Consider the following 72,089-nt stretch of genomic DNA (forward strand, 5'->3'; position numbering starts at 1 on the left):
TTTGGGAAGACTTTACTGTCATGACAGGCTGGATTTTCTGATGTTTTTGAGAACAAAGGACAAAAACAGGAAAGAATCAGAAGGAAAAAACTCTGGAGTGCTACTGGGGATTCAAGTCTTCCATCTCTCTCCTGACAGTTAGTGCCAGGCTAGCAGCAAATGAAAGAGAGAAACAATGGAAAACACGCCTTTGTTTTTTCTATTAATCTTCAATGCATGGAAACGTAACATGCCACACGATGGCAGCACAGGCTGCAAAATGCAGAGGAGTTGCTGTACACAAAAAAAAAGGGACAAACAAACGATTTAATGTTGAAGCTCCTGTCTTACAAAGGCTTCTGAGGGGTAGGGTATCACTGAACATTACTGGCTGGAAAGTGAGGTTTTCGTGTACACAAGTCACATCTGTAGAGATCACTTTTCCACCAAAGACTGTCTTTTTGAGATGGTATAGGTATTTCTTCTCAGAACTATAAGGACTTTATTGTCCCTAGTGACCTTTTAATTTCCCACTGCCCCAAATTTTCTGTGCTTTCTTTAAACAGATGTAATGCCTTCATCTCAGGATGCACTGCTGCACTCTGTGACCTGCTCCACCTGCACAAGGTGAAGGTTACAGCTTAGCAGGACAGGGCATACTTGAAGGTCGAGAGTGGTTCTAGCAGAAATCTTTGCTTTTAACATACATCTCTGGCACCATTTCAAAGATTTCATGTTTCAAAAGGAAAGGCAAAATGAACCTCAGGAAGGAAAATACGTTGTAATTTTGAAAACTGATTGAAGGCAGGCTTGGGAGCTGTGATGAAGAAGGACTGGGTTTGAAAGCTGAACAAGGTGCCCTTCTTTGCTGCCTTTTTAACTTCCCCTTTGGTTTTTTTTACTTCCTTTCTGTCCCAGAAATCCTGGACATCTGACTTTGTGCTCCTTTTTCATCTGTTGGTGATTAAGTGGTTTCTAGCACACAAACACACACCAAATGGAAATACAAAAATCATAGCACTTACAAAAAAGAAACTGCCATCTAGAAAGAAAATTGAATACATCATTTTGTGTGGATGTGGGATTATGATACCTTTTAATTTTATTTCACCCTAACATGATTTGTGGTTTGTTACTGCACCCTTTAGTCTGCATTTTGCTCGTTTGCAGCAGCCCGGGATGCAGTTTGGGTTGGAACTGATAATTAAAAGCTCTCGCTTTTCTGCCATCGCCTGCTGCCATCCTGAGGCCAGTTCCCACAGTGCCGGGAGCCGCGCATGCTGCGGGCTGGCTGTGTCGGGATGCACAAGCACCGTGCATCCCTGCCAGCTGAGAGACCACCCCAGATCAAAGTTTGAGTCTCTTGAGAACCATCGCAGCTTCAGAGGTAGCTCAAGATAATTTCTATTTTCATTCCAAGCAGTTAAATTAAATTTTGCTTTTAGTAATCACTCAAGTTTATCTTATACTTTTAGTTCGTATTTTTTAGTCTGAAACCATGAAGTAAGTATTTTTACAACTGAAAGTTAAATTGGTGTAGTTCTTCACTTGATTAATATAATTTTGCCAGGCACAATCATTCTTTGCCTTTACTGGATCATAGATTATCAGCCTCTATTGTCTTGGCCACAATAAATCCCTGAAGCGCTATAGGCTGGGGAAGAGTGTGGCTGGACAGTGCCCAGACAGAAAGGGGCCTGGGGGTACTGGTCAAGAGCTGACTGAACATGGGCCAGCAGTGTGCCCTGGTGGCCAAGAACGCCAATGGCATCCTGGCCTCTATCAGGAATAGTGTGGCCAGCAGGAACAGGGAGGTCATTCTTCCCCTGTACTTGGCACCTTGAGTGCTGTGTCCAGTTCTGCCCCCTCAGTTTGGGAAGGACATTGAGATGCTGGAGCATATCCAGAGGAGGCAACGAGGCTGGTGAGGGGCTTGGAACACAAGCCCTGTGAGGAACAACTGAGGGAGCTGGGGGTGTTTAGCCTGGAGAAAAGGAGACTTAGGGGTGACCCTACCACTCTCTACAACTTCCTGAGAGGTGGTTGTAGTCAGGTGGGGGTTGGTCTCTTTCTCCAAGCAACAAATGTCAGAAACGAGAGGACACAGTCTCAAACTGTGTCGGGGAAATATAGGTTGGATATTAGGAAGAAGTTTATCACAGAAAGAGTGATTAAATATTGGAATGGCCTGCCTGGAGAGGTGGTGGAGTCACCATCCCTGGATGTGCTCAAAAAAAGACTGGATATGGCACTTGGTGCCATGGTTTAGTTGAGGTATTTAAGGCATGAGTTGGATGATCTTGAAGGTCTCTTCCAACCTAGTCATTCTGTGATTCTGTGTGTAAGTGGTGTATAACTCATGACTGGTTCTGGTTATCTTTGGGTCCTAAACACTGCCCTAGAATTTGGGAGGATGAGTATGGCTGCACACTGTTTCTAGTACATGTTTTGATCAAAGGAAAAAGCCCTGAAATGAAACTGGATGTTGCCAAGCTTTGGGATAACACACATGAAGATGAGTGAGGCAGCAGGAACTGGGATTTGTGACCATTAGGATAACAAAGGCCATGATGCGAGCCATGTGGGGGGGCATGGAAAAGGAGGCAGGAGACAAAGACTCAGGAGCAAGAGTGAGACTGTTGCACGACTGGCACATGGGGAGACTGTGAGGGTATAAAAGCCCAGAGGAGTTCCTTGGCTGGGGATCCTCCTCAGATGCACCAGCTCAAGCTGTTCTGTGTTACTGCACCATGAATAAATGGCTTTGTGGAGCGAGACATCTGGGACTTTGCCATAGGAAACCTGGGGTAAAACTGGTGAGGAAACCTGGTCTGACTGTGAGTGGGATGTGTGATGAGTCAGGTGGGGACCCGTGGGGTCACTGGAGCCTCCTGCTGTGAAGGGGCTTCAGTCCCAGCAGTGAAAATCTCTGTCATCGGGAGTGCAAATGCTGGAGAGGCTTGTGAATGGTCAGACCAGGAAATTTCCTTAACAAATGAGCTCCACAAGTTTCTACTACAACTCACAATGACAGAATGGGTAAAAAGACTGGGCTCAAAGTGACATTTGCTCTTTTGTTCAACTGTGGATTCCTCTGTGTCAGGGAAATCATCTGCTTTGGTCCCAGTAGGAAGAATGAGTGTCAAAATGTAAACTGAGTCCTGTTATAAACTGGACTAGTAGTTAATGTAGTCCTGTATTGTGTTTCTAAAATCAATTGCAGATGAAACATAAAACTAGTTAGTTATTAGTAATAAAATTGTTTCTTTCAACTAGTGTTGATCTTCTAAAATGAAACTCAGTTCCTTTAACTGTTGTCTCTGACATCCTCCCCAATGTAGCTGAAGTGCTTCCTTCTTTGTGTAAAACATTAATTCTTTAGAACTAATTGCGTAAGAGATAGCCTGTCTCCATGTGGCTCACTGCAATATTTAATTTTAAATAATTTCCTATTTAGATCAGTGAATTTGTTCAGGATAGAGCTTTACTGACAAGAAGCACAGGAGCTTGGAGGATCCAAGTTTCCCAGGTTCTCTTTCAATCAATAACTGCCATCACGATCCTCAAGAAACACTGAAAAAAGCTCAGATAAACTTCTTTCCTGACATCTGACAGCAAAAGAAATGGAAATGTAGCAGTAGAAAGTTGTAGGACAGGAGAAAGAGAACTTTCAGGCTCTGTGTTTCTCAACTTACTGTTGTGGAGTACATTAAGCTGTAAAACTGATTTAAGATCTTTATCCTGTGATACTAAATTAAACAATGAATGCATACAGTCTGTAGCTAAATGCCCTTTCTAAAACTTCTACAAACAAAAATACATTAAATACGGAATTATATGTTCTTTTCTGCAGGGTTTTTTTGGGAAAACTTGAAGTGCTAGATCTAGTGGAAGTCAGTTCTGGAACTATTACATCCCCTTTAAGCATGAATTGGTACAAGTATTTCTTATCTCTGTAAGTACATGTGGCCAGATTTGCATTAATTTTCATTGTTTGTTTGGTTTTTTTCTTTAAAGCAAACTTGTGATATGATTTAATTCTTGCCTATAGAAGACTTCTTAGGTAATAAATTGAGAAGGGAGCTTGGAGAAAATCAGCTCGTAACACATTAGTGAGAGTATTATAATTAAAATATTCATGGCTTGTTGAAACTTGGATAATTATGAAAATCAATGCAGTAGAGACACTCAGTTGTCATATATGAATATTAGGATAAGAGGAGAAGCCCATATTACCTCAACTGAAATAGAGAGCAAATCTTTTCCTTTGTAGTAACACGAGATAGAGAAACATGAAGTGTGTGACTAAGTGTTTTACATAAACTATAATTATCATTCTGAAAAAAAAGTCATGTTTCCTGCTGTAAGATGAATGAAAATATTTATACTCTTATGAGTACATGAGAGGAACAGTGTAAAAAGCTGAACCATATCCAGGTGGAATACGGAGGTGCTGCTACATCTGTTGACTGGAGAAGCACCCAACTGTGTTAGGCAGTGTTGTACACCTGGTAATGCTGTCCTTTACCTTTCAATCAAAGTTCTTTTATTCACTTCTGTCGTGGTTTAACCTCAACAGGCAGCTAAAATAGCTGCTTGCTCACTCCCCTGCAGAGGGGTAGGCGAGAAAATAAGAACAGCAGAAGTGTGAAAACCCATGGATTGAGATAAGGACAGTTTAAGAGGGAAAACTGAAGCAGTCCAGCTGGAGAAAGATTGTCCTTCTTGGACATCCCGGCTAGCTATCCAGCACCAGCTAGCATTAGGGGAGCGCTATCCCGATTTCCATGGTTCAGGACAGCACCTAAGGCAAACGCTCTGTGCTGTGACAGCAGCGCGACCTTGTGGTAGGACGTGGCTTGGCTTATGGCTACAGTCAGCAGAAATAAGTGAGTGCTCTCCAGCTGTGGTGAACCCAGGCCCATTGGGCCCCAGGAGAGCCGACAGCCGAAAAGGAAGACAGGGGAAGGTGCAACAGCTTATAAGGAGGGAGGGAAACAGGGGAGGAGTCAGTCCTTGGACGAATAGAGTTTCAGAGGGGAGTGGGGATACAAAAGATTGACTTAGGGAGAACACCAATGGGGATAACTTGAGGGTGGGGCCCTGACCCCTGAGCCAATCACTCGATGCTCTAGCTGGAAGTTTCTAGAGAGTTCTAGAGAGAAGGGTGGGAGCACCAAGTGATGGACAGGGCACTGGGGAGGGATTTGAGAAAGGGTACATTAATCTCCAAGGCAATTGGGGAGGAGTTGGGATAACAGCACAAGGGAGGGAGGAGAGAACCAGGGCAGAACCATTACATGATAAGGGGAACAGAACAGTTCAACTTATACAGACACAACACAACAGAAAGCAAAGGCTGTGCACACAGCAGTGCAAAGCAAAATAAGGAATTAATTCACCACTTCCCATTGGCAGGAAGGTGCTCTGCCATCTTCAGGAAAACTGAGTTCTATCACACATCAGAGTTACTTGGGAAGACAGATTCTGTAATTCCAAATGTCCCTCCTTCTGCCTTCTTTCCCCATTTCTGGTCAGCTGGGGTCAGCTGTCCTAACTGTGCCCCCTCCCAGCTCCTTGTGCTCTCCCACCCTCCTCACTGGTTTGGTGGGGTGAGGAGCAGGAAAGACCTTGATTCAGTGTAAGTGCTGCTCAACAATAACAAAAATACCCCAAACTTATCAATGCTAATTTCATCCCAAACCCTTACCACAGCATCATTCAAGCTACTATACTCCAACCAAAACCAATGCAACTTATTTAGAGTGCATATAACTTATTTAGAGTGCACCTACTCTGAAGTGTAGTCTCTTCTTTTTTTGTTTTTAACTTGTACTGGGTAAACACAGTAAACCTCTGGGCTATGAGTCTTGCTATTAGATGGAGTAACTTCAGACACTGCAGTCCTTGGCTACAAAGCTGTTACCAGCCCTCCTACGCAAGTGAAGGATTGAGGAAAAGAAAATTTGCAGCAATACAAAAAGCATAAATACTGTTTCTCTAGCATGTCACACCATTATACATGTTTACTTTCCGCCTTCGTTTCAGTGGTATAAGTTCACTTCCTTGTGTTTTTCAAGCAACTGGAATAGTTTATGCCAATATCTTGGCAAAAGAGTTTGTCTTAGCCACTGCTGTTCTAACTGGTTCATGTTCTCTGGGAATTGGCCCAAGAGATGAATGCTGCAAATCTGAAAGAGCACAAAACTTAGAGAACTGCCAACTTGTTCTTCCATGCATTTGCATCTTAGATAGTAGTGAAGTTCATGCACTCCATCCTGGTTCACTTTTCCCATGAAGCTCAGGAGTTACTACTTGGTGCTAAGAGGGATTTCTGCCATTAATTCTTTTGCTTCTTGTCTTCATTTCCTCTGATAACTACTACACCACAATATTATTATTTTTTATATGAACATCATAAAGCATTTGGGAATGCACTTGTTAGGAACAACAATGGAAATAAGTGACAGAGCAGTTTTCTGGCTACACGACACAGTGCAGATGAATAGGAACAGATCTGCACAGCAAATTGCGGGTTGCTGAGGGGAGTGTCCACACTACAGGATAGGGGAATTCATGATCAGCTACAGCTATTCTCATCCCACAGGCTGTGTGCCCCTGTGTGTTTCACTGCCTAAGGTGAAGGCCAAAGACCAGGACAATGAAATAGAAAATGCAGTGGAGAAACAAAGAACTTTGGCAAGCAAGAAACAGAGATTATGTTGATGATGTGTACCTCAGCAAGCTAAACTAAAGATCCACCCTTCAGCTTCTGAACTCTTGCGTCCAGTCACTCACCAATCACGTTTGGGGTTTGGTGTTCTGCAACAGGTTATTCACTTTGAAGAGCTTAATCTTCCTTAGAGTTTAATCTTCCTTTCATATATGATTTTCTGATGATTGTGTTGGCTCAGTTGCCTCACAGGACATTGTATTCTAATGTTCCTTTCCAGAAGAGTAAATTCAAGACATGTCTTTTGGCAAAATTAGCTTTACTGGGTGTCTTATGTGGCAAGAGTCAGATTTAGTTGCTCAACATTTCTCTTCTTCTATTGCATTTATGTTTGATCTTGTTCACAATTGAGTCACTGTTGAGGGAAATTTTGCAATCATTGTTCTTTGAGAATTTTTATTATCATAGCAATTTTGTTGTGAGCCAATTAAATCACGTTGGTAAAACATGTTTGGACAGTAAAAGGAAACTGCCTTGTAGCAGCAGAACAGTACTCAGTAAGAGTGTCAAATCACATCAAGCAGCAAACCTCATGAACAAATATATGAATTTCAGCTTGCTTTTTAAAGCAGATTGCATGACCAAAGTAGAGGCTAGTAAGCAAGTCAGTGTAAAGTAGATATTTGTACCTCTGTCAATGGATGCAATGCTTTCAAATGTATTTCACTTTTCTTTCTCATTGCTCATCTCACTTCTCCCTTCTCTCCTTTTCTCCTCTTATTTTCTTTTCTTTTCATCAATTTTATTCATTGAGCAACTAATAATCTTAGCATTTTGAAAGGGTTGGAGTATAAGTTTTCTCTGCTCATTTCATCTTTTATTTCCTGTGTGCACCTGGAAGGCAAAGGAGTATTTTATATAAATCACAAAGACAAATACATAGGAAATAACATTTCGGGAAATAGAAAATTTTGATTTCAGAATATGAGGAGACAGTATTATTCCAGTAAATATGAATAATTTCTTTCTCAGCGCAATGAAAGGCTAATGACTTTTTATACAAGCTCAAAGATGTAGCTGATGCAATACTTCTACTTTTTTTAAACTTGGCTTGAAAATTGTTTTGAACAACTCATATTCACACAGCCATTATCTACATTTAATCTAACTAGTTTTGATATGTGCCTTCTGCCTTGATCTTAACTACTTTTAATATTCTCTTCATTCTTAGTATGATGCTATCAGTTGTCCCAGATTCTGCACCTACTATGTCATCAAAAGTTTCCTGTGCTTCACTAGCAAGATGTTCACCAGTTTCTGCACAACTACAGGCTTACAAGTTGATCCAGTCAAACAAATCCTGTTTTCCTTGTGCATTTGAGTTTCACAGCCTGGGGTGAATATGACCTTAACTTAAATTATATCAACAAATTTGTCACTTGATGATTTTAAAATATTTAACCTGTCTCCTTTCTGCTTTTATTGCAATGAACCTGTCTTTCCATGTGGAGTGACCCAAATAAATGTAGTAGCTGTTGCTGAAGGCAACCAGAAAAATATTATATCCTCATATATCTCTAAATATAGTGAAATACGATAAGAAGTCCTTGATGAACGTCATGCAATATGAATTTAGGGATGACTTCTTACAGTGTCAGATAGAAGAGAGGTTTATAGCAGATGCCAGGTCTCACATGCTTTTGACAAACTGCTGGTTTGTACATAGCTTGCAGTGGGCAAGTGTGCCCCAGTCATCAAAGCAGTTTCTACACTGACATTTCTCTCTAGAATACTTTGACATAAATGTCCAAGTCACCCCCACTTACTGCATGCTGGTGCAGTTCTCAGACCAGTTCTGGTACCAACAAACTGAATTTGTTAGGAGGAAACTCAACCAAAATCTCTGCTCTGTGTGTACATTAAATACACTCATCACTCCTAATGGTGATACAAAGCTTCAACCAGTGAGCAGCCCTCAAAGTGCCTTTAATCACAGGAAGGGGATGTTCCTGTCAGGGAGCCAGGTTAAATCTTGGCTGAGGTCACCTGAAATTGCCCTAATCATCCTCAGTGTGTAGGTAAAAGCCTTGGCACCAAGCACTCTAACCTACTGATCCAGTGTGACAGATTGTTTGGTAATGTGGAATTAATCTGGAACGCCTACAGCCCCTGTAGGATCAGCCTCAGGTTCTGGCCACTCAGTCATGGAGCGTGCAGCATGGTTCTGGAAAACTCACCTCATGCCAGCAGTTTTGAGCACCATCACACAATGGTCTAGCTGTTAGAATTTAAAAAATATTTTAAAAGAAACTGATTGCTCCCTTTTAACCGAGCAGATCTATGCAAAGGAAAAATCATTTACAAATTTTATTTTTACTCCATTTCAGTCTTGTCTTACAATTATTAACTTGTGCAAAATGCTTCAGTTCACTTTTAGTAAAAGGGTCGAGTAAGGCTTCAAATTTAGGTCTGTTTTCATTCTAAGACACATTGTATGTAGATGCTTATTAGCTCATAAATGTTGAATTTTTTGCCTATATTTTGTTGCAATGCACCATAGAGAGGAAATCTATGCTCTGCATATCCTGTGATGGATGTGATGAGTATGGGTCTGTTATCCTATTGTCAAAAACGTCAATTAATTATTTGCATTTTTTATCTGAATTCACATACATAATAGTGCATTTATAATCTATCATACCAATAGCTGAATGATATTCTGTTTCCTGTCTTTTGAAGTTCCTGTTTCTACCTTGTTCCCATCCTTAATGGAAACAACTTTCACTCATAGCTGTGGTCCTTGTTAACACACATGCACAGATGTCAGGAAAGGGAGTTTTCCATCAGTCAGGTCTGTCAGACTCTGTACTCAGAGGTTTTTATGTACATAAATTTATGTCAAACTGATGGCCACTGTCCCACACCTGGCTATAAGTTCACAGTTGACTTATACAGTTGAAAACATAACTGCAGCTTCCAGGATCAGCTGGTTGCACAGGTTATCTCCTGCTTAAATCAAACCTTGTGTTTCAGCTGCAATAACAACAAATCAGAAGTTTATTTTATTACAACACCTGCCCTACTTTTTTTTTTTTTTTGGCCAATTAAACCATTTCTTAATCTTTCAAGCAGAAGTAATTGCTTTTCAAGTGTTTAACTGACCAACAGCTTTCAAGGTTTATCCTCCCTTTTAAAATGATATCAAAGACACTCTTCACCCCATCTACATATTTTCCTTTTTTTTTTTTTTTTTTGCATATATTATTGCGTACGTGTATATGTCCCCGGAAAAATATAGAAAGCATTTAATGGTCTAGAAAATTAGTTCCAAACTTTGTATTTATCAGCAGCAAATTGTCATAGGTGACACTAGGCTCAAATATTAGGAGCTCCAGCTTTTCCATAACTCTGTTGAGTTTGAGAAAATATATAGTGCTGCATTCTTGGCAGCATTGCTGGCTGCACTCTGCTCTTCCATGCAAACCCATTTTCAGAAACATTATACAGAGCAGAGCTGGCCTGTTCTCCCAGGCTTGGCACCTCCTTCGATGCCTGCCCGTGGCTCAGCAGCAAGGGCTGCTTAGCTGGGGCACAGGCTGGGAAGGCTGTAGAGACGTGCACCCTCACTGCAGGGGAGGATGAACAAATGGAGACAGATACTGCTGCCAGGAACTCTCATTCCTGCCAACAAATCATCCTTTAGTATGCATTTCAGTTGACCTGTCCTCTCTCATGTACCTAATTCAAGGGGTGAATACTGCAAAAGTGCTGAGAGCTGACGAAGTGGGTTTTTTAAACACTCGGTAGGGTACTTAGAAAGAAATGCATTCTCTTCCAAAAGTGATGGCTCAGAGATCTTCACATTGAGTATTATATCTTGGGTGTTTGCATTGACACCCTATCTCAATACTCATGTATCAGACTAACAGAAAGCAGAGCAGTTTTTGGAAAAAATATATACTTTTAATAATAATGATGAGGAAAATAAAGTTTCATCTTGTCAGTGTTTACACCTGATTTCACCCAAAGACAAGGGAGTCTTACAGTGAATAAAGTGAGCATAGCTATTTCTAACATCTTCCTGACACCATTTCTCTGGTAAGAGCAAACCATGCTTTCTTCCATTTTTTCCTGATATTCATGTTGCAGGCCAGTGTGATCCATGCTAAACTGTCACCATTACACAAACAAAGGAGACAGCTGTCCTAGGAAACAAATTATATAAAACATCACTGGTTAGGAAAAAAAAAGATTTTTATGTCCTAAAGCTAGAACAAAATAGGGTTAATATTTTATGAAAAAAATTTCCCCCATACAATTTCTGTTAGACAAAAACTAATTAAGCTAACACTGAAAAGGTTATGATTGTTTTTGTAGTGCTACCCCACATAATGATATGATCTTTAAATTTTCCTGTTTATATTGTTATTTCCTTCATAATTACTAAAAATAATTATCTGTTAATAAAAGATTATCTGTTGTGTAAATTTTTGCTGGCTCTTACTAACACTGTAAGTCTGGAGTTCTAGAGATCTGGTTAATTTCAGAGAAAACAACTAAAACCTTAGCTTCAGTAACAGACATCCACTGGTCATCAGAAAAGGTTTTTTTATGTAACTACAGAATTTATCAGTAGCATGAGAAAATCATGTATCCTTTGATTACTACCTAAAGGCTTCCTGTATTTGCTTTATGTTAGTGTGATATACATAACTTCTTCCCTTTAGTTTTGTTACTGATGTAGTGACTGATTGAGCTGTGTACAAAACAAAACCAAGATATAAAGTGATCTCAAAACCATGTGTTAGGAAGGCAAGGAAAAGGTGCCAATCGCTGTTGTGTTCTAGAGCACATAAAACCTCATCATATACTCTTTGATCTGGTCAAATTACAGCCTCCTTAGAGTGGGAGGAAAGAGTTGGGACTTTATGAGCTTATTTCATTTTTAGTATTTATGTGATAAGTTTGTCATGGTTTAGTTGTAGTTATGGAATGGCTTAATTATAGGTTGATACAGCAAAGTTCCCTGTATTTAAAGAGTTGCGTAATGCGGCCGTGTTTGCCCAAGACTACTTTCAGTCTAATAATTTCAAGTGATAAAGATCATTTGCATTGAAAATCTAAGTTGTTTGGCATTAGGTGGAGGCTGACTCTTCTCAACAGTGTATTTAACTTTAGCTCAAAAACCGAATGCTTTCTTAGAGAGTGAAAAAATAAATCATGCGCACACACATACAACCTTCCTGTTCAAAACTTTCAGTGTCTCTAGGTCTTTCAATAGAAGTTTGACTATTTCCATGGGGTTATTCTCCTTAGTTATATGTGTATTTTCAGTTACATGTGTATTGGTATCATGCCTGTCCCACTTGATCAAATTAGGAGTCTGATTTGAAATTTGCAGACAGCCTTTGAGTGTTTGTTGGCTCATATGCAAAGAATGACCTTTCTGAAACACACTTTGTCTAAGGATCTTCAGAGTTGACTAAGGCTTTCCTTTCAATTGCCACTGTAATCATAATTTTCTAACTGAAATTAGATACAGAGGTGGGATTCATTTGACCAAATAGAAACCTTTATTTTCAGATTGAATGAATCATGATCCAAAACTCCATTATCTAAATATCTGCTAACTACAAATTCACTGTGTGATGACAACCTCATTTGCAGATGTCTACATTTTTAAAATGTAAGTTATATAAGTTATTTGCCTTTTCTTCACAGACCCTGTACTGGTGTGCAAACAGCCCTCTCAGATTCAGATTACACAGAAGCTGGACTGCAAGAAGAGAGGGCAAATTGCAAAAGAGGTGTTTGACATATGAAAAAAAAAAGACAAAACATATCCTTTGAGAGGTAAGAAATTATACCAGAATTCACACAGAGACATGTCCTGAGGCCAAGGCTGAGAACAAAAACAAAGGGGAAGAGAAAACTAGGATAAGAAAGGGATCTGGAGGCTAGAGCTAAAGAGGAAAAGTCCCAAAATAGTATGAGGAGGCTGGGATCAGAGAACAAAACAAATTGCTTGGGGAGTTGCTTGAAAATAAATGTCATCTCTCTATAACATTTGAAGCTAGTACTTTGGAGTTGCAGATTTCTTCAAGGTATTTGCTGATGGAAAGCATTGCACACAGAGTTTTCAACATGCCTCAGCCAAAATAAGACTCTGGGTGTTTGAAAACTGTCCAAAAAAATGTACTGCTTCTGTAGATCTCCTTGTTTAACTTTAGTGAGCATAAATATCACCTGGGCAACTTTAAGTCCAGCAAATCTGATTTTTATACATAACCCCTTTTTGTTTAATGTCACAGATTTATCTGAAGATATTATAGACGTTTGAATGAATATTCCCGTTGTTCCACTTGAATATATACTGAAGGGTAATAATCAATAAATATTTCAGTGGAAATCAACAATAATCCATGTGAAAACACACACTGCACCCTAAAAAAAAGATAAATCACGAAAGTTGTAAGGCCAAAACAAAAACCATAGCAAACAATGATAAATTTGATGGTAGTCTATTTTCTGTTAGACAAGCTTGGTGCCCTTCTCATCTCAAGTACATTTTTGTTCTAATAAGATAGTCCTTTCAACCTAAAACACTTGTCTTGTTTTCATTCAGAAGGCTCTGAATGGGATTAAAAGAGCAAGAACAGTGTGTTGTGTAACAGTCTCCTGATAAAAGAATGCTTTGCCCCCTTACTCTCCCCCTAAGAAAATACATAAAACCAGGAAAAATGCAAGATCAGTGAGAGACTTTGAATCCCATTTTCATTGTTATGCTTAAGTATAACTCCATCTTGAGGTTGACTGAGGTTGAGGTGACTCAGTTTCAGGTCTTTTTTTTTTCCCTCCCACCAGTTTCTCCACAGCTCAGTCGCCCCAGCATAGTGGATGTAACCACCCTCCATCTCATGAATATGGCCAGAACACAAATGCTGAGCTCAGCCCTCTGATGCTGGCTGGTCCATGAAGCAGCATGGAGTGTCACAGACCCTCTCCATGCTGCCTGTGTGAACTCACTCTTCCTCCTCTTCCTCCTCCTCTTATAGTCCCACAGCACCAAAAAACACAGGGGTGGAAAGAGGGGCACTCTCTGTATGAACTGAAAAACACCAGTGACACAAATATTGACAAGGAGTGACTGTCAAGGCAGGTTCACTGCCCTCAAAGCTAAGGAGGAACAAGGTGTGCTCTCAAGAGAAGCATCTGTGCCCGCTGACCCTGAGCCATGCAGAGGCACCAGGAGGAACCAGCGAGTGGGTGACAGCAGCAGGTGACTCTCTGCTTCCAGGGACAGATGGACCCAGATGTCAGCCTGACCTGCTCTCTTGACAATTTTGCTCCTTGCTCGCTGGGAAATTATCCAAGAGGATTAAGGAGTAGACAATGTGGGTGACAAGGTAGTGAGTGTCTGCTATGCATCCCCTGACCAGGAAGGACAAGTGCATGAGGCTTTCCATGGGCAGCCAGAAGCAGCCTCCCATCTAGGCTCTGGTCCTCATGGGGCATTTTTACCACCCTCATACCTGCTGGAATGGCATAAGCAGCAGCTTGGCTGCTTGGAAAGCACAGCTTGGCAGAATAGGACCTGGAGCTCCTGGAGGATACCATGAGTCAATGTGCTTTCCCCACAAAGGAGGCCAATGACATTTTGGGCTGCATGTGGAGTGTTGCCACCTGGTCAAAGTGATCCTTCCCTTCTAGTCAGCACTGGTGAGGCCATTCCTGGACTGTTGTGTCTAGCTCTGGGCTCCTCAGTAGGACATACTGGAGGCAGTCCAAAGAAGGCACAAAAACAATGAAGGGACTGGAGCCTCTCTCTGATGAGAAAAGGCTGAGGAATGTGAACTGTTCAGCCTGGAGAAGGTTCAGGGCTGATCTTATTAATTTATACCTATACCTGAAGCAAAGTTGCATAGGTGGCAGAGCCAGGTTCTTTTCAGTGGTACCCAGAACACAGGCAGCACCATCTGAAGACCAGGAAGAACATTTTTACTTTGAAGGTGACTGAGCACTGGAACAGATTTCCCAGAGAGGCAGTAGTCTCTATCCTTGGAGATACTCAAAATCCACATGGTCCAGAACAACAGCTGATAAGTGGCCATGCTTGAGCAAAGAGGTTGGACCAGAGGACGTCCAGAAGTCCCCTCCAATCTCAGCCATTCTGTGCATTTCCCTCTCCTTGAAGCTGGATAACCAAACTTACATTCCACTTGTCTCCTGACCATAATATCATAACCCCCAGTATACTGATATTCTGCAGCTTTACATGCCAAACATATTAACATTGGGTTATCTGCTGCTACTTGTTTTCAAATGGTTTTTATGAGGTTTGCAAAGCAGGCACTGTGTATTTTTTACAAATTATCAGCAAGATGACAGAGTAATGCTTTGTGCTCTTAATATCCTGAATTTGCCAAGTATAGAGTCTAGTGAGACCCCTCCTCAGCTCATGCTGCAAGGACAACTACTAATTGCATTACAGCACTACAGTGGCACAAAAGCACTGCATTAAAATTTAAAAATTCAATCCCCTTCAGAAAAAGACATACTTATCTTCATAATCTGGTTCATGCACAAGAAATGAAGAGTTTTTTATAGAACGTCCTTTTATTTTGCAAAAAATTTATTACTCACTGTTGTACAAAATAAACCTAAAAATATGATGTTAAGATAATTTTGACACAGCTAGGTAGATTGCAGATAACCTAGTTGCAGGGAAGAAATCTTCACAATTTTTAAGGCAATTCAAGACAGTAACAACAAGTGAATTATACATTTTGAAATATTCCTTTTATAAGATTTACACAAATGGTACTTGGTATCCGTAAACTTTAATGCTTTATACAAAGTTTCCATTCACATAATTAGAAGATATAATAAAAATAATATTTTTGCAGTTCTTTTTTCTAGTCTTGGTTTTACAGAAAAAGCTGGTTCAACTCAGAATTTTAGTTTTTAAAAGATACAAAGGAGTAGGAGTAATTCCAGATTTCTAGTTTGTTTAAAATTGGAAAAAAAAAATTATGTATGTTTTCTGAAATGTAAAAAAAAAAAAAAACATTTTTAAGGTAAATTAGGCTAGTAAAGTATTATTTTGATTTAGTAATATATTATTTTAACTCTAGGATGGTAAGTTGACAACCGTCTGCTTAAAACAGCCAACACTGATTCAATTTAAGCTCATACAAATTTGGTCTATTCTTTTACAAAAGTACTACTACTGTATTTCATGAGGAAAGAAACCATACTTGCAGGGTTTTCTCTAGACCACCCTCCAAGTAATTTTCAAAAGAGTGCAGTCATTATTTCTCCTAGGTCCTTCTGAACCACAGGATTTTTTATATAATTTAAAATACAAACAAACAAAAACACCACTAAACATTAAGAAGGGAAAGGGAGACATTACTATTACCTTAAAAAGCATATAGCCAATAACTAAACATAAAATGCAAGACAAAGCAGCAAGAAAATTACTAGGGAACAGATCTTCACCTGAAATGAAGTCAGCATAGCTCCACTAGCATCAGCAGAGAAATTTTGACTCACATCAGTCACAGATCTGACCGTCCATGTACAGTAAATTTTGTTTATGTTAGTGATAAAGATGAGCAGTGTTTGGAAGAGAAGTGTTAGCACACATTTTTTAAAAGAAGCAAGTTTGTAACACCTTGCTTCTCATCTAGTATTTTGCTGCTGATGACTGTCATTCTTGCCACTGGCAGTGTATTTACTTCAGGATGAATTCATTACCACTTGCAAATGATACACGAAAATATATTTAACATTGGTCTATGAAGTTCTTAACCACAGCTAGTTCTTACCAGAAATATTCTGAAGCCCATTTACAGTGTAAAACATAGTTTTAAAAGTACTATTTTATAATGTTGCTAAGTTTCTATACTGTTATGGGTTTTCACTGACCGTAATTCTTATGGAATGAACTGCAACCACTGGAAGTCAGCAGTGACTGAAATTAAGAGCAGCATGATTCTTGGTTTTTAGCAATTATTCCTATTACAGATCATTAGCTATAGTAAATTTTTTAAAATATCTCTAAGGCGTATGTTTACAGAGCAAATCCTAAAAGCAGACTTATAGCTACAGAAATAAGTAATTGCACAAGTTTCTCACAGGCACTGAGATGTTCTTTTAAGGCACAAGAGAATTCCCAGAGAGAAGAAGACAGATTACTTAACCAGGAGTGCAAATATTAAAAAAAAATACCTAAAACCGGGGAAGCAGAGGTGTAATACCACCTGCTGCTTATGGCAGCATTCAAGTTCCACTACTGTCATCTGCCAAAGGTATTTCAGACTTTTGTGTGTTTGTGTATATATATATATAGTGTATATGTATGCTTAATCTAGTACAGTAACAAATGGGATTCAGATGGTTTCTGCCAGAGACGTGTGTAAACACTGACCTCTACAACTACCCCAAACTACACTCAAAACAAACCAGTTTCTCCCACTGTATTTCTGCATCTCAATAAAAATGTATCTCAAAACCGCATTATTAACACTGTTCTCAATCCATTTGAGCCTACCTTCTGTCAAGCTCTACTTCCAAAAAGAAACAGTTTAATGAAGTCCACAGCAGGGCAAGTAGAAAAGGTAGTGGTAGCTACACTGGACAAAACTCTCAGCAATGGTCAGAATTTCTGCAATGATACTATGTCAAAATGCACAAGAAACTGAGGTACAAACTTGTGTGAAGTAAACATGAGATTTATATTGCATTCATTTGAAGTATGATAGTTTCCTCTATTGCATGATTTTTTTTTTTTGATCTCTTATTTCCTTAAAAGAAAAATACATCCTCGCATACAATGCTGATACCTTATGTGGTGATGCCATAAATCCCTTAGGATAGCAAGTTTGATGGGTGGTAACCCATTAGGAGAAAAATATACTTTTGAATATTATTTTACATATATACAATATATATATATATATTTAATTTTCAATCAAAATGTAAAGTTTTCTAATATATTCATGAGTATTTTTATGTCCAAAATGAAAAAATATTTGGTATCTCAGCTCATATAAGTTAACAAGGTATTTGATATGCACCAACAACATGATTTGCTTCATTTCTACAAAAATTAAAAGAAAACAAAGAAACAGTGAGTTATAAAGCTTTCCTTCTCCAAAGCCAAATACAATAAAATTTTGAAGCTGGAAAGTTAATTAAAAGAACACTAAGTTTTGCATTGTGAGCAATCACAAAGAATGCAAAATTTAATCTAAGTAGAAACTAGCATTACTATATTAACCTAAAGAAAAGATATTTTGAATCCCTTTGTTCTGACAGAATGTGTCCAGTGTAAGAAAATATAAATTTAAAGCAAGAGTCATTTACACTCTTACCAGTCTATCTTAATTTTGATAAACCTCTACCCCTCTCAATTCCAAAGTACCTAATATCACAAAAGATGACAGCCACTTATTTACAGGTTTTTTTCAGCACTCTGAAAGGCACATTTATCTTTTGATGCATGTTTCTGCTAATGTCCTAAACTTGGGTTCCAACTGATCTAAGAAGTCAAGTGCCTCTTCTTCATGCTGATCACTGCAGCAGCCTACAGAGCCAGCCAAAGATCCTTTTCCTTCATAGTTATATGAAAGGAGATAATCTTCAGAATGCTTCTGCTCTTCATCCTGTCTGCATAGGTGCACCTTCTGGATAGGAACAGAACAGATCTTATCATTTTCTTAAATTGTTATCCTGAACATATTGCAAAAAAAAAAAATTTCTTTTTGATTTACCTTTCATTCAATTATTTTTAATCACAGTGTGTCCTCTAATGGATTCCTACATACAAAAAATGCACATGATTGGTCTATATCATTATGACTACAAAATATAAGTATTTAATAAAGAAATAATTTCTACTAATTACATATGTAACAATAAAAGAGGAAGAACCTGTTTAAATAACCTGTCAAGCAACTAAAATTCACTGAAAATTAAAAGACTGATTTATACATAACTAGTTAGACAAGTAGTGAGAGCTTTTTGATCTCCAAGAAATGGACTACATTTTTAATGCTGTACATTCATTCCTGCTCCATTGCTAATTTAAGTATGAGGTTTAAATTAGCATGAAGTAAGCAGTTAGACTAAAAGCAAACAGACATCCTCAGAAAAATTCACAAAAGCTTCAGTAATTATTCAGAATGAAAAACAGCACACTGCCTATAGCTTAAGCCAAGAGAAGAAAGTAATTTACACTTATGCCAGAAATATGTCAAGGATTACTCCTTGAAAGAGCAATATTCCAAAGGGGATGCAGAGGAGCAAAGGAGAGGAAAAATGAAATGAAACCAAAACCAGAAAGCCACCTTTCTAGCACATTTACATGTCTTCCTTCAAAAGCCTGTATATATTGACCATAGCCTACACTTCAAAGAAAATCAGTTTCAGAATACTTACTTCGCCTAAACGAGGATGTGTGAAATTATGCCACTCTGAGTAGGAGTATCTACAAGTATCCATCATAGTCTGTCCTCCTCCTTCTTTAACTGATCCCAGAGTCTGATGTCCACCTCCCTTGACTGATTCCAAGGTATGCCCTCTTCCTTTTACCATTTCAAATGTTTGCTGCTCTCCTGTTTTTACTCCATACCCTCCTTGATCACATGTATTTTGTAGAGGAATTATATTGTGATCCTAAACAAACAAAACAAAACACAAAAAAGCAGTAGTGAGGACATCTTTTTTTCTCCTTCCTTTTTCCTTTTTGATTCAAAAAGAAGAAACAGCAATCAGAAACTTTCACAATTTAAATCTGAGAAGTCTCTTTCTTGGCACTGTGATATTTTAAACAAAGGGCTATCCTTAATGTCTAAAGATCAGTAAATCTCGGGAAAGGATACTATGACAAGAGAGAAGAGAGGATATCTGCATTTAAATATGATATGATGATATGATATCAAAGAATGGAAGTTTTATCCCAGTGAAATATGTACAATCCATATTTGAGTTTATAATGGCATTACATTATTCTTTGTAGACAACAGGAAATTTGACTCGTGCCACCATGACGATTTCTTGGTTTTCAACACAAAATATTATTTTTAAATTCATCTCCTCTTCTTGGAGAAGACAATGTCAGGGGGTGGAGGATGACAGAAAAGAGGTAGTCTAAAGAGCTAAGTTATTCTGCATGAATGCAGTCCTGGACTGAACTATGTTCATGGTAGACTGAAAGAGGCTTAGATGCAAAAAGCAAGAAAAATTTCATGAACATGGACCTGTTCATGAAGTCAACTGCATTTGAGGTCATTTTTCAGGGGAAGGGCAGAAATTGCACCTGCAATTTACACAGCTATCTGCTAAATACAAAAATCCTTCTCAAGGAAAATGAATGTTTTTCCATTAACAAATTTTCAACATAGGCAAAATAATAAATTTCAGTCTAATGTCAATGTTAAAAATGACTGCAAGGTTATTAAAATGTTCACGTGAAGCTGCCAACCAAATCCTTAAAATCTGGAAGAACTACAAGTAGCCAGCCTAACGACTACAAAGTATGTTTAAATGTATATGGTACTACCACCTCTGCCTAAAGTAACAATTTTCAAATTCTTATTAAATAGCAAAGTAGATCTAATGATTCCTTCATTCTTAGCCTATCTCCTTTATCAAAACACTTACTTGCAGGTGGTCCTGTTCTCAAATTGCAATGATATGGACATTTCAATTGCAAATTTCTATGTCGAAACAACTTACCATCACTTCTTCTCCTGGAGCTTCTGTGTTTGAAATGATTAAATTGTGATTGGCACAATCATCAGTCACCTGCCTGTGCATTGCCCCAGCACCACAGCAGCCACAAATTGTGATCAGGATTACTATGGAAAAGGAAATAATACTATAAATTTTACCTCACAATGGTACCTGCTTATGTTGGATAACGAATTTTAAGGGCCTAAGCATCAAGAATGGTTTAAAAAGAAATTCATTTCCAAAAATGCCCATACTTAAAGCTTTATATATTCACTTTTTTTTCCGAACAGTATAGGGAGTAATCACTGCATTGTTGAATTATTTCATTCTTCTAAAACATTTCCAAAAGAAATGCAAGCATCCTTTATGAAAGCACTGTGACTTACTTAATTTCACAGTAATGAAAAATTTAGTCCAAACCCAGGTGAAAAATCGTGTCTTATGCCTATAATTAGGTTGTACAGGAGATATTTTTCATGTCTGAATATGCAAATGTCAAATTATATCATCAGGCACTAATAGGCAAGCTAAATGTCCTAATACCAGAAACTTCTGCTTCACAGGAAAGGTCAGCAGAATCCTGGAGGACTTCCAGGATTACGCTATAGAACAATCTTATTTAATCCCTTGTATTCATTTTATTCCTCTTAATAATACTACTTTTTGTTGTCAGAAACTCACCCAGAAATGACTTTGAATAACAGAATCATGATTAACTAATACCTTTCCTAAATGAATGACTAAACCTTTCATTCAGAGAACCATTCTGTCTTCTGCACTTTTCAAATTGTTAGCTTAAAAATAAAGAAGCCCATGAGGGAGAGTTCTGCCTAATTGCCCACTGAAAAAATTAATCTCTGAACATATAAACTTCTGTGAAAATTGGCCAAGAGCCACTTTCAAGCTAATTTAGCTTCTCTAGCATCAGCTGTCAGAGAGATCTGCATCAATGATTCTAGCAGGTTGCCTCCTGATGCTGACAGATGGGAAGAAGACATCCATGACAGCACTGAGCAGAGGATGCACAGGGTAAAACCTATCCACAGTAAAATAAAGGATCTATTTGTAAGTGATGCAGTCAAAAGGCAGTGAAAAAGAGGTAGGTGACATTTCACACAGTTCCCCTACTGCAGGTTCCCACATCTGAAAATTCATCTTCAGGATATATCCCAAATTTGGGTATCTGCCCCATTGAGATAAAACATGGATCTAGCTAGCCTTCAAAACATGTCCATGTCCCAGTGTTCTAGTTACTTAAGTAAGAACAGCTAGCTGAGGTTCAACTGGAGCAAGACAGTTTTACTATGACCAGAAAAAATGGATAAGAAAGACAGAAAGAAAGAAAGACAGAAGAAAGACAAGAAAGAAAGAAAGAAAGACAAAGAAAGAAAGAAAGAAAGAAAGAAAGAAAGAAAGAAAGAAAGAAAGAAAGAAAGAAAGAAAGAAAGAAAGAAAGAAAGAAAGAAAGAAAGAAAGAAAGACCAAAACCCAGATTCTGAAATACTAGCTACTGCAGCATGTCCTCTGTAGTTTTTAAGGATGTTAGAATAACATGATTGATTGTGGTAAAATAAAACAAACTTCCTTTTGCTTTTCTATATCACCGTCATTGTCTCACTGGTTAATAGCAATATTACTCTTCTCAGAATCTTATGTTTTGGGCAGCTCCAGTAGCACAACATATATTCAAGGTTTTGGTCTGTTGTGAACTATTCACCCTGTCATTTAATGTTTCTGCACCTCAGATGGGGCATCCCTGGATGTATGTGTGTGTAAACTGGGTTCAGAGATGCTGGAGAACAAAGCTGCAGAAAGGGACCTGGGGGTCCTGGTTGATGGCAAGTTGAACAGGAGCCAGCAGTGCCCTGGCAGCCAGGAGGACCAAGCATGTCCTGGGGTGCATCAGGCACAGCATCACAGCCAGGCAAGGGAGGGGATTGTCCTGCTCTGCTCTGGGCTAGAGTGGCCTCACCTGTGTGCAGTTTTGGATGCCACAATATAAGGAAGATTTTAAGCTATTAAAGAGTGTCCAAAGGAGGGCCATGAAGATGGTGAAGAACCTTGAGAGGAAGCTGTAGGAGGAGCTGCTGAGGTCATTTGATCTGCTCAGCCTGATGAAGAGAAAACTGAGGGGAGACCTCACTGCAGTTTCAACTTCCTCAGAGGAAGCTCAGGGGCAGACACTGATCTCTTCAATCTCATTACCAGTGACAGGACTCAAGGAAATGGCATTAAGCTTAGTCTGGGGAGGTTTAAGTTGAATATCAGGAAAAGATTTTTCACCCAGAGGATGGTTGGGCACTGGAACAGGCTCTGGAGGGAAGTGGTCAGAGCATCAAGCCTGAGTTCAGGAAGTGTTTGGACAATGTTCTCAGGCATATGATGTGATTATTGGTGCCATGTGCAAGGCCAGGATTTGGATGCACTGATCCTGATAGGTCCCTTTCAACTCAGTATATTCAATTGTTCCATGATTACATGGGGTCTTGTAAAATCCCTTGTGAAATCCAGTGTCTCAGATACCTCAGATTTTAATCCACAACACAACAGAAAATACTCTGGGAAATTGATTCGGCATTCCTAGAAACAGAAATGTTTCTAGAACTCACAAACATTTTGGAAGTCTTTTCGTTGAAGTACTAAATGCAGGTGGTTTTGGCCTCACTTACATGAACATACAGAACATCTCACACACAATATAGTTAAACAAATAAACAGAAATCCACACACAGTAGCTACAGCATAAGATGAGAGCAGGAAGCCTGTGATTCTGATATAAACAGAGCAGGTACATTAAGTCAGTGATGATATCTATACAACAGCCAAAATAAAAATGTATGAATCAAGTTTGAATCTGGTTCTCTCAGCTAATTTTATAATTAAATGACTTTTACTTTGTGTTTAAAAAAATGTACTTACGCAGCAATAATAATGATCCTAAGATCATTGCAAGGATGGCCCAGAGACCAAGGGTAACATTTCCACCAGCAAGCTGACGAGTTCTGCCATCACATTCACTTGGAGTAACACAATCACAGAGATTAACTCTTACTATGTTCTCTCCTATCTTTCCTCCATTATCAATCACACTTACAGGAATTTCATAAATTCCATACGGAATATCACTCTTTGGTGAAAGATACCAAGAATTATCTGTAAAAAAAAAGACAAAACGAGATCTAGGGTCAATGATGCTTGGAACTCAGTTGTCACAAATGTGACCATAATCACAATTTTCCCTTCTGTTACAGCTATACTGCTACCAGATCCACAGTAATTAGTTTCAAGTTAGATTAAATGTGTTGATACAAAACTAGATCTTGAATGGATTTATACATTCAGCACCTTTTAAATATTAGAACTAACAAAGCATACCTTATACAACCCTCTGAAAACATATGATTTGAAATTCTGAAGTTGATTTAGTTCATATAGGAAATGACACTACTTGGGCTCACTCGTAAAGATCATCAACTAAACTGACATTTATTAAAAAGGCTTTTGGTAGTGTGATTGGAATTAATTATTAACTTAATTTATACCTGTTCTACTCTTTAGTTATATTGCTCTATTCAGGGAGAATGACTATTTCCAGTGGGAAAAAAACCATTTAATCTGCTGTCCTGTTTAGAGGCAATGATTAATGACCATATTCTTTAAGGGCCAAAAGAAATAATTTGTAAAAAAATGTACAAGACTGGCACTGATGTACATAATGGTTGTTTTATGATGCGCTATATGAGACCATGGGTATCATCCAAAATGCAGCTTTCAATTTGCCTGATATAAAACTTGAAACTCTTAGATGTCTTTGCTTTCAGACTTTTCTGTCTTTTGCCTTTCTTAGTGAGATGGAATGCTACAGAAACATATCCTTTGCAACCAATTCATGTCACCATAGTAGCAAATGTAAGTGCTGCTCTTGTTGCCATCATCTGGCAACCACCAGGAAACTACCATCACTATAACTGTTTATATCAACAAATTTCAGGAAACAGTGATTCCTTTGCTAATAAATTGTTTATCTACTGCCCAGATCAGCTTTACAAAAAGTGTGCTGGGTAACAACAGCAGTAACATAAAAACTTACAGAACTTTTTTTTTTGTCAGCTTATAATTAATTTTAGGTAAAGTTTCAGTTTGCCAGTCCTCCATCATAATAACTGACTAAGAAAAGTTCTATTTCTCTCTGGAATACCAGCCATTTCATTCTTAAACTCCTTATGAATTATGAATCTATAGTTCGTTTTCCAGGTATTAGTGCATTACATCAGATTTTGTTCTCTCCTGATCTTATGTCATGATTTCAGACAGCAGCTGATTTCTCACCCAAGGATGCTTGGGACAGATTCTTCTTCTTTAAGAGACAGATCTTTCTCCTTGAGTTTGGGATGCCAACAGTGTCATCACTGGATGATAACTAGAGGGACCACTAGAGATCATCAGCAAGCCCCAAAGTATCTCCACTACTACACCAATTCCAAGCAGAGATTCATCCAATCTAATCCTGCAGAACACCCAAGTGAGAGACAGCAAAGCCTCCTCTGGCAGCCTGCAGCTGAGTGAGGAGGAGGAGGAGGAGGAAGTTTTCACATACCATTGTGTGGAGTTAGCTTCCACATGGAAGCCAGTCTGCGGTCGTTTATGCGATACTCGAAGGGTGCGCTGTACGGAGCCTCATCGCCATCCTGGGCCGTGAGGCAAATTGGTTTTCTGTCTCTGCACATGATATAGTCTGTTTGAGTGATTCGGGGGAAATTCTTGTTGCCAGGCACGATGCAAACCTGAATTGTTCCAGTGCCTGTTTTACCATCTATGAGATAAAAATAACTCGGTTTAGCGCTTACTTCAAACATTGACACATTCGTTTCTGGTCCAAACTTTCACAATTAAATATCATCAACTGTAATATTCATGTTTAGAAGTAAGCTGGAAAGCAACTGCTGATTTAGCCAGAGAGAGAGGGGGAGTTCTCACAGCTCTTTCTTGGCTGCTTCTCTTTGCTTGGCTGGTTGCAGACACATCAGCAGCTCCCACATCTCCATATTCTGCATGTTCAGACTGTATTTTGCTGAGTGTGTGTGTCTGTGTGGGAACACATACTACACTAACAGGTAGGAGGGGTAAGAGGAGGAAGAGCTCGTAAACCAGGAGTAAAGGATACTATGACAAGCAGAGACAAAAGCAGAAAGTGAAGATTTCCATCCTTCTAACTTCTGGAAAGAGAAAATTAACTACACTTTCCCTAACTTCTGAGAACAAAAACACTAAGGGAACAGAGCATTTCTTTCTGTCCCCTACCCTTTAAGTCACCATGCATTCATCAGTGGCACATACCATGTCACCAAAGTCAACACAAGAAATAAATGAACTCTTCCTTCCTATTATAGTTTTTCCAATACACAAATGGTCAATGTTTGTCATATGCATTCCAGTGAAGCTACATCATCTACTTTTTAATCCTTTTTCTAGAAATAGTTTACTGCAGATGCCTATATCATGCTTACTACATAGACAATAGAAGTTCTAAACAATTTAAATTTGTATTATTACCTTTTGACTTTAAAATGCAAACTTTGACAGAGTTAGAATTGTTTGCTGCAAGTTCAATGACTTCTTTTCAAAAAGTCCTCTCTACTTTCTCTGTTGTCTAGCTCACAACTGCCAGGAGCTATCACTTAAAAAAGAATAGCCAAGAAATAGAAGAAATATACTCCAGAGAAAAAATTCTCAATTTAAAATTACTAAAGGCTTTTAAATGGGGCAGATAACTTCTCAAAACATTGAGATCATGCCTGATTTATAAAGGCTCTCCCTGCTAAATAATATTTCCCTAAGCATTCGACAGAGCTATCACAAAGACAAAACAATGGACCAGGTGTGTCACTGGTCTGAACCACTACAGTTGTGCCCACACTACATTTGCACATAAACATCTGTTACACACCACAGAGACTCCAACAACATTCAGTACTCACTTCTGTCTATTGCAAGGACTGTGACATTGCATTGACCTCGTCTCATTTCTCCTATGTCTCGGTCCAAGACCCTAACAGTTCTGATTTCACCTGATTTGTCATCTATGTTGACCCAATTACACTGGCCAGGTGGTATCCGGTATCTGTGAAGAATAATTTGTCTTGTTAAAGATCCCAAACATATGTATACATACACATATTGAGATATATGTATTCATATACACTGACAGGCGTGCAGGTGCACACACATACCTAGAGCCTCAACAACTATTTCCCCCTTCCCGTATCCCACCCATGCTGTATTAAAAAAAACCTAGTAAATAAAGTAGTTTCATACCTTATGCCCTCACTATTTCCAGTTTCTGGATCTTCTGCTACGTATCTCCCAATAGCCGTCCCAATATCTTCGCATTCTTTAACGTCTAAGCGCAACAGACAGGGTTTAAACACCGGTCCCTCGTCCACATCCAGGACATGCACAGTAACGGAGCTGGTGCTCTGGGAGAGTTGTTGGGAATGGGGAGCCAGCAGGTAGGGTGCTCATTGTTGACTCCAATCACCAGGATCCTCTGCTTGGCAGTTTCATAGTCCAATCCCTGTAACAAGGGTGAGGCGGTGTTTTTCCCTTCAAACCAACACAAAACCTAACATTCTTTTCACCACGCAATTATTACAGCTGAAACTGTACCACATTTACAAAAGAAGCCAACTGTCTTCAAATCAGCCATTGAGACAGAGTAAAAGAACATGATTTTTTTTTTTAATGTGAAGGTTTAAGTTAGTCAAAGAAAAAGGCCTAAAAAATACCAAGCAATACCACTGCAAAATTTTGGATAAATATTCTGAAAATTAGTTACTAAAAGAACAGAAAGCAATTAAATGTAGTGGGGGATTTTCTTCTTCTGATTTAGTTAGTCATTATTTTAGCTTACATATATTTGCTTTTCACCAATGGTCAATCACACTTCTCTCTAGAAGCTACAAATCCACCTGAGAATTTATAGAGTTGACAGTAAGTAGTAACCATTTATTCTTCAGACACGTTCTCCAAAGACATTTTATGGCTTTAATAGAGCAAATATTATCCTAAAGTCATAATATTCTCTAGTCTACTACAGCATTACAATAAATGTAAGAAATTTCTACTGTGTTCATATACCAGGGACAGAGCTTTGGAAAAAGTTCTAATCATTACTAGGAACAAAAAACCCATAATAAATAATATTAATTTAAAAAATGACTAGCATCTCCACCTCTACAATTTACATGTTCAAGTTTTAATACTAATCTTTTCTGCTCCTTAGAAGTTACTTCTTATGGCAGTTATAAAAGATAATGAAAAAGAGGCAAAGGGACCTGCTGAAGGACAGATGCAATGGGCCTTTTACCTCACATCTGTAAAACACTTATAACAAATAACTAAACTGACACAAATTCTTTTATGTATATGGACTTCCTCACATGTCAGAAAAGCAAACCTGAAGTCAGTACACTGCAAAATAAAACCTGGAGAGCTTTATGCTGAACAAGGAAGTCTACTTAACTCCAGAGAGAACAAGACTGAAGAGTCCCTGCTTTGCCACTCTCTCATTTTTGTTAAAAACCATGAATCATTCCTCAGTTACATCCCTAAGCCTAAACAACTCCAACTGTAGAACCAGGCCAAAGCACCAAGCTCTTCTGAAATGAAAAACCAAATTCTTTGGATTCTGAACACACAAAATTGAGGAAGAGTCTGGAAGGCAAGCTTTGTGTGTTATGTTTTAAAACCAAAACTTGAAAATCCATAAATTTTCCCCTAGTCCTTCAATTTTTACTTACCTTAACAACACACAGTATTCCTTCATTTGTGTTTTTGTCTGTTGTAATTTCAAAGGCCTGATCATCATTTCCTCTTATAATTTCATATACTGCTCCTGAGCCAGGTGAACCAGGTTCATCAAGATCAACAACAGAGATTCTCAGTATTTCTACATTCACTCTGTTTTCTTCCACTCGTGTTTCATACTTGGAGTACCCAAAAAAAAAATTAAATCAGAGAATAGTGTTCCACAAGGCAGGACTGAAGAACATAGTATTTAAATAAGACTACTTCAACCTAAGAAGTCAATTTACCAGGTTGATGTAATTATTTATTTTGTTTTCATGCATTAGTGTATTTTCCCCATTCCTCCCTTATACCCTGAGTCAAACAAGAAACCTTTCCTGACAGTACAACTGAAATCTCAGCTTCTTCATACACTCAAACTATCACTGACACAATTAATTCTGGAATTCTCCTTACAGGAAAGGTAAATTAGCAGTTTCCCTCTGTTACATCAGCTATAGATTGTAATTTGCATTCATACAAATTGATCAAGCAACATGATCAAGCTGAGAATTAGAAAAGGCATTGGGGTAAATGTTAAAAAATATATAAATAAACAAACAATAACTTGCAAAAATCCAAAATGGATTAAATACATCTCTACTTTGATGGCAAAAGACAAAAGGATTTTTTGTATTTTTGTGTTATTCTGTACAAGCTGAAGAAGAACAGATAAGAGTATTCTCAATATTACTGATGATATTCTACAGCAGTGAACAGAAAGGGTAAATTACATGTATTCCTTATGAATAATGAATTCTTTTTTCATGTATTTCATATTACAAAATCTCCTGTGATGTTTGAGATGTATACACAGTTGTTGAGACGTACTCTTAGCCCTGAATCATACTCATGGCTGGAATAAGCAAAGACATTTATATTGGCATTAACTGTCTCAGAGCATTAGACTTCATATTTGAGGGACTGTCCATCAGGAAATTAGAAAGGGGATGAAAATACCATTTTTTTAACCTTTATACAGACATTTTACTTATGCAGACTTACTTGTAACTGTTTAAAAGTTGGTGCATTGTCATTCGTATCCTCGATTTTGATGACAACTGTTCCTGTAGTGCACAAACCAAAAGGCTGACCTGCCATATCTCTCACTTCAACTAACAAAGTGTAACTGGGTACAAGCTAAAAAGAAGAATAAAAGCATACAGAAGTTTGTCATACTCACTTTTTTTTAACTGCATAGTAACACATGAGTAGAACTAGATATTTCATTCCTGTTCCATAACTCTGCTCTAAATTCAGTGCTTTCCAACAGAATGAGACAATTGGCTTTGGGGCTTTTTACCCCATAGCTCCAAAGGAAAAGGAGTAAATTAATTTTCAGTGGCTAAGCAGTACTGAGTTCAGCCAGCATCTGTTAGTAATATGCATGCCATATCCTGTATCAAATAAAGCTTCTCACAAAGCTTCTCAGTGTTATTTTCCAGAACCTGAAGTTTTGGAAGATACAGATAATACACTTTCATCTGCTATTTCTCTCCCCTTTGGAGCAACAGAGTATTCCCTCAGGCTGTCAACAGGTGAAGTGTTTCAATGCATGTCTCTTATTTCACTGAGGATGAAGAAAACTGTGCTGCAACCAGCCTCTGTCTGGGCAATACAGGTTAAGGTGATGCTTGTCATGTGGCAAGGTCTGGCACTGAAGTAGTCAGCATCCTTATCAGTTCCAAGGGGCTCCCCAAGAGGAAGCAGCCCACTTAAATCCCTAACTTGAACCAGAACAGCAGAAAGCTTTTTTTAATGTAAACAACCAAGGAAAGGGGGACCAGCGGAAAAAAATGTGTGGGGACAGGGGAAGGAACACATAACAGTACAGATGGATTAGGCACAAAAAGAGAAAGTTTGTAAATCAAGACAATAACTCTAGTTCTGAATGCCTGGAGGTAGCACTGGGTTTCTCTGGTGCAGAAATGAAATCTCCTGTTCTACTTCATAAGTTTATCTTTAAAAGATAGGCAGTGGACTAGTTTTTCAATCCTCTCTTCCTTCAAGTAGTCACTGTGGCAGCTTCCTTAGTAAGTCACAGTGATGCTCACAATCACCAGCAATTTTCTCCAGCTAAAAAAGCTAAGCACTGTAACTGCAAGCGCAAAGTTTTGCAACATGATGTTTTGCATGGATTTTCAGCCATGAAACAACACAAGTATGCCATATTATAATTCCATTTATCTTCAGAAAAGTTGTGCCTGCTGCAATGTCTCCTAAAATGACTGTCCTAGGCTAGAAATATTTTGAATTACACAGCACATGTCATTTTCTTTCTAGTGTAAACTATCTCACATGACATTATATTTCTAAAAAGAAATCCTGTATCTTATTTTCTTGAAAGTTAGCTGATAAAAATAAATGGCTGGCACATTATTTTAAGAAATGGTATGTTACTGTTTAGGTTTCAACTATTGGAGATATTTCTGGTTAATATAGGATGACTGACTACTTCCAGAGAAACCGGTTCATCTTCTCTGTGAAGAAGCAAGAAGCACCACAAATCGAGCTTCATTAGGAGGAAACAGTGCCTCATGGGATTCCTGAACACAGAAAGTGTTCAGTAAAAAAGTGAAAAAACCCATAGGTTGAACAGCTGAACAGTAAGAAGTTCTCTGCCAAGGTTAGCTAGAATATGGTAATCTATGCAGACACTCTCTGGACTAATTACAGGTTTCTGAAAAGCTTCAGAAGAAGCCTTAGAGACATTAACAAAAAAATGAGAAAGAAGCAGTCTGTTGATCCCCATGCCAGCATTTCATAGAGTCATAGAAAACCTTGGATTGGAAGGGATTCTAAAAACCATCTAGTTCTAAACTGCCCATGCCATGGGATTTCACCCCCATGAACTTCCACTCCCTAAATCAGTTTGCTCAGGGCATGGTACAACCTGGCCCTGAACATTTCCAGGACTGGGGCATCCACAACCTCTCTGGGCAACCTGCTCTAGTGCCTCATTACCTCTGAGTAAAGAATTTCTTCTCAACATCTAACCTAAATATCACCTCTTTTAGTTTAAAACCACTTCCCATTGCCCTATCACTATCTGCCCATGTAAAAAAAAAAAAAAGTCACTTTACTTTTTTATCAGCCCCATTTAACAACTAAAAGGCTGTATTGAGTCTTCTCTTCTCTAGTCTGAACAACTCCAACTCTCTCAGCCTGTCTTCATAGAAGAGGTGCTCCACCTTTTGGATTTGAACTTCTTCACATCCTTCCTCTGGACCTGCTCTAACAGGACCATGTCCTTCCTGCACTGAGGAGCCCAGAGCTGGATGCAGCCCTGCAGGTGGGGTCTCACAATGGCAGAGCAGAGCAGTGTTAAGCTATCTGTGTGCACTAAATGACAGATGAGAATGCTTCAGGAAAGATCACCTCTCTGTCCAGCTGTGGCAGCAATACAGAGATGACACCGGTGTCCCCATGTAAAGAAAATGCAGGGGTAATTGGTGGGGTTTGTGACACAATGCGGTATTTCAACGTGGTATGCAGAGTGTAAGGCTCATCTCTGTCCTCTGCAATCACTTTCCCAACAACAACACCTGTGAACACAATACAGCAATTTTTAGTTCCAGAAAAATCTGCAAATAGTAAAAAAAATATTTGAAAAGGTATTTCTGTTTTAAACATGTGAAAAGAGCTACTTGAACATTTATTGCTGCTCTTTGCAAATTCAGTTTTTGCTGTAATATAATACTCCCCAGGAAATCCCACTGAAACGTCTTAGAAGGCAGGATCACACCTAGTCATACTGGTATGTAACAAAGCTGAGTAGTGGTAAGTGTGTTCAGTGATTTAAAACAATTCTTACCAGGTCTGGAATTTTCAGGGACACAAAATTCAAAAACGTCTTGTGTAAAATATGGAGCATTATCATTGTCGTCCTCTATCCTGATTGTATGCACAAGTGGTACTTCTGGTGAGTAACCATCTGGAGTGGTTGCAAAGCAGATGATCTGGAAGAAAAATTCAGTGCTTAAGCAACATGCAGAACTTTTAGTTCAATGGAGGAGTCCATAAAACAAAATTAAACACAGCATGCAAAGCACATCCTTCTCAAGACCAGGCTCTTCAGGCACATGGAAGGGGATGTTACTGCTATCTTAGGCGTGAAAGCAGAACAAAACCTCTGAATGCTTTCCAGTCTTTCCCCCTTCCATTTCTCACACACTCTAAGTGCTTTAATCACTTTCTCCCTCACCCCTCCTGCAACTCTATCACTTTTTTTCTCAAGTTTCCTGAACACTTTTTTTTCAGGTGTTCACAAGGCACCTCAGCTATCAAAATGTAGATGTATATATTGTTATTTAGAACAAAACAAGAACGAGAGCAAAATTATTTGCCCTATTATAACATAACCTAATAAAATGCAGCAATAGGTACTGAAAATTACATTTTAGAAGCTGTTTCTACTAATTGCCTTCTTACACTTCTCAGCCAGTAGAGAGAGCAATGTACCTTGTTAACAGATCTGAACAGCTTGAGAGACTCAGAAAACCATAGTCATCTAGAGTTTACCATTATTTCTGTTTTCTGTAGATCTTTTCAACCTTCCCTAAAAAATTCTTCCTAGAAGTGATGCAAATCCAATAGCTCACTATATTTATGCTGCAATTAGAGATTAAGCAGTGAAAAGCAAAACTTCTCTCAAGATCTAGATGGCCAGCTATTTATTTATTTGCTACTGATTTTATCTCTTCAACACCAAGGATATTACTCAGAATAGACAGGTGATTTCAGATCTTGTTTGCTACCATTTCCCCTGCAACCCAACTGTCAAATATACGCATGAGAGATTTAAAATAATATATATATATATTTAATTATATTTAGACAACATAGGCCTGTACCTGAAAACTTGGATACTGTTCACGGTCTACCGCACGAGTAGCAAAGATATTTCCAGTTTCTCTTTCTATGTAAAACAAACCCTTTGGATCTTGATCAATTCCTGGTCCACTTGCAGAATAATAAATAGTGTAGTTCTGAGCTGTGTCTGACTGGACCTATAAGACGACATTTTTAAGCCCAAGGAAAAACAGCAACAGCATCTCAATACATTTCCACCTTTCCATTATCATATTTAGCACAAACAAAAACTCCTAAAACAAAAAAACCAAACTTGATTTTCTGTTCACAGAACAGTGACATGTGACTGCCCTCCTTTATAATGTGTGTACATGAGAAGGGGAGTTAATTCAACTCATAAATAATTAGAATTATCAAATTAAAGAGACGACTTTATAAGGGAAAAAAATTTTGAAATCCAATCTCTAGAATATCTCACACAAGGCATATGCAGATACAGATGGCTTATTTCTGGACCTGTTCAAGAGACTTTAGTTTTAGTGCATTCACTGAGATTGTGGTTTGCACCTAAAGAAGAAAAAGTGAAGGAAGGCAAGAAGGAATAAAGACCACATAGAGTACAGTTCAGAGATATGCCAATTCAGATAGCATCTGCATCTCATTACAAGCACCAAGGAGGCAACATTAGACTTATCTATTTATAAACACTCTTCTCCCAAAATACTTTCCTTATTTACTGAATGCCAGAAGTTAGGAGGGTAAGATTAGTAGAAGAATGATTGCTCTGCACAGACTCTGTTATTACACTTGTCTCTACACATCTGCTACCAGCTAGTCTGTAATCTAGTGAAGGCTAGATGGATCTATGATAACTTTAGTTCTTGCATTTCTCTTTCACGCCTACTGGTTTTCTCCTATTAACTACTTTTCTGAATAACACAGGCCATACTCAGCCTTCAAGGCTGAAGATACACACCTTGAGCTCCAGAAAGGATGTAGACAAGCAGGCAAAATTTACCCCAGTCTGTGTTTACAAAATCCTTTTCTAAGCAATGTTTAGTGGATGGTTATTTGCTGTTGCTTTTCTTTTAATTACACACACTGATTTCCAGGCCAAAGAGCTCTCTTTGACAGTATGTCTCCCTTCTTTTTTCAACTTTTGCACAATGCCATTTCACTCCGACAACTAAGATCACAAGTTACTTCAGGTACAAGATCATGAGATATACAATGAACAGGACAGAACAGGACAGAGGAATAATAGTAGGAATGTCATTGGTAGATAATACAAGACAGCTCATCTTCTTTATCATAAAATTCACATTAAAAACTAGCATAGGTCATAAAATTAAGGTTTATATAAAATGTACCTGCTGTATTTGCAGTGGGAAAGGTCCCAGTGAGTTCTCTATCATGACAGATGGAATAGGGCCCCACCTTCTTTTGGTTCTCTTCAGAACTGTATCCCTAGCATGCCTGGTATTCGGTGTCTGGGTCAAGAAGACAGAAAGACAGATGAGAATACATCCATATATTCCTAACTGCATATATTTTTGCTTAACTGCCATCCTGCATTTCCATCTTTTTCTCCCCATTCCAGTCTTCCGACTGACAATTTGTTTTTCCAAGGTCTTCATTTCTGATTATATCTGTGATAATATTCCAAGCTTTTTCATTCCTTGTGATACTTTGCATGAATAAGATCTGCTTTAATTCCTCAAACATGGCTTTTAAGATTCTTGACATTCCTGATTATGCTACTTGCTAGCATCTCCCATTTGAGAAAGGAAATCTGCTGACTAAAGCAACACAGTAATCAAAAATTGCTAAATAAAAATACACACTACACCAGTATTTTGCCTGATTATTTGAATTCTAAAACTTGACTACAGATACTAAGTATAAAGCTGTATTCTGTGAAAAAGTATTTCAAATAAGTAAGATATCTTGAAATTAAAACCTAACCTTTTTTTCTTCTTCCACCAAGTCAACGTGTATTTTCTTTTCAACTTGTTCTTGAATGTCCTTAAGTAATATGGTAAAAGTCTTTTTCTCAGCAGACAAAGAGAGAGCAGATGTTGTATACACAGAACCATCCTCTAGAACCTTGAAGTTCTCATCACTGGAACTGATAAAGTCTGCAGACTGAAGGCATTCTTTCAAATCAACTGTAAAAAAATATTCAAACAATAACTCAAACAGCAAAAAACAATATCCCTCATAAAAAAAACAAAAACCCCAAGTAAAAATTGTATTTACTGACAGATAGAGTCTTCAACAGCTTGTCACTCAGTATTTAAGCAACACCAATACTGCTTTTAAAACCCACTTATGCACCCAAATTTGATGCTTTCATTAATTTCCACTCTTGTATTCATTAGTGCTTCCTAAATGACATGGGTGCTATATGGATATCACTCAACAAAACACTATTACACTGGTAAAATTATTGAAGTATCAGAGATGAAATTATGTACATTTAAATACAAAAATCATTGCAGACATGCCCATTATTGGAGCAGTAGCTATTACATTTGCCTCGTGCTCCATGCCCTACAATATCGGTGAAAACGATTAATTAATGCAAATGCTCAATGGAGATGTTACATCTTGGAAGTTTTGCCCTCAGGAGGAAAGCACTGACTGGTACTATGTGATTTAATACTCTTGGGAGGACAAAGGCCTTTAAATTATGAGGCAGACAGATGGGAGAGATAAAGACTAACTAGAACAAACAATTAGCAATTTTTTAATATGCATGTGATAGAATCCCATACAGGTAATTTCAGCATACTTCCCAGGTATTTTTCATTGTATTTGCTGTAACTTGTGGCTAAAATAGATTTTTTAACTTCAATAAACTCGGTTCACCAGCAAGTAGTTTAGTACTATACCTGGAGAAAAAGCAAAATCAGCCCTAAAAGAGGATGTTTTGGCACCCTGAAAAGGATGAAAGTCAGAGACTCAAACTCCAAACAAATGATCATTGCAGAGCACAAGAGGTGTGTCATGGTCTCAAAACCAAAACTTTTCAATACTCTTTTAATGGTATCATAGTGGGTGGGACACTGCTGTATGAAAGCTGATTGCAAAATTCATGAAGATTCAGAATTACATCCTGCATACGTAACTGACATTTTCAATAAACTAAAATTCCACTTTCAAAACTGCAAAAACAGATGGAAACCATAATTTAAAGTGCTATTTTAAATTATGTGATTTTAAAATGCTATTTTAAAATTATGTGATTTCTTCTTCCTCTTAAGTCTGTCCTTTAAAAGCACAAATGAAGATTTCCTAGACTTTCTATGGTACTGCAGCAGTGACTCCTATCCTTTTTTCATCTGTAGAGTGCAAACAGAGTATTGAAAAGAATATCACTGCCTCACTTAAATTACAGCACTGCATTTCCGAAAATACCAGACTGGAGATATTGTTTCTGATGGTTATATGAGTCAACCCATTAGTTATAGTTTTGTGGGTTTTTTTTCTTTAAAATCTCTGGTATAAGATAAAAGAACCCTTATGATAAGCAGGAAAATCCTGACTAATTTCACTGTCAAGGTATGGTCTTTTTATCAATTCAAAGTATTTCTCCATAAATGCTTAAGTAATGTCTTTTGAGCTATAATGGTTTTGTTAAAAGTTTTGGGGGGGGAAAATATTTAGAGTTCCATGTTATGCAAGTTCTTCCAAAGCACTGCAATAACATGAAGTTCTATTTTTATATAAATGAAGTTTATTTACATAGAGAAATGTTAAAGTCTATGAAAACTCACGCAGCTGTAGCAGCTTTCTTTGTTTTAAAATTTAAATGTAAGATCAAGGAATTTTCACTATAAAGCTAGATTTTCTGAGCAATTGTGATGAACTACCAATTCACTTTATTTGTTCTTTCTACAGAAATATGGGTTAGGACTGCAGACTTGGAGCACACTTCTCTGTTGTCACAGGACCCACTAAGGGCACCCCTGCATTCTCAAATTCAGTCTCAGGTAGCACAGAATCCTTCAGCACCTCCTATGCCACACCTTTCAATGCTGCCTTTGAAAGACTGGTCTGAAAAGAAAATAGGAGTGGGATGTTTTCTGGTCTTCTCTATTCCTCCCAGTCATCTGCAAGGTGCCCTGAACTGAGGCAGACTGTCCAGTCAGACAGGAGCACTCTCCCAACAGAATGTGCATGCAGGACACCTCTGCATCACATCCCCTCGTGTGCTCTGAATGCCCCAGCACTGCTGAGCAGTCACATCCGTGTTTCACACAGAAGCAGCCTCTTGGTGCCTGGTTAATCAGGTTTTGTCTTCTTTTTTTTAATCATTTCCTTTGTTCAAATGACTTATTCTCTTCTTCATATGACCGTGGGTTATGGGTGCAGTTTGGAATATCAAGCATTTATTTAAATAGTAAGCCTTAAACTCCAAATTTTGAAAATACTAAATTCTGCCATTTTAGTTTTAAATTAAATCCTGTAATCTGACAATAGCTCTTTATGCAAAAGGTGAAGGGATGCATGGAGCTGGTGTTCAAATCCGTAACAAACACAGGGCGTATCCTTCATAAAAAGCTGATCCAGCTGTTTAGCTGGCTCTCCAGTCATCCATTCATTCCATTAAAAATAAAGTCTCCTCCACTGTTAACAGCATCTCCAGCAAAGGCGCAATGCTATGTTGTTAAGCTGGGAATTTCATAGTTTCTCTCACCTCTGCCAACTAACTTGTCAGCTTCTAGTTCAGAAGGGACGTGAAAAATTACTTTCTTGCAAGCTTCACAGCACAAACTCAGCACCTAGAAAACAAATGAAGAAATCAAGAAAAAAGCCCGCATAATTACATGGTATTTTGAACTAGACACTGATGCTGACTTTGGTTGGTTTGTTTGTTTGTTATGACAAGCAAGTGAAACAGCGCTGAGAGAACTCCTCCCTAAAAATTCAGGTACTGTGCAGCACAGTATACAAAGTTTCAAACTGGAAACAAGATCTGACTACTGCTCCTGTATTTGTCCAAGGGTCGTGTTTAGTTTTTTTTTTTCCTAAAATCACTGGCATTAACAGCAAGATTTCCCTTTGACTAGAGGATTTTGCCTACACTCCTACTTCAGTAGAGATACGATAAAATACAACTTCACTGTGCACTCCCTCTAACAGCATTCCTGGCCATCCCAGGTCTCTAAGTATTAGGGTTTAATGCACCAACACTCAGTTTATGAGAATTGTGGCAATGCTGAACATTAAAGGGGCAAGTGTCTCATTAAAACCACATGACGACACTTGCACTTATAAATCACTTTGGATCTTAAAAGTGCATTCTCAACAAACTAATTAAACGTAGCTTCAGCAATTAGATATGACACAAATAAAATGTCGTGCATCACAGCAGTCCACTCCCATATAACCAGTTACAAAATAGGGTCCTCCTAAAATTCAAATGAGTAGTAGATAACCAGACCTTTTTCTAAAAAGAATTACATAGAGGTACAAAGATTTTCCTCAGCACAAGTGAGTGAATCCTGATCTCAGATTATATGTATGTGTTTTTGCCTAGTTTCTATCTCTATGTTTAAAATTGTAATCCAAAAATCACACAGACAATTAAACAAAGACATAGAAAAATGTAAACAAATCTATCCACCCTTTTATGTGCATTTACTCTTTCAGGATGAAAGTCTAGCAAAAAAGGAAAAGCATTTTTATTTTGCACATACCTTTAGGATTAAAGGTATAACGAAGTAAATAGCTAATGGAAATCCTGAAAATTACTTCTGATGCTTATTAAGAAAATATTTAAATAAAAATACTTTAAACTCTGAAAGACATTAGGACCCTTTAGAAAAAAAATGCTGTGTCTGCATCATAAAAGCTCTTCATATAGTTCCTTATATATATACGCAGATATAAAAATTGCATATATACAAATAATTTAAACATCCCTGCTTATGTATTAGTAGGCTTTCCTTATTAACAGACAATAAAGAACTCTCTCCTGAAAGTCATTGCACTAATTTTTTAAGTTATTGAAATCACAACATATTTTTACACTGTTCTTGAAATATTTTAAGAGTCAATGTGACATCTACTTTTAAAATAGTAATGCCAAGCCCAGTCTGATGTCAGCACAAAAAACTATTGAGGAGTTAAACAAAAGTAAGTGGTAGTTATTCATGGACATCAAGACATAAGGAAACATCAGGTAAAAAAAAGTTGCAATGTCCTTTCACTTTACACAAAGAAGACACCTCAGGATTTTTTCCTTTGAGTGTTGTTTGGTTTTTTCTGCTTGACAGAAGATTTTTTTCCTTTTTTAAATTAGATATATGAATAAAGGTGCCTGCATTTCTTTCAGTTTTACTTTAATATCCTGGCAAAGGCAGGCACACAGTGTCTGAAATAGTAACATTATCATTAAAATGTGCATATAATTAATATTAAAATAATAAATTCAGTGCTTCAACACTACCAAGTATTTTTCTTTCACAGGCTCAACCGACCATCTGCCCTCTTTTTGTGAATGCAATGTTAATACGGAGGAAAGGGGCTAGGAAACAATAGAAAAATCACTTTTACTCATCTACTATAAATTTTAAAAAATAAAAACGTGAGAGAGAACTACCCTGCTCTGCCTGCCAAAGGCCTTTCTGGAGCTGATAATTATGTACAAATACAATAAATTGAATGTAAAGAAAATCGCTGAAAAGTGTTTCATGCACAACTAACTCTTTTAGGGCAGCTCAACACGCTCCACACTGTGGCACAATCCTTCCCACGGAAAAAGGAGAACCAGGTGGGGAGAGGCAGAGTGGGAGATTTAAATAAAATCAACTGCGGTATTTTTTTTCCTATGAATATCCAGCAGCAGCATCAGCGACCCGAGCGTGTGCCCGTCGCGTAACCTCGCGGGAGGCTCCAAAAGCCTTTACCCGACCACCTGTCCCAAGGCGAGCCGCGCATCCCGCTGGATTCCTGCCCGCGCTCAAGCCCCCCGAGGAGCGCCCCGCGGCCGCGCAGCCTCCGCGCTGCTCTGCGCCCCTCGCAAGGGCCCCGCCGAGAAGAAACCCGACTTGGAGTCAAGAGCCAGGCAGAGATCACCGCTCGGATGCCTCCCCCGTGCGCTGCGCACCCGCGGTGCAGCAAGAACAGCGCGGAGGAAAGGCGCGGCCAGGTGCGCTCCGCTGCGCTCCCCTCGGCCCCGGCGCCCACCCACTCATCCCACTCATCCCAGTGATCCCGCTCGCTCCCTCCCTCACTCACCAGGAGGCCGAGGACCAGGCGGGGGGCTGCGGGGGCCATGGTGCGCGGGGCTGGGCGGGAAGGGGGGAGCCGCCGCCGTCGGTGCTGCCACGGCGGGCGAGGGAGCGAGTGCGAAGTGGCGGCGGAGGTGGCGGCGCGACTCCGCGGGAGCGCGGCTCTGCTGTCCCCTCCCGTCTGCCACGGGAGCCGGCCGGTGGGGAGGGTGGGACCGCGCGCGGCAGCGGCGACTTTAATTACTGCCTTTTTTTTTTTTCCGCCTTTTGGGTAATGCCCGTCCCGGGCCCGGCGCTGGAACACCCCGCCCGCTCGCCGCCCACCTCCGCGGCGAGGCGCTGCCCGTGCCCTCCCTTCGCTGCCCCGCCCCGCCGCGGCGCCGGCTGCGCGCAGAGCCGAGCGGAGCCGCGCCCGGGACAGCTCTGCCCCCGCCCCGGCGTGCCGCTCCCGGGCGCGGCACCCTCGCCTGCCTCCCCTCCCTTCTCCCTGCCCTTCCCTTGCCTTCCCTTTCCCTGCGGGCCGCGCTCCGCGGGGCGCAGGTTCCGCACGGGCGGGTCCCGTCCCGTCCCGTCCCGTCGGGGCGGTGCCGGCCGGAGGCCGCCATGGCGGGACGAAGTACCCTGCGCTCAGAGACAAAGTTTAGGATTTTCGGCCGGGTTTTTTCTTTTCGGGAGGATTGTGCTGATCTGTGTGAGGCCGCGCGTGGTCGCCTGTGGCTTCTGGGTTTCAAAGTGGCTTCAGGTGAATAAAAGCCGAAATGACAGTGACAAACCCGGAGACGCGGGTTGCACACGCAGGAGGTGGGCTTCCCGTAGGAACAGGCTGAGCTCAAAAGACCTTTCAGCCTGAAGCAAGGAATGGTGTTTCTGTTGCCGGCTACATTTTATTCCACGTTTTGCTTTAGAAACATTTATTACTGTAGCCAGTCAACTATTATTGTAGCCAGTCCCAAAGCACGCCAAAAAGGAGACCAAGTAGATTGCACTATTTGTTTACATTCGTGTACATTGAAATTCACAGTTCAGGGGCAAAAATTCTAAAAAATAAACCTGTTTTGTACAATTTTAAGCTAATAAGGAGAGGTCAGTTGAATTTGACAGCATGAGACATTCACTGCTGGAGGTTACCAGCAGTGACTGTAGGTGGCAAGAAGGTAGGGAGGGGTAAAACCATCGGGCAGTGGCAGAGGGATGTGCATGTTTGTATGGGCATGAGAATGCTGGAATGCCTGAAAGCATGGCCGTGTCCCCCCCAATCACGTAGGCATCCACAGAGATGTGTGAGCAGCTGGTTACATAGCAGTGCACTGTGGGCACGGGGCACTCTGTAGGTAACCTGTGGTAACCTGTGATAACCCATGATAACAGTCACAACTCTGTGCTGCAGTACTCCATGGCATGTTGGTGTTGTAGGATGGCTCTGCTGATGGTTGCACCCTAAACATTGCACCGAATAACATCATACAGACTCAGTGGGAGCAGACAAAAAAAGGCTGTATCACTTCTTTTGCTTTTTTTTTTTTGTTTGTTTGTTTGAATGGGTAAAGCATGATTTGTCTTAAGAAGCAACTCACAGTGGCTGTCCCACTTGAAGTGTTCAGATAAGCACAAAGTAAGAGCCCTCAGTCCCCTGCAGCCCCCTGCAGCTGCATCAGACCTTCCTCTTTGCCTTAGTGCGGTTTCCAGCCTAGTGGGAAGCACAGAGCCAAATTTCTAACTATTTTAATACATTATGCTCCATTCAAGCACTTGTGGACATAGAAAGGGAATGAATTGTCTGGACCTGCAATAATTTCCATCCAAACCTAATAACTCACAATATTTACCTTGTGGTCAAAACTTCATTTTTGAGCTTTTGAATTCTTTGCTTAGTGTCAGTGTGGGGCAAACCCACATCTGTCAGAATAGGTGCCTAGATTGGGTTGACCCAGACTGTCTATTGCAAAGCCCTAATTAACAATCTTAAAATTCTGGCCTGGCTTCGTACCACTCGTGTTTTCCTCCTCCTACATGCTGTTCAGTATTTGCAGTAACACACTGGACCCCTACACTGCATGTGATGCTGCTGCTGTGGTTGAGAAAGCAGGAATTAAGGGAAGACAGGGCAAATGCTGGAAGGAAAGATATAGACAGGAATAGTAATGGGATGGGATTGTGGCACCCTCAGCCCAAGGCTGCCTTTTTCTGGCTGTTGTCTTGCAGCCAGAGCTGGAGAAAGCACACTGGGCTAGAGAGGCCATTGACCTTGTCACAGCTTGGTTGGTCTCTCATGTGCTACCATGAGTTCCTCCCAGAAAATCTTGGGTCTTCCTTAATGTCAGTTGCATCAAAGTCACTCAGCTGTTCAAAAATCCAGTTGGAAATTCCACCTGAGTAAATGCCTTTTAGTCACAGCACTTTTTTAGAGTCATTCACGCCTTCCTCATCACCAGGAAGCATTTGTACAGCAGAGAGGTATTTGACAATGGGCTGTCCTGCCCATAGGAAGAGCTGTATTGTGTAACTGGAGTAAATCCCTGCCCTATGAGCTGTGTGTCCGTGAGCTTATACACCGATTTCAAGGCTTTGGTGTGATCATGAGCTGGATCAGAGCTCTCATAGCTGGAGCTCTGAATTAACCTTCTTCCCATACCATGCTTTTGACCATAGGTGGGCAAGGATATGTTTATATTTAAAGTTCCTGTGAGTGCATTCTTAGGTCTAGAGTCAAGCAACTGGAGTGTGGCAGGGGAAACATCCCTTTGTTTCATGCTATTTTGGGCACAGAGAACCTACCAAATTCCACAACATGATCACATAATTGCAGCTTGAATCCTCCAACAGTTTTACTTAATACTTTGACAGCACTGGTATGCATGATAATCACGGGGGAAAAGTTTTAACAAAAAAATCTTACTTGTAATTTTATTATCTTGGAGACCAGTTAGTATAAGGGATTATTAATGGGTGGGGTTGGTAAGCATGTGAAGTCATATGAAATATTGGAGAAGAGTTAGCATTGCTGTCATAGAGGGCCATTTAATCTCAAAAATCAATAAGAGTGTAAGACTGGACTCAATACATAAATTGCTAAGTTTTACCTGTTCAATGCAGGAGTTTCATCCAAGAGCTTGATAAAGCCTATCACCAAAAATATCCTAAATTAAAATTGCAATAGGAGTAGAGGTTTTTCTGTGATCATAAATTGTTTTAAATAGAGAAAAGAAGAATTATGTAGGGGAGGTTGGCAGCTGGACCTGACCATCTTTTCATAAAGGATGTGTGAAAGGAAATAAGTAGTAACACAGTAACAATGGAGAATTTGTTGTATTCATGACAGCCCCATTTAGGGCTGGCTACCCAAAGTAAAACAAAAATGTTACCATCTTTCACTCAAAGTGAAAAGATGCTAAATTGATAACTGAAATTTCAAATTAATATAGTAATGGAACTAATGTGATGTGAATAGATTGGCAGGCTCTAGCCTTGCTGCTGCTTTGCTGAGAACAGGTTCTCTGAAAATATCTTGAGCTCAGTGACTAATGTCAATCAAAGAGAAATAAACCAGCATAATTCTTTTGAAAGAAACAACATAAACCTCTTAATGTTATATTCTCTGTAGCCACAGGTACCTCCATATACTGAAAAGGATATATTTGCAATTCTGTAAAGCTGCTTCATAAAAGGAGCAGTAGAAGCAAAAACAGTACCAAGAAAAGCAACAAGAAAAGATTGTAGCTGTGAAGACTAAGTGGACCGGATTCTTGAGCTTGGAAAAAACAAGGAAGCTGTTAGAGGGATACACAATTGGTAACAATACAGAGAAGACAAGCTGGGAAGGACTGCATACTTTCTCATAATCTAAATATCAGAATAATTAGATCTTGGATATTAAAAGCAGTTTCACCTTTCATTCAGAAAGTTCTAAAATGCTAATGGTTTGGAAGCTGGAAGAGATTATGCATATTTTTTATAGGTAGGAGGGATAATTCAATAATTTATGATTTCTACTCTTTTTCTGTAAAATCAGCTACTTTCTACTGCTGAGATAGCAAGCTATTGAGATAGAATGGCAAACCACTCCTTACTGCTTCCTTTGATAGTTCAGAGTACTTTTCTGTCTGGCTGTGCTCACTACACATGAAGCAACATTACACCAATAAAGAGTTTGGAAAACATGGAAGCCACTTTTCCCTGAGCAGCAGGATGGTGCAACCTTTGTTGGTCGAGTAACCAAGAACCTGCAGCCAGATGTTTATGTTGGATCACATCCTTGGATGTGAAATTTGCTTCCTTGGTAGGCCACCTCAGAAGAGAGAGGCACAGCATATATTTTGGTCAGGGGTTTCTGCTGCATTGTTAATAAAATGTGCAAAATGTGCCTAATTTAGGTCAGGCATACTAATTACCTTAAGAGTACCTGAACAATAAACAACAATGACCCTTACTGAGAAACTAATTAGCTTTGAAAATTTGGCTTTCTTAATCATCAAAGAAGATGGGTTAAAGCTCATCTTTAATTTAGAGAATAATTATTATCAGTGGTCTGAAGCCTTCCACATTACTCATTCCCACATGAGGGTTGGATTGAATAAGGCACTGAAGTCTATAGCCTCATACTTTTGCACTTCTGTTTTTCTCATATTAAAATGCAAGCATACTCTGAAATTTAGGATGAAATCCCCAATTTTGAAACTGTTTTCATTTAAATGCTTATCAAATTTTTTATTTATATCAGTTTTACATTACAGAATAATAAAATACACCCTCTGTACTTAAGCCAGCTTTTCTTGTTTGCACTTAATTCTCATCACTATTCTTATATGAAAACCAGTATTTGTCTAGCAAAAGGTGTACTTTTCATGATCTGAGTATACCTGTTGTCACAGCAGATCTTGATTTTCATGTGTTTTTTTCAAAGGGGAAATAATCTGGTATTTCATTGAGCAATTTCAAACAAATTCTAGGTAATTTCCTTCTTTGCCATTTAAGTATATATACCTCCAGATCTTTATATAAAATCTTTTATGAATTTAAACATTTTCATTTTATTACATAGTTCTTGTTTTAATAAAATATTTTCAAATAGAGATAATGAATCTTTAAATTAGATTGAATTAGTTTATTTAAAACTGCATGGGCATTTTTAACACTTGGTTCAAAAACTGTGTCTCCCAGTAAAAATCCAGGAAAATAGTTGCTGCTATATCAGTTTATTTGGAAGTAAAGATCTAGAATTTTCTACCTCCAAGTGACAGTGAAGGAAGTATTATAGGGAAGGGGCTTTGCCATGTTCAGGCCAAAACCAAGAGCAAAAGGAAGCAAAAAGCTCATATTAAAACTAATTTTTTTCAAAACTAGTTCAAAAACTTTGTCCAAATCAAAGGATTTTAAAAGGAAGTGGTTGGTGGTAAAATGTCATAAGCTCAACTAATTAAAAAATTGAGTAGTAGAAGGCAAAATATGTCTTGTAGGTAAGAAAGTAGTGCAGCTTTTTTTTTTCTCTGTGTTTAACAAATGTTTAGCCAACTGATCGTCACGATTACCAAAATATAAGTGATTGTTTTCTGCAAGTGTACACACTTGGTCCTGAGTTGCAGGAAAAAGCATGAACAGCTTTCCAATGCAGAAACCCCTCATGGTAAAGGAATTTTTGTTTCTCAGAAAACATCAGGTCATTACTCAGGGGCATTTGAAAAGCAACTGGAATATCAAAACTTATTAGAAAAGGAAGAAGGGGGATGCAAAATTTAAAGCAGAATCCTGCCACTGTGTGAATGAAAGAATTTACACTGAAAATTCTCACTACCAGTTCAGGCATCTCAGAAAGCACCTACAGGAGGCAGAGAATCTATCAAGAAAAGAACTAAAAAGTGGTTTTCATACAAGGAAACTAAATCCAGAATCAACAATGGAAGGCAGTGGGTAGTAGGTTAGAGAGGTGAGGAAAAGAACTATGACAGGGAATTGCAATGTAACAAATGACATATGGACAATAATAGGGAATATTTAATCACAGTTTCTTGTAAGCTGAGAATTTAAAAGTTGTCAAGGGGAATGCCAAGGCAATAAGATAAAAACAAGTTTTCACTTGGCAGGCATGTTTATTTTTATAGTAAATAATCATATGGTGCACCTTAGTACTCTCTTATTATAGAGGAAAGAAGCATAAATATGTCAGAAAAAAGATTAGAAAAAATAGCACAAGGTGTGCTCATCAGTGATTGCTAGAGACACAGTCCTGAGTGCTTGACTTTGGAAATCCCTAAACACTGATTGGCAGAGTTGAAGAGTATACTGGGAAAAGACAATGCACACATGCTTTGATTCTTATACTATCAGTTTTCTATTTTTATTCTGTGAGAGATAGTATGAATGTAATGGACCTTCAAAAGGGTGGTAAAGCAGGTTAATCATATTTTTCTCTCATAATGTCTGTTTGTTGTATTTTCCGAGACATCTAGCAGAGGTGAGGGTATTAAGTGTTATGATACAAATGCTTTTGTGCCTCCTATAAAACACATTGGGTACATTTAAAATCTTGAATTAGTTCTGTATCACGCTTTCATCTCCATTTTTTCTAGTTACATACATATAAATCAAGAACAGAATGACAGCAGCTTGTCAAATACTTTGAAACCGGATATATTTGTTCTGCACAGCTTTATTTTTTCTCACATCAAAGATGCATAATAAAATTGCATAGGAGGGGCTGATACAGGAGTTGCTTGAGTGTTACTCATCATACCTCTTTTCATGTACTATCTTTATTAATCCTATGACTCCTTTTTACTCACAACAGATGTCAAAGCTGAAACTTCCCATAGTCATATTCCTAGCATGTAAGAGAAAAATTAGAGAATGAGCTGAAAGAAGATGTTGTCTTTAAAGGAGCCAAGAGCACTCCCTAACACATTTTATAATCTGCAAAACAGAATTGTATATGTGCTAGAAGACTCTTAGAAACTATGAGAGAAATACATAGATTTCCTAGAAATGGTTTTGACAAAAAAAAATAGCTAATAAGTTACAGTATTAATTATACCATGACAGCAGCTTAGATGTTCTTGGAGAAAATATCAGACAAATTTCTTTAATAAGAAAAAAATTATAACTACCATGTTACTTTACTTTAAAAGCCATGAATCTTAATTCAAGAGTTCGGACTGAGCTGAGAGAAATGTAGTTTGAGACAGTATTCTTGGAATTAGCAAGCACAAATAGGTTCAAAACTCCCACAATAGGTTCAAGCACAGGGTAGGCAAAGATTAGTAATAGTTAAAGCTTCCACATTTTGAGGCAATAAAAGCAACAAAGAGGCACTCATGGACTAAAATGCAAATTACCCATGGAATTACATGAAGAGAAAATTTCAGTAATCTGGGGTTGAGTTTTAAGAGGCAGTATGTAGAAATAGTGAACTATGGGCCTGCCTGGACCACTAAACACCTCAAACAGGACATAGTAGGTGATCAGGGAATTTACTGAAATGACATTGTCTATCAGTGTGTAGGTCAGAAAAATAGAGTCAAAAGGTCAAAATATCTGTCTGAGCTAGATCCTTGAAAGAAGCAAAACAAAAATATAAGATTTCTAACCACAATACTATAGAAATAATATGAAGGGGACAAGTGGGGTCATATCCTCAGAATCAGACAGAGATTAGAGGATATTGAATGTCACATATCTTAATGCTTTGCCCCAGTTTTAATTGAAGAAATTATATATATGACTAATAAAAGATTATCCAATAAGAATAGGAAATGGGAATTATAACACCCATGGTGAATTCAAAAATAGGCAGGTATTGTGTGAAATCTGAACAGCCTGGATAATATCCAGTGAGTTATTTTAAAAGAAGCTGCAGTTTTGGTTATGGTATTTTATTGCTTCCCATTAGAAAATAGTAAGGGTGATACATGTATCTGATAAGGAAGAGTGGAATATCCAAAAGAATTCCTCATTTGTCTTTAATAAAATATGCAGGTTTTGTATGGAAGAGTTACCAAGAACATGAAGTCTAAATAAGATAAATTCAATATGATTTTGGCAAAAGTAGATTGTGTCATGTTATAGCGCATCTTTCTTTTATATCCTTCAGGTGGGATCAATTAATTAAATTTAATAATCTATGTTTCAGTTAAGCAGTGACTCAAAGGAATTAAAATTGATATCAAAGGAAAGGAAATGAAAGTGGAAGTTAAAACAAGGACTATGGAATGATTAACATGGTAGCTGAAGAGAAGATTACAATGCTATGAGAATTTTCCAGATGGATAGAGGCTAGAAATTATATTTTCCAAGGACCACTCTTAGAACAAGTTCTGCTTAATATCATTATTTACAACACTGCTTTAAAAAATTGGCTTTAATAAACCATGGTGAGGATGATGTAACACTGGAAAAATCCAACCAATGTTGACAGGAACAGGTGGACTGCACATTGTGAATGGGAATTAAAAATGTAGGATAAAATAGCATAATAGAAAGTAAAGCATATAGAGACTAAATCCAGAAGTTTTAGTTTAAATTGAAGGCTTAACTGGAGTTGGCACTTAAAGAGAGGGAACTGCATTTACTGGAAGGTTACAGGGAGAACTTTCAGTAAAGATTGAGGAATTTTAGCATTACAGTGCATAGTATTAGCAAGATGTTCCATGTTTATAAAATAATAAAAATTTGGATCAAAATAAAGAAATACTAATATAATAATAGAAAGAGGTATTTTAGAAAGTTTAAAAGGCTATTTAAGCTATCAAGGTAGAAAGAGGGAAACCCTGTATGTGCTTTTCAAATGAAGTGGTAGGCAAGAAACCCTCATTGTTTGAAAATTATAACTGCGAAGTTTATGAGGGTTTTAAAGACTCATACTTGCTTTAAAAATGCTGGAAATATTTATTGCAGTGTCTTTAATTGAATTCAGCTTATCCCATGGATAATGGATTCACTTCGTTTGTACATAAGCCAGGAAAGAATTTTTACAAGTTTTGATGCACAGCGTAGACTCCAGGGAAATTTTAATTCCTTTTCCTCCAAGTTTCGAATGTATCAAAGACAGGCAACAGCAAGGGGTAAGATATCATCAATCATTGACTTAGAATCAGAAAGTAACTTCTCCTCAGATCCAAGTATCATAAGCCCTTGTTTTGGAAAGCCCTTCCTTTGGTTTTTGTTTTTGTTTTGTTTTTGTCTTTGTTTTTGTTTTTGTTTTCTCTAGAATGCCTGATATTTTAATTCTTTGGATCAGATTATTTAATAATATTTTGCACTCTCAATTTTTTTGGTGACACAGACTGAAGCAACATTCCTTCTCTCCCCCAGGAGAGAGAGCATGCCCCAAGATACAGCTTTTTGTTAAAGATCTAAACTTTTTTTAATAAAAGCCAAGAAGTCTCAGTCACAATCTGGAGTTAATGTACAAAGGACAGGTAAATGAACAAGATTTTCTAATGGGTGCTTCTGGAATTAACATTGATTATAGACTCTAGTGCCATTTCTATTGTGATACCGAGAGCTAGCTAGAGTTTACAACAGGAGTCTTAATCTCAGTTCTGTACTGCAACTTCCTCATGAATACTGTTTCCAAAACTCATTTGAGTTTTGCAGGAGTAATTTTGAGATACGCAGGTATTTGCTAAGCAATTTTTGCTGTGGCAGAGCCTAAGACCATGTAGTTACATTTTAAGAGGATTTAATATGAAGAATCTAAATATAAACATTTATTTTAATAGTTCTGATCACAATATATGTGACAACTAATTTAAAAGTAATGAAATATCCTTGCTGGAACACAGCAAAAGGAAAAAGTGACAGTCTGATATTGAATGCTGGCCAAAATAACTATTGTTTAACTCCAATCAATGCATCAAACACAATTTGTTAAGGCAAATGAGGACACTAGTTCAAAGTTGCATGTTATTATTTTTTTCTGGTGAAAGATTTGGCTAAGTTCCTAATACATTACTCTATCATTTAGACAGGTTTCTCTTGAAAACAGAGCTGTAATTTATGTGCATTTCATGAAACTGTAGACATGTTCCTCTCTTTTCTCTCCTCTCTTTCCTACAGCATCAGACGAGAACGTTTTCTTGAAGATGAATCATCCTAGAAGGGGAACTCCCTGAGACAACTTTGTGTATTTTTATATAAAACAGTAGTATAAGGAAAAACTCAGGAATTGCCAATGAGAATAAAATCCAGAACAAAAATTACTCATAATCATTTTGGATTCTGTGTGAAAACACAGAATTGCCCAAGGATGTCTTTCCTCTCTTTTTCTGTACAAATTTATTATTTAGGTTCCTCTAATTAAGAAAAATAGTTATTTTAACAAATAGAAGTACGAATTCAACAAATTTTAGGTGTGCTTGCCAACCTTAATTTTCTTATAATCAATAAGAAAACCTTTAATACTCTAGAGAAAACAGTATTTTGGTGGTGTTTATATATTGTGCATGTCAGAAAAAAATAATGTTACAGACACAAGGAGGAAAGTAGAATGACTAAACAGGTTTTGAAAATATTACTACAGCTGATACTAGTTTTGTAGCTTTATTGTTTTGTAATTCTATTACTACATCTTCTACTGCTACATCTAGTACTGCTATGTCTGGTCTGCTTCCTTGCTCTGCTGAATACAAATATCCTAGGCAAGGGTATTTATACTGTGTTTGAGGAAATATGCAAATAGTATAAAGAAAATTAAAAATGTGTACAGAAATGTAATCTTCAGCTAATGAATGGCATGAATTTAAATAACCTTGAGAATCTTAAATAGTCATTTGCCAAAAAGGTCTCTTTTAACAGCTGTGTATAGACATTTTCATTCAATTTCATTAAATGTTGAGTATCACTTCCCCATATGTAGATAAAGGTAGAAAAATGACATATTTGCAGGGTATTGTTTTACAGCATTTCACATTTTTTATAAGAAAATAACTAGGCCCCGGTGGTTTTTTTTGCTTCTCTTGGCAAAGAAATTTGTGCAGCTCTAACTTACTTCTTTGTTTTCCTCTCACACAAATAATTGCATTTAAGAGTTTCCTAGGACATGTCTCCCAAGTGTCCTTGAACGTGGCCTTCTCTGGGAACAACATAAACCCCAAGGGCTTACCCCTTTTTTTTTTTTCCTTCCCTGGGGATTAGTAAAATTTGCAGATATGAATGATTTTTGAGAATTACAACATTTTATAAATCTCTGTGCAGGGAATTGCAAAAGGGCAATAATGTCTTTTGTGAATGAGGAAAAGGTGATTGTTAATCTCAAGGAGAAGAAAAGAAGGGAACAGAAAAATTTAAAACTCAGTTTCCAGTGTTGTGCTACTGGAGTAAAAATCATGATCCTTTATTTCACAGTTTTGACATATTGCAAAATGTTCCTTCCTTATTAATTTTCTTTTTCTTTAAGCTCATGCGAACTTCTGTAAATGTGGGTTACTGTCATTAGGCAAATTCAGTTAGTGTAAATAGGAATGTCAATGAAATGCCAATGACATATTTGTTTTAATCAAATGGAGCTTCTGTGAGTACAATTAAAAGACACAATGGTACCAATACATGTGACAGATTAAAATACAGGCAGTACTTTGACTTTCTTACTCTTACTGTTCTCTGTGCATCTAGAATTTTTGCCAAAATTAATGGAGAAGATTTGCAGAAGAGATGCTGTTTCACTAAATGTGGGATGAAATAATGAGGGCTTTCCTGGAGTATCAATTAGATGATGACTAGATGAGATGAACACTCTCTTTATTTCTTTATTTCTGTTCAAAAGTATACACTTGTGATCAAACTCTTATGTACCAGTGTGACAAGTTTAAGGGGAAAGTGCTTCAGAGTTTTTCTTTATTACCTTCTAAATTTAAATCTTAAACTTTATTACCTTCCTAATTTAAATTAAATACTAAATAATATTTTAAAAATACGCTCTTTAAATGGTACTGTGGATAGTTTCCTTCTGTGCTCTGAAATTAACATTTTAAGAGAAAATTTAGTCTGTGATCTCACTGATGCTACTGCGCTATCCACAATATATGAAAATTTGTATACCTGATTAGCTAATGTTTCTAAAAGAAAATTTCCCAATTAGATTGTTTACATTTGGATTCTCCTCAGTTCTCTGTGGCAGTAATTTGTTTACATTTGGATCCTTCTCAGTTTTCTGTGGCCAGCAAAGAACGAAAGCAATTAAAATATTTAGAGAGATTACTTCTAACCAGTAACATCTGTGCTTTTAGAACTAATTTGAATCTTTAAGGTTATTTCTCTATATGTTTACCGAACTCTTTAGTTGACTTCAGCATTGCAAAGCAGGGTTTGCCAGAACTGGTACTAGTCCCGTATATGTGATCAACACTAGTCTGACAAAGGGGGCAGTCTGAAACAGAACCAAGATGGATGAATACTTTCCACATACCATGCATTCTGCAAGACCAGCTATAACCTCAACCAAGACCATTAAGAATCATCCTCAGGAAGACAGGGGAAATGACAGCTGCTTAGCTGAATTGCACTGAAATGTATAATTCTTTATCCTTATGTTTATGTCTTAAATATTGTTTAAGGAAATATAGAAATTATTCAGAAGACAACACTGGCGTTGGTATTCAAAGTCAATAAAATGGAGTATTGAGTGTACATTCTTAGAGATTTATGTTAAGATGTATTGTATTGTGTAGCTTACATGGAAAATCATGCAATGTCCTCGCTGACATTCCTGCCGTTGGAGGGGTGGCTTCACTGGTGGTTAGGGTGTCTTGATCTGCCAAATTTTGCTACACACAGGAATACATGTAGGATATTTCTTACTCCACTGATTTTCTTTCAAATTACATTTATTCCTAAGCTTATTGCACAGCTGGCTATAGGATAGAGCAAAATAAGCAGGTACATAAGGTGGCAAACTTCTGGGACAGTGTTAAACTCTTTGTAAGAGCCAGAGGAAGTGGCTGACTGTACAGGCCTGTCTACCTACACTAAATTTGGTGGCTGTTGTTCTCCAAAGAACCAGTTCAAATCAATGGTGAGCAGCTGGTTTTAGCTCCTTCTTGCAACAGCTGCTGCATCTTGCTCTGCTCATCTCTCAGGCTTTATTTGAAGGTCAGCAGCCCCATTGTGTCCCTGAGCCCCCAGCCCAGCCTCATCCTTTCCTCTTTCCCATGGCAGGAGAGCACAACATGGCACCAACTGTGGGAGGATAACGCCTATAACCCTTCAATAAAACTCTCTATGGGAGGTTGTGTTGGCTGCTATCTGTGATTATTAAATCAAATCAGTTTGTAAGTGGAGTTTTTTTCAAGTAAAAAAGTGGGAAAGGAATTCTGGACCCTTTCGGCACTACGGCCTTCTGAAACCTCCATGGCCTGTGTAAGGCCTTTCCCCATCTTCTGGGAGAGGAAAGCCTGGAAAGTCGCTGAGCTCTCACAGCCCCCATAATCCCCACAGGCCTTTCTTGTTTCCTCCTATGCTGCTTCCCTAGGGTTTCCTGAGGCTCTCTAAACCTTCCTACCTCAGCAGATATACAGTGCCTATTTCAACTCTCGGATTCCTCCATCCCAACTACCCACATGAGAAATGCCTTTTGCCACCACCTAGTTTTGCCTACATTGTTGAGGTGCCTCAAGATACTTGTGAGATTATTTTTGAGATATACATGCCCAGAAACTTTTTGCTACCCAGTCTTTATCCTACCATAACTCAGACAAATAATTATGTCAAAACAGCTTTCATAAAACTATGAATCATTTATTTTTCTCTCAGTCACCTGAAATTGAAATTCACTGAAAATATTGGAAGCTTTTAACTCTGGTCTGTATTGGTTTGAAAGATTGGCCAAGAGTTTTTCTTCTGAAGTTTAGATACTGATTTCACTGCAGGTCATGATCACATTCTTTAAGTTCCCTCATTCCTCTGTAGGGTAAGATGGTGCCTCTGTAAAAATGGTTGATGTTGGGGGGATTCACCTGTGGGAGATGCTCACCTCTACTCTCAGTCACTGCTTTTCTAGGGATCCCAGCTTATTGTCCCATATTAAGTACTGTAAAATCAAGCAAATATGTCCTTTATTATTTGGGGGAGGGAGTGTATAAAATAATAGTCTAAAAAATGAACACAAACTTTTATTTTCCTTTTAGTAACTTATCATTCCTAATTTCCCTGTCACTTTCCATGAAAACATCTTGTACCCAGCTTTAAGGTTCTTTAACCTCCTATTTCTATTTTCATTGATGTCCTGTTATTTTTCTGGCCCTAACATGTTTGGTTTTAAGTGCTTCATGCATTTCTGCAACAATTTTTCCAGGAATGGAATACCCTTATAAAATTAGTTGTGGCATCTGAGAGCAACTTTCAATTAATAAAGACTAGGGAAATCACCCCTGAAGGCTTTTCAAGTTTTTTTCCTTTATGTACCATATCTTGAAAATAAAAAAAAAAAAAATCACATTAAAATAAAAGGTGCCTATTTGTAGGAAAAACAGTTAGGCTGCACCTAACAATGTAATGCTATATCATGTCAACTACTGAACCTGTATCCTGTCATTTACAGAACCACAAAATCACAGAATGACTGAGGTTGGGAGATACCTCTGGAGATCATTTTATCCAAACCTTGTATTCAGAGCAGGGCCAGCTGGAGCAGGTTTCTCAGGACTGTGGCCAGCTGGATTTTGAATATTTCCAATGAAGGAGACTCTACCGACTCTCTGGGCAACCTCTGCCAATGTTTGAGTACTCTCATAGTAAAAAAGCTTTTTCTTTCACTTAAGTGAAATTTCCTGTGTTTCATTTTTTCATTGTCCCTTGTATAACTGAGAACAGCCTGGGTCCATTTCCTTTGTTCCAACCATCAGGTGTTTATGCACATTGACAAATTCTCACTTGAGACTTCTCCAGACTCAGAAGTCACAACTCTCTCACCCTCTGAGTGGGTGTATGAGCATGTCAGAGTCAGATGCTCCCAGATGTTAATCACTTTTGTAGCCCTTTGCTGGACTCTGCCCCTGGCCCCATTCTATCTGGATGGTGACATGACCCTCTTGTGTATCAGCTCCTCCTCCGTTTTGGATTATCTGTAAATTTTCAGAGGATCCACACTCTGTCCTACCTATGACTTTGTCCTACTGTCCAGGTCAGTAATGAAGATGTTTAGCAGTATCAGATCCCTCAGTGCCAGCCTGAGGCAGCCCAGTACTGCCTGGCCTTCAGCTGGGCTTTGGCGTCTGTTAGCATCCCTTTGAGCCCACAAGTTGGGCTAGTTTTCAGTCTTCCTCACTGTCTCCTTATCTAGCCCATACTTCAGTGTTTCATCTGAGGATGTTATGGGAAAAAGTGTCAAAACCCTTGCTAAAGTTAAAGCAAAAAATATTTCACTGTTTTTTTTTTTTCCTTGTCCAGCAAGGTAGTCACTTCATCAGGTAGGTCAGACAGGATGTCTCTCATAAATCCATGCTGACTCCTTCCAGTCACATTCTTATCTTTAATATGTTTGGGTATGGCTTCCAGGATTACATGGTCAATCACCTTCCATGGGATTGAGGTGAGCCTTACCAGCCTGTAATCCTCCTGCTTGACCTTCTTAAAGATAGGAATAACATTTGCTTTCTTCCAAGCCTTGAGAACCTCCCGCAATACCCACAACCTTTCAAAGATTATTAAGAGTGGCTTTGGAATGTCATCAGCCAGCTCCCTCAGCACTTGGTGCCATGGATCTTTGTATGTTCAGTATGTTTAAATGTTCCTTGACTTGATCCTCCTCCATTGAAGGTAAGCCTTCCTGACTCCAGACTTTCCCTCTGGTCTCAGGGACATGGGATTGCTGAAGGCAGGTTTTACCAATAAAAACAGTGACAAAGTGGCGTACCTTGGCCTTCTTCATGTTGTAGTAGAGGAATTATACAGGAACAACAATTGAACACAAGTTTCCAATGCTAACAGTCAACAAAGCAGAGTTAGTATGACCCTCAGATAGGATATGGAGATTGGGAGAAAGAGACAGAGAGTTTACATCTATATCCAATTCTGGTAAGAACACTACTAGAACAAAGCACCTAATACTTATTTAAAGAATTTTAAAGCAACATCTAAAAATCTGCACTTAGGATTTGAAAATTGGTAGATACTATGTATGGTGAGAGATTATAAAAGCTCAGCATGCTAAAAAAAGAGGGGTGAAGGAGTTGGAGACTCATGCTGCTGAAGACCTTAAACCAAGACCAGAAACCTTTAATAATTACTTCCTAAGCCTTAAAGTATTACTCAAGCACAAATTACTGAGCCTATTGGTAGAGGAGTTGACCCAAATGTAGGAAAAGGCAAAAGATCAGGAAGCATTTTTTTCTGTTAAAGTTCTCATAATTTCCAGTGGAGATTAACTGTTACATTCTGTATACTATATGCATTCTTAGTATACATTCTGTATACTAACCCTAACCCCAGACATTGACCCCCACTGAAATGTCTAATGGCAATTGAAGAAAGAGATATTCTTATGCTTGGCATAATTTTAGTATTAGATAACAATACATTCTCTAGGATATTCAGCTTGAAAAAGAGAAGGCTTTGGGGTGACCTAATTGCATCCTTTCAGTGCCTGAAAGGAGGCTATAAGAAAGATGGAGAGAGGCTTTTTACAAGGGTACATAGTGACAGGATAAGGGAAAATTGCTTCCATCTGAAAGAGAATAGGTTTAGATTAGATTTTAGGAAAAAATTCTTTACTGTGCAGGTGCTGAGGCACTTGACAGGTCGTCCAGAGAAGTTGTGAATGGTCCCATCCCTGGAAGTGTTCAAGGCCAGGCTGGATGGGGCTCTGAGCAACCAGGTCTAGTGAAGGTATCCCTTTCCATGGCAGGAGGCTAAGAACTAGAGGATCTTTAAGGTCCCTTCCAAAATCATGCCATTCTGTGGTTCTATGGTTTAAATAGTGAGCTTGGGTGTCTCCAGTGCTTCCTGCAGTCTTGACCTTGTTCTTGTCCAGAGAAATCTATTGCAACCTACTGTCCTACAATGGGCTTTCTGCATGCACAAGTTCTCATCCAGTGGAAATCAGGACACAGAGGAGATGGAGAGACTGTGGGAACATGGGATGATTTCTTTTTTTTTCCACAGGACATGATAGGGGTTCTCTGTTTGATGTTGGAGCACTCCTAAGTCTTACTATATGTGCTAGAATATAGATAGAATTTTTGTACTCGAAGAGCTGTTTTCAAATTGCATAACAAGTATATACTTATTGATAACTTCATGTGTTTCACATTGACTATGACTTCCAGATGACTTACATTTGGTCATTTTTTTCCCATCTGCTTCATAATGCTCAAAAGGAATCTCCAATTATGTGTCCAACTTTAAAAAAAAAAACAAAAAAAAAAAACATTGCCTTGCATTACTAGGGCAAAACTTTCAAAACTTTGAACATGGAATTAGACATCTCTACTTGATGCTTTGGCATTTATGAAGAGACATTCTTCCTACTGTAATAATTTTCATATTCTATAGAATTTTGTTACGATATTCTGGTTTGGTGGCTATAGAAACCACAAAAGACCCTTTGTGACTTCTACATTATGTGGAGTACATTTGGATAAATTTATAAGTCCAGAAGTATTCACTTATTTCTTCATGCTGACTCCATCCCGTATTAAAATCTTGCAGTTATGTCAGTTTAATGTCATAAGGATATCTCCTGTAAAATCTCATCATTGTGGCTTGCATTCACTAGAATTCTTAAAACTCTGACAATAACAGAGTAATTAACAGATGAAATGCTTGTTTAATTAATGCGTTGATCAGATCTTATTTTGTCATGGAAAGAGGAAGCTGACCAGGCCCACCTCATCCACCCTGCGTTAGTGATACATTAATTTAATATCATCACCTTAAGTAGCTTATACACACGCACATACAATTTTCTTTCACTCACTCATGCTCTTTCATGCTATTCAGTTCTACATGCTTTACAAGGATAGGCGTGGTTGTTCCTTTATTTCTCTAATTCCCTCGCCATGGTCTGTTTAAATTATTCCATTTGTAAGCATAGACAAGTCGATACATGCGCGTTAGTTTCGGCACACGTTTAACATTTATTATTTTAGATGTTTTTTGAGATTATAGAGAAAGATGGCTGCAAAACCAAAGCACTTTTCAGTCTAATTAATTTATACCCTTTCTTGTAATCAGTTTGGTTTATGTATCTTTTTTTCTCTTTCATTTGATCTCTACTTTTGTCTGATACTCAAAAGAATGAACATCTTATTAAAAAAAATAAAATTAAACTGTTTTAATTTCCTTTTTCATTGTGTTGCTACAAGCAAAGGATGTTGAAAAGCTTTTATCTTTACGTTGTTGCATTGTTGACTACCAAAGAATAAAAGAGCTTTAGCTAATTATGAGAAAATTAAGCAGACCTGTGTTCAAATTATATTAGAATATCATATACTATAGATAATACTGTCTGTTCATAACTCTCTCATTGACCTACGCAAATCCAGCAGACCTGCATTGTGAGAGTGCACGACTGTATGGACAGCATGAATTGTCCATTACAGGGCAAGCCTTTTTAGATTTTCCACCTTGAAACTTGTTCTAGAATTTTTGCATGAAGAATTAAATGGAGCATTAGAACAAAGGGTTAATCCTTCAGATTTCAGGTGATGTCATAAACCACTATTTTGCTGGTTTTCAGTATCAGAGATATGGTGATGACAGTCCTCCTTATGGGTCCAACACTTCTTCTTGGAGCTTTTAATAGAAATTCAAATCTTTGTAAAATAAATGCAAATTAGATGTTCTTGTTTTAAGACTTTGTCTTCACTTTTTAGAAAACTATGTAAAAACATGAAGATGGTTGCAGAAGAACAGAATCATGTCACATGTTTCTTTCACATAAAAAATTAGGGAAAAGTTTTTAAGGGGAAAGACATTTTTTCGTATTTTTCAGTTACAGGGAGCTACAATGAAAATGTACTAATCAGGATGCAGGAAGGAAGAAAAGGAAGAAAAAAGGATGAATACAGAAATCAGATATTATTTACATAACTGGTGATGTTCAAACACACAAGTAGAGATCCCTGAAATGACTCATCAGTATTCCTAAGGAATTTTATACAGTATCGTTTATGCATCTGTAATAACTAAGCCTGTACCTGCAGTAAAGAAGTTTATATCTCAGACATTTAAAACCAAAAATATCCTTTTTTTTTCCAGTTAAACGTATATGAACTGAGTTTGTAATATACACATCTTTTGCTTGGCTATTGTATACTGATATAGGAATTCATGACAGAATTCATAACATTGGACTTATTCAGACTCACAGACACAAAACTCCCCCAGCCTCACCAGCTGATGGTCAATGGAAGCCAAAGCATTTATAGTGCTACTTTATTCAATTGTTGATATTCATGGTGCTTGAATTCCTCCCCTTTATCTATCATCATCTTTACTCTCCAGCCCTCCAGTCTTTCCACATCCTTTGTGCTCCACCCAATGGCTTTGGGGAAGTCCTCTTTCATGTTTTCATACTTCAGGGAACCACCATCCCTCCGAGGCTCTCATTATCCTAGGAAAGGCGGTTTCTGCTCAGTATGGCGTACAGTGAGTCAGTCAAACTGTGTTTATGGACTTTGCAAAGATAGCATTTCTTTTTCCTGTAGGACAACAGTGTGCTCAAGTCAACCTCCTTCTTCATTTTCTCTCCTCCCAGTCCTCTCCCTTCCCATCCCCAGGGACTGAAAGGCTGAGCAAGCCATACAGGACACTGCTTGAAAATCAGGAAAAAAATAACTACAGAGAAATTAGAGGAGGGATAAGGGTAAAAGGGGAAAATGAGAGGACAGCTGAATGAACAGGTGGGGAAGAAATTCGAAAAGACAAAAGAAATGAATGACTAGAGAAAGTGAGGTAACAAGATTGGACAAGAAACAGAATAAAATAGATGAATCAAAGAATATGGAAATATGAAAATAATTAGGAAGCAAGAAAAGTTGTACCAAAGTAACATAAAGCTCCATTGAAAAGCCAGCTTCAAAAAAATACTTTTCAGTAGTGGAGAAGAAATAAATACTCCTTCGAAAAATATCTCAGCATAAGCTAGGGATATGAGTCACAAAAACTGAGATATGAAAACAAGGAGGAAAGTTGCAAAAAAAACAAGACAGAAAGTTGCTAAGGGAAAAAATAGCAAGGTAAGAATGGAAGGTAGAGGAGGAGTAGTGAAGGCCTTTTTCATGTTTGTTCTGCCTCCTTTCCTTAGTAATGAGCAGGGAGTGTTTGCCTAATGGAATCTCAGCCCCAGGGCAGACAGGAGTGCCTCAGCTCACCTGGTAGCAAGTACCTCTCCCCATTTCAGGAGTGATGTTCACAGGCTTGAAATAGACTGCAGGAGAATCCCAGCACATGCCAGCAAGGAGAGGTGAACACCTCCATACCAAAATTCTTGCCCCCTCCTCTTCTAAACAGAAGGTGGCTTAGTGTTGGTGATAGAGTTCAAAAAGCTCTCAGCACTTCTCCCTTGTGTTTGGTAATGTAGACCCCTGAAGCGCTTTTATAGATGGGATGGGGAGGCCCAGTTTTCTTCATCACCTGTGCTATTTTCAGTGGTATAAAACCACTGGCTTCATGGTAGCAACTGCATTTTCACCTCTGTTAATGCCCTCTGTTGCCTAACAGGGCACTGCAGAGTTAGGCCAACACAGTGGTTTGTGCATTATTCAGCAGTCCAACCAATTTAGTTTAAGTAGTTTCCAGTCTGTAAGGAGGCAAGTAGACTGTACGGAAAACAAAGTTCAGGTTAGACTTGTCTTGTCTACAGAAGGGAAATTCAAGAGTCTGTACCTTCATTAGCATATGCATATATTCTTATGACTTTGATTAGGTAAAAAAAAACCAAAAAAACACACAAACAAACAAACAAGAAACACGATACTATAAGGGTTTTCTCTTTTTCTTTGCTTGTTCTTCATGTGAACATGTTTAGTCAAAGACTGTCAAACTCCCCATGTACCTCAGGCATGTGTATGCAAGTGAAACTATCATCTCACACTTACTAGAAGTGGACAAATGCATAGGTGGTTCCCACAAGCTTATTTTGTTTTTGAACATGCTATATCACATCTGAATAGTCTAACCATTAACAGAACACCATGAGATTTTATAAGTGTATGGTATTATTTATTCTAATAAAATCTGAAATATATAGTTTTAAAACAAATACATTCAGTTGATGAAGAGATGTTTTGAACAAATTTAAGAGAGTTGCAGCAAGAGATATCATTTCTGATGAGTTCAGCAAGGCAAGCTCAGTCATGCCAGCTTGGTGAGAAAGCTGAACCTCACCCAGCTGTGAGATTTTGCACTAGAACCTCAAAGCATCATGAGCAATTATGTTTGAATGTGGGCAGTCATTGTATCTAAAGCAGCAAAATACTTGGTCAGGGTGAAAAAGCAACCTGCCTAAAGTTAGCTTAAGTGTTGTGGTTATTTTTTACCCAGAACGAGTTATTTCTGTGTACATGAAACATGCCCAGCCTTTGCATGGGTCTACAAGAGGGGCTGGGGGCAGCGGTGGAGGGCCAGCATGGCTTGTGGCAAGTGGAGGCAAACACAACCCAGGTGCAAGAACAGCACCAACTACTTACAAGAGATCCTATCCTGCGTGTAAACACAGTCTGCACCACTCACAGTTTTAAGAGCTAGACTTCTACAAAAGCAGTGAGAAGGCAGAGAGAAACCCTCTTTTCAAAGTTTACTCTGATGCAATCCACCAGTAAAGGAGTCCTTCAGAGGAAAAGATGAAACTTCCAGTGCTGGTGTAAAAGTAACTTAGAAGTAACTTTTAGCAGAGACTTTCTGCAAAGCAGAATAATGTGACAAAAACATATCTTTGAAGCCTGTCATGTTTCCAGTGATTAACAACTGAGTTATTACCTACTATGATCTGTTAAGTTCCTCCTTCCAGGTGCAGCTAGAATTTTTGTGGGAAATGCCTAAACACTTGTAATATACTTGGCTCTACCAGGGCAGCCATGTGGAGAAGAATTTACAGGTTAGCACCAACAAAGTAATCAAGCAATGGAAATAAGAAAAAGAAGAACACATTTGTTATGATTTTAAATTCTGTAATTAAGAAGAGTGGACAGAATTAGGAGTGTTGTCTCAATGCATATTTAATTTACAAAACTCTCTAAACTTTCTCCTTTTTTTCGATAATTTTTCACATCTTTGGGTCATCATCTTTTCTTTCACGTTTTCTGTGTCAAAAACTGTTATTAAGACATATATGTCTGAAAATAAATTCAGTATATCTGTAATGAGAAACATTCCTTAAGACTTAAAGTAAATGAAAATCCTATGAAGTGTGAAACTGCTCAATATAGGTTCATTTCAAGGCCTTTCTAAAATGAGCAATTTTGAGTGTCATAGTATTTTTACATGAGTTAAAACACAAACTGGTTGAGTACAGTTATACAGAAGAATCTCAAATGACATTTCAAAATAATAGATTATTGCCATGGTTCTAATTGCAGGTATATGCAAATGCCTAAAAATTAGAATAATAACAATAGCACCCTTTGAAAACCACACTTTCCCTAGGAAAAATGGCATTTGGAAGTGTTCAGTTTTTAAATTGTGCATTTATATTGTCAGAGTAATAAAGCAGAAAAGCATATTAAACACATGTAGTATGGGTTTTTTCACAAATAAAAAAAAGCCAACATTATGAGTCTTGCTATTGTCTCTTATGAGACGTACATAATTTTAAAATTATGTTGTAAATATGGTAATAAAGATTATACATCTGCACAGAAATCTGTGTGCTGTAATATTGCATGATTAAAGGGGAGATGAGAAAAAATACATTAGTTTATATTATTTCAACACTTAATGCATACTTCTAACTTGTTTTTTTTATGGCATTAATAGATAGTTCAGTATCAGCTTCCATTTATATCTGTAAACTAGGTGATGTACCATTAATGTTTTGAAAATGTTAGTGTCTTGAAAATAATTTATATGAGTACAAAATTAGTACTTTTGCATGCCCTTAGGAGACTTTTCTATTTATACAAAATACTTTTTTTTAAATAATGTTTCTTATATTGAGTATTTTCTGAAAACAAAATGATGAATTTCTATTATTGGACACAGTCACCAGTTTAAAACATTCATAAGAAGCCACAGCTAAAGTTGCTATGTAATAAATACATGGCTGTGTATAAATAAATAGCCCTCTAAAGTCACACTCTTGCCTTCAAGGGTAGTATACAACTTTAATTTTTACAAGGCAATGTTTTCCAATCTTGTATCAAAATTACTACAATTATTTGCCATGGAGCATTTGAAATATTAATGTTGATTTATAACATATTTAAATACAGGGGACATTAAAAATACCACTTTTTGCTATTCTGAGGAACACTGAGCTTGTTCTTTTCTAGAGATGCTCAAAGCCATCATTCCAAGAGCAACTTGGGAGCAGGCACTTTAACTGCTCCATGGAAGACCTGAGCAGGAATGAACATACACAGTGCCCACAGAAGACCAAGGCAAGTAGACAGGCACCTGACTAAAATATTTATAGGATATCCTAAATTACTGCTGTCCCCCACCTTAGCAGAATTAAGGCCACATATTTTTATTTCCTCTACAACTGTCCTAAATATCAGGTTAATTGGGGTAGAGCCACTTTTCCTATTGAGGCTGGGCCCTACTTGGTCAGGAATCGACAATGTGGGGAATCAAGAGGGAGATTAGTGATTCAAACACTCAGAGTGGCCTAGTGCTATTAGCCAGCACATTCTGTACTTTTCATTTATGGATTATTTGACACTAGCATATGTCAAATAGTAGTTATGGGCTTGATGGAGATTACAGAGTTTAAACCTTTGTAAAATAAAAGTCTCTTCTGACCTTGAAATCTGTGATAGGTTAATGCCTTTGAAAATGAGTAATAATCCTAAATTTCTAAAAATCCTTTTCCAAACATGATGAAAATGTAGTTTATTAATTCATGTTTTAATCTAACAACCCACATTGCTGGAACTTTACTTGGTTTTACTGGTCAATTGCTGATTTATATCTATTTATTTGGGGGTTTAAATTGCAAAGTAAATAAACTGAAATTGTGAAGGAGTTTTTGAAAAATTTTCTTGTGGTCAGCAAAAGCCCCATTTCTAATGTATTCCTTCTTTGAAGAAATGTTCTCAAAGCCGGGTTTTCATAATGAATCTATCATTGCAGGACAGTTTTAGCTAATATTTATGATCTTAAAAACTTCATAGAGTAAAAAGCAAAATCTTATAAGAGTTGGAGATTTTTCCTCAAAAAAAGTGTAAAAGGAGTTCAGTTTTGGAGAACTGAGATTTCTTCAGCATTCTGTGGATTTATTGTTGAGGGGAAGGAGTGAAGACTTAATGCGCAAGACCTAATGTAAAAAATAAGGTTTTTATTGACTAAGATGAAATGAATTTCTACAATTATATGCTTATAAATACTACTTTCTTGATCTGAATGTTTGTACCAGTGTCAGGTGAATAGTTGCAAGAATCAGAGTATGCTGAAGCTCTTTTCTTAAAAGGAACCAGCCCTATTGTATGAAAATAAGTTTGTTATTGATGTTTCTCATGGGCTGCAAGTCCACACACATGAAAGCTTATACACAGTCCATTTCATAATTTATACTTTTTGTATATTATTCCATGAATATTGATGTAATTTAAATTCAAGCACACTCATGTCCTCTAGCTTTGAAAACATTTCTTCACGTGCTAAAGTGAGATTACTAGTAGTTCTTACGCACATCATTAAATGTTTTCAAGATTAGGACATTTTTTTGGTTAGGGAATTCAAAAAAGATAATTTACATATACTTAAAAAATATCATTATATTGCATAATGTACGAAGCTGCATAAAATGTTGGCAGAATATGTGTACTGAGTGACAGTGAGAATCTATGCTGAAATATCTGCCTTTCTTATCATGACTTGAATCAAAAAAATGAGTAGTGATGAAAAAATGCTGTTTGGAACACAGAGTACCTAAATGTCACAGAGGGACTAAGAAATTTTGAAAGTAATTGTACTTCTCCTCTCTATGGCTGGTAAAAACAAAAGGAATGAGAAATATTCTGAACTACAGTGACATAAAACACAACTCTTGACACTTTCTCTTACTTTGTGTTTCTCTTCTCACTGTTAGAGAAATGTGACAATGTGAAGAGGTAGCTGTGATGCTATGGTCACTTGCAAATTAGAGATTACAGGCAAGAATGGATTTTCAGTTAAAAATAAGCAAGTGATTACACTTTTAAAGCAATACTGGAAGGAGCATTTGATCAATAGGTTAGCTGCCTTATTGGATAGGAAGGAGCAATAGTGTCACATCATCTAAGTACTGTAAATTAAGCAAACAGTTTTACTGTTAGTGTGAAGCAAGTCATTAGAGATGTTATTCACAGCACAAAGCTTAGATCTTCCTTTTACCTAAGGATTAATGGGAAAATTATCTCTGACTATGCTACTAACCAACATTTTCATTGCATTTGGTTGGAAAGCTGCTGTTCAGATATCAAAGTCAGATTACAGTGTATTTTTCATCTCTATAACATTTATCTCCTCACATATTCAGTTGTAATTAAGCAGTTATAAGTATACTTAAATTTGTACCTTTTTCCAAAAAGGACATTATTAAACAATGTTAAATGTTCGATATTTAAATGTATGTCATTGTATTGTGTGTTGTCAGCTGCATTTCAGGGTCTTACTATTGTCTTTCTCGGCAGCTGTACATCACTTGTCCAAACAATAGGACAAGAAACAATGGGCAGAAACCGATTCACAGGAAATTCCACTTCTTGGTGGAGAAGTGGCCTTCCTCCACCAAGTGTGAGGAAGAGCTTCTTTAATATGCAAGTGACCATACCCTGGAACAGATTGGCCAGAGAGGTTGTGGAGTCTCCCTCACTGGAAATATTCAGGAACTGTCTGGATTCAGTCTTGTACCACATACTCTAAGATGGTCCTGCATGACCAGAGTGACTGGTCCATTGTGGTCCCTTCGAATCTTATCCATTCTGTGATTCTGTAATTGGCTATGTTAAAAAAAATCACCTTTGAGAAACATGTCCTGTAGTTGAAAATTAAAACCTTAAAGATGACAGAAATCTATACCTGTGGCCCTCATAACAAGTATTTTTATTGCCTATTTCCACTAAAACTGTTTATACTGGCAAGTAAAGTATTGTATCAGTAGGCTATACTGATGCATTTATGTGAACACTCCATCAACATACCCACACACACTGAACTTACTGGCACATATGCAACAGAGTGGTCAGAAATTGGTATATGAAGATATGGCTGTCACGTTATACATCAGCATAGATATGACAGCTTTTCAAAACACAGATGTGGTTTGTGGTACATCTACCACAATTTCTAAATGTCCATTTCATGCAAAGTGTTAAAAATCCTTAAGTACAGAATGGTTTTAAATAAGTTTTGTGTAGAATCATAGAATCACAGAATCATAGAATGGCCTGGGTTGGAGAATACATTGAATATCTTCTTGTTCTAATCCCCCTGTCATGGATGGGGACAACTTCCACTAGACCAGGTTCCTCAGAGACCCATCCAGCTTGGCCTTGAACATTTCCACAGATGGAGCCTCTACAACTTCTCTGGACAACTTGCTCCAGCCCCTCAGCACCCTCACAGTAAAGAACTTTATTCCTAAAATCTGATCTAAATCTATTACCTTCCAGTTTGAAGCCATTCCTCCTAGTCCTGTCACTACATGCCCTTGTAAAAAGTTTCTCTCCGTCTTTCTTGCAGGCTCCCTTCAGGTACTGGCAGGCCACAATTAGGTCACCTCAAAGCCTTCTCTTTTTCGAGCTGAAAAATTCAAATTCTCTTGGTCTTTACTCATATGAGGGATGCTCCATCCATCTAATCAACTCAGTGGCCTTCCTCTGGACTCATTCCAATTACATCAGATTGCCATCAGAAAAACAGTTTTTGAATGTTGAATTTTAGTGTTAATGCTATTCTAACAAACAATCTGTGCCTCTAAATTGGTGGGGAAAGGTTACTTTTCACAGTGCAGAGTCTGTGGCTGTTCTAGTGCTTTGTCCAGAAGATGCTCTGTGAAGGTCTCTGAGAGGCTGGCAGGGAGCCAGTCCACTCTTTGCTAAAGTTTATGGGTGTTCACTTTTAAGTCTCAAAGAGTTGGGCCATCTTTCCCAGTAGGAGTATTCAAGTGCTCCTTCTGTGTAATACCAGGTTTGATTTTGCCTTTCGCTGGAAATGTGAGATGTCACTTCTGTAGCTGTTCTGTCCCCAGCTACTTTCCCTACTGCAGGACCAGGGCTGGGCACCATCTGAGGGCAGCTGTGCGACATTTCTTAGTGAGATTCATTATAGCCCCAAAAAGCTATTAGGGGAGGGATATTCTCGTGATATCTCAGAATACAATTCTCTACCATTCCCCCAAAGGAATTTTATACCAATGGTCTGGTCTAGTTATATCTGAGCTCCTTAATCAAATCAAACTACATTGATACTTATATTTTGTAAAAAGGAAGACAGCAGCCACACCTTCCCCTGGGTAGCAGTGCTTCTGCTAAAGCCTTTATCCCAGGGAATAGGCAGCCAGGTGAAATCCTAACATGACTCACGTGTTCTTGCAACTGAATTATTCATTGTAGGTGTAGTCACTGTACAGAAGCTTGACTTGCCTCTCACTTCTGCAAGACCAGATTTTGAAATGGTAATAGTAGTATGTACATGCCAGAAATATTTTATCAGATATTTCAGATTCATGAGGAAATTTCATCTGTTGTAGTATTTCCTAATTGTGTTTAGTACTTTAAAGCTTTTGATCTCTTTATTTCATATCAAGGGTCAGGAAAATAATTAAAACTTCCATATCATTTCGAATATTAGATCTGGAAATACTCATGGATCACTACTAAAAGGAACAATAGACAAATCAAGATCAGTGACTCCTATGTTACTTTATTTCTCTCTCAGACATCCAACTCTATTCACAGACCAGTAGGGTTTACCTAGATATATTTACAGAAAAAGATCATTTGTGATTTCCTACTAATTAGGGCCAAAAGTTTTGGACAAAATACAAACTTTTTACAATGTATGCATGACATCAATAAAGATACCTGCTTTGGAAAACTGTCAGGAAATTCCCATTTAAGTTGCATCTTATTCCCCAGTTCCTAACTATGAAGTTGCTACACACTAATCAGTGGAAGTAAACAACCTGGTAAACAGTTTGTACAAACAACTTCTTTGCCAGAAAACATACCTTCTGGCAACACAGGTTCTTTAAGATACAAATCCTTTTTGAAAGTCTTAATTATATACTCTTACTAAAGTAGGACTCTTAAACCATCTTTAAGTCATGCCCATGGAAGTACAATACAGTTTATAAAGTTCTAGCCATTTTCCAGGGGCGATAAAGGAGTATTTTATAAATATTAAAATGTTTCTTTGGTTTCAAGATGTTTGCTAGCTTCTGTCTCCCATTGTCCTATTGCTTTCACTACTGGAGGTAACTATTCTAATTCTGCAGCTATCAGACATGGATTCACTCCTTGATTCCTTTGCCTTTGGAAAGAAGCTTCAGTTACCTTCAGACAGAGACAAAAGTTAAACATATATCTCTTAGGTACCCTTCAGAAGACATAATAAAACAACTGCCCTGAGAAAGATTTGTGATATATGTTATGCTACTGTCATAATTTTCCAGGCATAGGTTGCTTTTCAAATTTTACATTCATAGATACACACACCTCACTCCTAAACCTAAACCCATCTTTCCTACATTAGTACAAAATTTCACAGAGAAAAAAAAACAGTAAGAGAAATCTTGAAGTTTCTTCAACAGTCCACAGTCTCTCTATCCCCCAACTTCCTCCCGTCTTGCAGTTTTGTGTTCTCCTGCTACCTCAGCCCCCTGTGCTCTCTGCCCCTAATTCCCCTGGAAATCCTCCTTGAGATCCCCATTTTGACTGGAATCTGTCTCCCTGCTGGTGAGCCAGAAAGACATGACAGGAAGTGATGCCATCTGGATTTCTCCTATGGGATTTTCCCTGTTTTGTGGATCACCATGATGAAAATTGTGCATCTCTCTCCCTGCTTATTGTGTGTGTTGAAATAAAAGGATCAGTGCAGGAAAAATAAAGAGCAAAACACAGGCATGTGGAAAAGTCCTGGGAATGTGGAGGCTCACCATAAGCTTGTAGCTTTACTGGAGACAACCCAGAATTGCAAGGCTTATCCAGGTCTATAGTGATGGGCTTCAGCTATGGAGATCTCATGCATTTCCATTGTCAAATGAACAGTCCCTCTTCCAGCCCTGGGTAATTAAGAGAGGAGCTTTGCAGGTTCACATGAAACATGTGTTTTATACATAAATATAAAGCCAGAATTTAGACTGGGTTAGAAAGTGACTGGGGAAAACTGAACATGCAGACAAGCCTTTTGTTTCTGGGCATGGGACCTGAGCTCAGCTTAGAAGGTGACACTTCTTTGGTTTTCTTTTTATCAATTTTATACAGGGGAGATATGAGTGGGCTGGAGCCCATTTAAATCTGTTTTTAAAACAGTTTGAGTGTTTTAACATCAATAATGCTTTTATGGCTACTCAATGAGAGAGTGATTCATCAGTTCCTTGCTCTTGCTTTTCTACTACAGACTTGCAGAAACAGCTTCGGTTCTTAGGAGAGACAGCTAGGCTGGGTTGGAGTGAAGAAAGGATGTTTAAGGCCACTTCTCAGAACTGGGGCGTATGCTGCAGCTGTGCTTATTCCTCCTTAGCCCTGTGTTTGAAGCACTGTCTCTGCCAGGTCCAGAGCTTCACAGGATTGTGCTCTAGGGCTGTCTTGGCTTGTCTCAGTTTGCCCAGAGGAAGAGACTGTACTTGCTATTTGGCACTGTGATTATTGTTCATCTTCATTTCCAGTGCCATTAGTTGAATCCTGTATTTTTCCAGCATTTCGTACCCACTTTTTCATCTTTTTTTTTTCCCATTGCTTTTGTTGGTTTTGTGGGATCTGATTTGAAAAAGGAACACAATTTAAAAAAAATCTGACAAAAAATTAACAATTTCTACTCTACAATTATTTTTTTTCTACAGACACAGTAAATTGTGAGAAATTAATAGGTTATATTTCCTTCCTTTCATTGACAGCACTGTGAAGTATTTTCATGTGAGTCTTTGTGTATTCTCTGAAGTATAGAGACAGAGCGATGTGCTGTTGGTAATTTTAAATTATTTCTTTGTTGTTTTGTTTTTCAAATGAATCCCAAACTATAATAAAGAATAAATCTATATTATTACTGTTATTAGCAGACATCTCAGCTTTCCAGCCATGGTATGGGTAGCACCAGAGAAGAACAATTTAAAAAATGTCTTTTTAGTTTTTACTTTTTTTTCTGTTTCCACATATAATTTTTGTATCCTTTTAATCTGTGTCCTTTTGAAGACAGCTGTGTTAAAATGCCTAATTTAACAGGTCCCTACTTGCTTTCATGACACTAACTGCATTTCAGTCATGGCAGCTTCTTGTAAGGGTTCAGCTTTATATTGGTGCCCAGTTATTATTAACAGTTACGTAATTTTATGCTGTATTTTTTTCTAAGTTTTTAGAGACAGCAATAAAATACTGAAAAGCAAAAGCAAAGATTGCAAGTATGTAGTACACTGTACAGCATTGCATACCCTTCCCTTAGCTTGTAAATGTAGATCATTAACATGATAGGTATGTGCTTCTGCTTGCATTTGTTCTGTTTCTCATACATATCCAACAAAATACCTTTCAGGAGATTGTTTATTATCATTCTGTATTTCTCTTAACTGGGGGATTTCCTTCCTTCTTTGTATACCTTTAAAAATATCCTAATTGACTCAATTCATCATGTAAAATTAGTTTGCTAATAAAAAATTAAAAAGTGAAATGATACTTTCAAGCTAGCAAGTTATACATTTTCTTTCTGATGTTACACAACACTTTTGGCAGTGTCACCTGACTGCAAGTGTCTTGCATACTAGCTAAAAAATCAATTTCTAATGCTGAGAAGAAAGGAGATTGTAAGAAGAAAAAAATGACAGGTTTAGATTATTTTTTAAATGGGTTAACCTCTAAAATACTGAAGTCATAAATTCCATGGCAGAAAAATGTCAATTGTGGTCAGCATTATATTTTGAGGTGAAAAAGTGATTTGCAGGTGCAGTCTATGATAGCAATGATTTAAACATTTAGTAAAAAATTCTTGCTGCCCAAGCACATAGAATTTTGCTTAGTTCATGTCCAAGCTGTTCTGTAGATTAGCTGTGACAAAACCCAAATGATGCCAAATGATGCACAAATGACCCATAAGGCCCTCGGGCAGAGGGCTTGTTTTGTGTCATTTCCACAGGCCACCAGGCACAACCAACCCCTTCTAAGCGGGGACAGAGAAAGAATACACAAAGAGATCTAAGAAAAAGGCTAGGGAGTGTGCAAGCCCCAGTGCATGTTTGTTGAGGAAAGAGCTGGTTTAGGACTGCCCTGCAATTTTGGTCTTTTGTTTCTAGAAAAGTGTGGGTTTCCCTGCAATCACTCCAATTTGGCCTGAAGGTTGTAAATAGAAGTGGTTAGACTACAGCAAATTAAAACTCTAGTCATGCAATCCTTACTACTTTGGGGCAAGGCAAAAGCTATAAACTCAGGAACTTTGTGCAAAAAAGGAAACAAACTCAGGTCAGAGGAAATCATAATTTCTAGTTATGAACAGCTCATATGCACATCAGTTCTTATCTACTG

At 38.1% G+C, this 72,089-nt stretch overlaps 1 protein-coding gene across 1 annotated transcript; it reads right to left on the minus strand.

Moving 5' to 3' along the window:
• Positions 1-17,707: 17,707 nt before the first annotated feature.
• LOC118701772 (desmocollin-2) lies at positions 17,708-35,217 on the minus strand. Its single transcript, XM_036406645.2, is given in 15 exon segments — positions 17,708-18,342; positions 19,097-19,333; positions 20,396-20,517; positions 23,312-23,545; positions 24,990-25,205; positions 26,371-26,513; positions 26,708-26,909; positions 26,912-26,966; positions 28,192-28,377; positions 29,243-29,377; positions 31,616-31,782; positions 32,052-32,196; positions 33,091-33,246; positions 34,420-34,539; positions 35,015-35,217. Coding segments are annotated over 14 exon segments (2,241 nt in total). The 5' UTR covers positions 34,465-34,539; positions 35,015-35,217; the 3' UTR covers positions 17,708-18,144.
• Positions 35,218-72,089: the final 36,872 nt, after the last annotated feature.

Source organism: Molothrus ater, chromosome 1 (assembly GCF_012460135.2).
Source record: "Molothrus ater isolate BHLD 08-10-18 breed brown headed cowbird chromosome 1, BPBGC_Mater_1.1, whole genome shotgun sequence".
Lineage (NCBI taxonomy): Eukaryota > Metazoa > Chordata > Aves > Passeriformes > Icteridae > Molothrus > Molothrus ater.